The 72,089-nt window shown below is 38.1% G+C and overlaps 2 protein-coding genes across 2 annotated transcripts; both read right to left on the bottom strand.

Annotated features, from left to right (window-relative positions):
* Nucleotides 15,449–38,498, bottom strand: LOC109830705 (endoplasmic reticulum-Golgi intermediate compartment protein 3-like). The gene is made up of 13 exons (XM_020398062.1): nucleotides 38,254–38,498; nucleotides 38,034–38,107; nucleotides 37,110–37,193; nucleotides 36,898–36,978; nucleotides 27,880–27,960; nucleotides 27,627–27,719; nucleotides 21,959–22,135; nucleotides 21,791–21,858; nucleotides 21,646–21,697; nucleotides 21,289–21,342; nucleotides 21,118–21,207; nucleotides 16,039–16,105; nucleotides 15,449–15,793 (listed from the first exon to the last, which is right to left on the bottom strand). The coding sequence occupies exons 1-13, from the start codon at nucleotides 38,390–38,392 to the stop codon at nucleotides 15,702–15,704; spliced, it is 1,152 nt and encodes a 383-aa protein (XP_020253651.1). The 5' UTR covers nucleotides 38,393–38,498; the 3' UTR covers nucleotides 15,449–15,701.
* On the bottom strand, nucleotides 40,860–49,442 carry LOC109830704. The gene is made up of 6 exons (XM_020398061.1): nucleotides 49,137–49,442; nucleotides 48,859–49,055; nucleotides 45,565–45,645; nucleotides 44,001–44,234; nucleotides 41,878–41,955; nucleotides 40,860–41,349 (listed from the first exon to the last, which is right to left on the bottom strand). Exons 1-6 carry the CDS (start codon nucleotides 49,249–49,251, stop codon nucleotides 41,038–41,040), a joined length of 1,017 nt encoding a protein of 338 aa, XP_020253650.1. The 5' UTR covers nucleotides 49,252–49,442; the 3' UTR covers nucleotides 40,860–41,037.

Here is a 72,089-nt window from a genome sequence, read left to right as displayed (position 1 = left end):
CAGAAGACCAGAAACCTTGTACATCTCATGCAACGCCAACCCCAGCTCACTATACTTGGTCAAAAATGTATTGGTGTTGGGGTTGTAAAGCTCTAACAGCACCAGGAAGTGAGGAACGCTGATTGGTAGCCCATAAGTGGTGGTACGGATAGCTGTATACAAACTGCTAGCTTTCAACTCCTCATCGAACCGACTTAAGATATAGTTGCTCAAATGAGCCCACTAAAGCTTATCTGATGAATGCACCCAACCAAAACATTCATGACCAGTTGCTGGTAACTCTCGACCCAAACTCGCAAGTCGATTCTTTACAATGTTGGAAATGGTAAAAACCTCACCTCTGGGGGGGTCATTCAATCCCAAGACTCCCGGATGTAGCCCTATTATCCGATTATGATTACTTGATCCGGGAATCACCCCATGGGTAATGTAGCTGCAATGAACACGGTCGTGCTCTTCGGTTAACCCCCACGACATTTCCCGTGGGACAGCCTAGCACTGTAGCTCAGTAAGTGAACGATGACGAGGAATCAGAGGGAGATATAAGTGATCGTCATCATCATAATGCAGCCATTGTTTGGCTCTGAGAGACGTGGCAGTTGGATCTTCTACAGAATCACCAAACAAGTAGTCGGGTTTCCTCAATGGATGTGTAGAGCTAGGGTCTTTCACTAGAGGCGCGTCTGTAATAAGCTGCATTAAAGTGCAATGCTCTCCCTTCCGTATTAGCATCAGGAGCTCTTCCGGTGCACCCGGAGCAAATTGGGTAGCCACCAGTATAGGAATTGGCTCATCAGTATATGAATAAGCCTCACTACAACGACCTTCCACCGCATGAGCATTAAACGCCTTCGAGGGAAACTCAACTAAGGTAAACAATATGTGATTATTAGATACAACCATAAACACATATGTCAAGGCAGTATAAGCATTGAACTCATCTCACGAGCTATGAAATAGAGTCACGATCTTATTAAGTAGGCGAGATGATTAAGAACTGCGCTATATACATGAGGTACGGGATATATCATCACGCATACAACGCGATAATATACCCGCCCTTCGGAATATAACGCAGTAGTAAATCACCCTAAGTTAATTCAGACATGCTTTGACCAAGCAAAACATGTCTTGTGAAGCGTCCACTCCCACGAAGGAGAGCGACGGCTCTTCCCAATTGCCTCACCAAGGAGAACAAAGCGGGGATGCGATACGTAGTATGATATGTTAGTATCAAGTTCATGAAAAAGAGGCGATGAAATTATACATGTGCAACTAAACGGTGCCAGCTCGGGTGACTGAGTCGCTGAGCGACCTTGAGCGACGCGGGATCTCTTAGGCGACATATCTACAGAGAGAGTTAACAATTCAATTACGTCGAAAGTTGGAAAATATTAGACTAGTACAAAAAGAAAACTGCACTATTCTACGAAATAGGATTTGTTTGTTAAAAATTCGATGAAATCTACATAGTGACCCTAATGCAGATTTAGTTTTAGCCTACGATGACCCGTGCAACTAATCAAGCCAAATATCTCGGAATGTTGTTTGAGGTATGTGCGTGGCCAAACAAGAAAACTAGATGTGCCTACAAATCTGATCCTCGTGCATGACTAAAAGCCCAAAGATCACTAGCCTAAGTTAGACTAAATTCGTGCATATAAGGGTCAACCATGATTACAAGTCTCAAATATTTTTAGCCAGGCACAAATTCAAGAACCAAGTGCTTGGGTCTCGAATGGGATCGAACAAACCAAGAATTAAAGTTCAAGTGGGCAACCAGACAATAACTCCTACAAGTTTGAGAGTCAGAATCAAAACAAGAACAAGTGGGATACGACCCAAAATCAGGATCAACCAACTCTCAACCACTCAAAATTTTTAGCCATACAACTAAAATAAACCCAAACTAAGCCTCCCTTAAATGCTCGACCATCATTCAAGAACCCTAAATCAAGCTTTGTGTTTTACCCCAAATCAAAAGGCTAAGATTTCAGAAAATCAAGTATTTAAAATTAAGAAATCAAATTGAGGCCATTAAACACGGGTCTTACTTGAATTTGAAGAAAAAGAAAACCAACAAAGAGGAACCCTCGTCAAGAAACAAGAGGCAAGAGCAGCTTTGACTTGAAGAAGAAGCCTCAGTGATTTCGAAACCCTGGATCTTAAGGTCGAGCTGCTCTTCGAAATCAAGGGTTAGGGAAGAATTCTTGGAGGAAAGTTCTTAGGGGGGTTGGAATTTTTGAAACTGAAAGAAAAAATGAGGAAGAGGAGAAGACGATGAAGAAAAGGCGGACTATCGGGCTAAAAAGAACCCGAATTGGGGCTGAACCGAACCAAGCCCAGTTCGAACCGCCTGAACCAAGCTAAGCCAGACCAAACCGAATCAAGAAGTCAACCTAAGAACTCATGTGCTGACTCGCACCCATGTGAGTCACTACATGCTGACTCAGACCCATGTGAGTCACTACATGGTGACTCACATCCATGCGAGTCAGCATATGGTGACTCGCACTAATGCGAGTCACCAAGTGGTGACTCGCACGTATGATGAGTTGTTTGGCCAATTTACGGGCATTTTGGCCTATTTTCGAGTATTTTCAATGCATACGGGACCCGCATCCCTACTCCGATGGGTATATGAGTCTAAACTATTGCTTACCCTTATTGAGAAGTTTCTGGATAATATCATTCATAGTGTTCTTAAGGATAACCCGACAAAACTCCAGTTAACGTACGAGTATAAACTATGTTAATACCGGTCAACATTATAACTTCACCAAAATAAAGCTAAGGGAAATTACAGAGTTCAACTACGTTCAGATATGAATTCCTAAAAAGATGATCAGTTCAAAGTCAACTCGATAGCACGAGCTGAGTTCAGAAAATTACACATCAGTCTCAGTTCAAGACTTCAACAGTGATCAGACGATAAACGCGGTACCAAAAGAACTTCATCTATTCAAAAAAAATACCGAATAGATTGAAGACCAAAAAAACTGAGAGTTGAAACCAATTACAGGTCCTATCACACCGACTGAAGGTTGGGCCTATCATATCCAAAGTATTCCAGACTCTTCTATAAAAGAAACGAGACTGAAACACTTAGGAGGGGGTATCTGTAGGCGTCAAAAATTACCTATGAGTTCCCACACGTAGATCAAAACAAAGAGAACATAATGAGCATCATCATTCGAGTCAAAAAAGATTATCTAACGTCGATAAGACACATGAAGCAAATCGGTAAAACGCATAAGTCAACAAAGTGACGAAACACGAGTAAAAGGGGAAAACAAACAAACCGCAAGAGATACAAATAGCCAGAATGGTCAAAAAGACACAACAACAGGCCAGGAGGCTCGCACACATGCGAGTCACCAAATGGTGACTCGCACAGCTCCGAGCCACCACCACGTATTTAGCCTCCCAAACCTCTCAAAACACAGATTTTGATATTTTATTAGAATTCCTTCATCCCAGGACCTCCCCAACTATTTTGAAGATATCCTTAAGTGCGCTTGGGTGGTTATTAACTACAGATAACGTTAAAACACTTGATCTTATCAGAAAATACGACGACAAAAGCCTATAAATAGAAGCCCATGGTCTTCAATTGATAGGATCGGAAATCTGAGGGCGAGGTGCTGTCTAATTAAATAATAGACCATGAATTTTAGAGGAGAATTGGCAGATCTTGGCGAACTTTTTCATAAAGAAAAATCCTTCGAAAGATTTGAGATTCTCTCCCCCTCCTTCCTCCGGATCAAACTCTGTTTTGATCTCAAGAAGATCCACAATCTCGTTTGGTCGTGATTGTCATTATTACAATTGTTTCCTTCATGAAGCAAGAGCATAATTATACTTGTCAACCGGATCTGATCCGCGATGGTCCATAAACTAACGCGTCCTTGGCACAGGCAAAGATCCCATATAAAGCAATAAGAGATAAACTATTGCTGCGTTTTGTTTCATAATGTTATAATCTTTACTTTTCTCATTGTAAAAAGATCTTATAAAAAGATCAACTTGTAATCGATAAATGGTGTAACATGTTTGACAATAATGAAAATGATAACTTTTGACGAAAACAATAGTATGGATTGAAGTTAGATCAGTTGGATGTGAAGACAGTATTTCTTAATAGTGATCTTGATGAAGAAATATATATGACTCAGTCATTAGGATTCGGAGTTGCAGGGAAGGATAAGTTGGTTTGCACGTTGAAAAAATCACTATACGGTTTGAAATGGTCTCCTCGACAATGGTATAGGTAATTTGATGGTTTTATGCTTGGTCATTCATACACTCGGAGCCAGTTTGATCCTTGCATATATTTTCGCAGGTTGAAAGGAGGTGCGTACATCTATTTGTTGCTCTATATTGATGACATATTGGTTGCCTCTATTTCTAGGTCTTCTATAGATGAGTTAAAGGCACAACTTTCAAAAGAGTTTGAGATGAAGGATTTAGTTGAGGCTAAGCACATTTTAGAGATGGAGATCGACAGTGACAAAGAGAATGGTAGAATTTCTTTGACACATGTGGCTTATTTGAAAAAGGTTCTACAACGATTTTATATCAGCATGGATACGAAGCCAGTTAGTGTATCTTTGGGAGCCCATTTGAAGCTTTCAGCTGACCTTTCATCGAAGACAGTTGAAGATCGAGAGTTGATATTGAAGACTCCATATGCGAGCACGGTTGGGAGCTTGATGTACGTGATGGTATATACGAGGCCAGATTTGTCACAGGAGGTAAGCATAATTTCGAGATACATGCACGATCCAGGAGTGGGTCATTCGGACGCCGTGAGATGGATTTTGAGGTACATTCGAGGTACGCTCAATGTTAGTTTGGTTTTCGAACGGGACACTACAGGTGGGCAGTTGTGCATTGGCTATGTCGATCCGGATTATGTCGGAGATTTGGATAAATGTTGGTCTACTACGGGGTATGTGTTCACTTTGACTCATACGCCGGTGTGTTGGAGATGCACCTTACAGTCTACGGTGGCTTTGTCGATGAAGGAGGTAGAGTATATGGTGATTACGGAGGTTGTGAAGGAGGTTATTTGGATTTGAGGGCTTTTGGAGGAACTTGGTATATCACAGCGGTATGTTACTATTTATTATGATAGCATGAGTGCTATCTATTTGGTGAAGAATCAGGTTTTTCATGCGAGGACGAAGCACTTTGACGTTTGTTATCACTTTGTTTGAGATGTTCTTGAAGATGACGATGTGAAGTTTGTGAAGGTCCACATAAAGGATAATCCGACGGATATGCTCACTAAGGTGGTTCTGAGCAACAAGTTTGATTATTGTCGAAACTTATTATACATTCGTGATTGTTGAGGCCGTTGACGGTCATTTGGGTGAACTACGTGCGGCTTGATCCCTTGAGAGAGGGGGTACGTAGGTAACCATATTGGTACAAGTGATTTTAGAGAGACGACGGATTGGTGCTCTTCGTTTGGTGTCGGCTTAGTTTTGGGAAAACTTTACCGAGATGGAGAATAAAAGCGAATACAGGAAAAATGGGCAGAAAACGTGTTTGGATGCTTCACGGTCGACCGCGACTGGCGCAGAGATTGTTTCTGGACTTTTGGCGGGGGGCCCACGGACCCTGTAATCGATTTTCGTGGGTTTCTGTCTTCTATTCGGTCGACCGCAGCGTCATGTGCGGTTGACCGCGTAGCGGGTTTGGGCCTGATTGAGGTTTCTTGTTCGCATTGGGTTTGTGTTTTGATATAAATTGAAACACAATTTTCTAGGGTTTCTTAATAGAGATTTTAGATTGTACTGACCATATTGAGAGGGCGAACTTGTGAACAAGTTGAGAGATTTGGTTTAGGGTTAGTGTGAGTGATTTTATGAGATTGTAACCCTTTGTACTCTCCTTGATTTAGTGGAATCTCTCTATCCTCTCCCCCGTGGACGTAGGCAAATTGTCGAACTATGCATATCTGTGTTTGGTTTGATTTGTCGTATTTGGTTTGAATTGTGCTTGTGTGTGGTTGGTTCTCTTCTCTCATGATCACAGATTCGTTCGATGTGCGAGCACACTTCCGTATAGGTGCACAACAATTAGTATCAGAGCTTAGATTTTAGATCTAGGGTTTTGACATTAGGTGGAGGAAGATTCATCATGGAAGCTTAGTTCTTGGAGTTCTAGACTTCGGTGAAGATAGGGTTCGGTGTTGCCATTAAAGATCTCACTTTCCTCGTGTGGTTAGGAGTTTTATTTTAAATCCAATCTAGGGTTCAGTTGGGTAATTCCTCAATCCTTTCAAAGGTTAAACCTTTCTTTGCAATTTAGAGTCGGTGATTATGGATGAAGAAGTAGGTGAAAGCAGCAGGATGGCTGGTACAGTTCAAGTTAGATTTTAGAACACTAAGATTAGTGTAGTGAAGTATTACGATAAGGACAATTTTGGTTTGTGGATGAGCGATGTTCAGGATGCGCTCAATGCTCAGAATTTAGAGGGCACCATCATGGTCCACAAGATGCCACCAAAATATGAAGAAGCGATATGAGAAAAGATGAATAGGAACACTTGTGGGATAATCAGGTCTTGTTTGGAACAGGAGTTGAAATATGATATGATTGGGGTAACGTCTGCAATAAAGATATGGAAAATTATCAACAACAAGTACCTTACAAAGAGTGTTGAGAACAGATTATACTTGATGCGTAGGTTATTCAGATTTCAGATATCCAGGGGCAACTCAGTAGTTGTTCATGTAAACAACTACACTAAGTTGTTATCAGACTTGGCCAATATGGATGAGAAGATATCGGATGAGTATAAGGCTATTATTATTTTGGACTCCTTACCATATGAGGAGTATGATACCTTTGTGCTTACATTGTTGAACGGGAGATCTTCTATCACTTATAATGAAGTGACTAACGCTTTGACGAATTATGATTTGAGGAGGAATGACAAGAAGACTTCATGCGCTAGTACTTCAGGAGAAGCCTTGTCGACAAGAGGTAAAAGCTCATATCCGAGAGGTGACAATAGAGGCAGGTCAAAATCAATAGAGCATCATCAGCTAGGAAAGAACCAATGTATATTCTGTAAGGAGCAGGGACATTGGAAGAGAGACTGTCCAAAGATCAAGTAGAAGGAGAATAGCAAGAAGAAGGGCCCGAATGCCAATGAGGTGAATGTTGTGAAAGGTAATGATTTTGATGATTCGAGCTTTTCTCTATTGATTATTTCGGAGGTGAACCACTTGGATACATCAAATTGGATGCTTGATTCTGGTGCTACTTATCATGTGACTCCTCGACGAGATTAGTTTTCATCATTTGAGAGACTCGATGGGGGTGTTATTGTCATAAAAATGATCAATCCTGTGGTATTTTTGGGATATGTACCATGAGGATTCAGATTCACGATGGAGTAGTTCGTGAATTGAATGAGGTAAGATTTATTCCTCAGTTGAAGAAGAATCTTATCTCAGTTAGAGCTTTGGAGGCGAAGGGATTCAGGGTGACATTTGAAGATGTTGTAGTAAAGGTTACTAAGGGATCTTTGGTGGTGATGAAAGGAGTCCGTGGTCGGAACTTATATTATCTGAAGGGGAACACCGAGATTGGCCAGATTGCTTCAGTTATTTCAGAGGTGGATATTAGCAGACTTTGATACTACAGGTTGGGGCACACAGGAGAGAAGTCACTGCAGGCTTTGTGCAAGCAAGGGCTATTGAAGGGAGCCAAGAGTGGAAACGTTGAGTTCTATGAGCACTGTTTCTTGGTAAGAAGATGAATGTGAAGTTCGGGATAGTCATTCATAGGACGAGGGGTATTCTGGATTACATGCACACAGATGTTTGGGGTCCCACCAAGACTGCATCACTTAGTGGTCGACATTAGTTTGTCACGTTTGTTGATGACTATTCTAGGCATTGTTAAGTGTACACCATGACGAAGAAGAGTGAAGTCCTAGATATATTTGTGGAGTGAAAGAAGAGGTTGGAACTGCAGGCTAGGAGAAAGATCAAGACATTACGATCCGACAACGATGGTGAGTACACATCAGACCCCTTTCAGCAGCTATATCGAGACGAGGGCATAGAGAGACACTTCATAGTTAGTCATACACCATAGCAGAATGGGGGCGCAGAGAGGTTAAATCAGTCTTTGCTGGAGAAGATCCGATATTTGTTGGCACATAGTGGTTTGGAGAAGATTTTTTAGACTAAGGCACTTTCATATGTAAGTCACCTCATTAACAGGCTGCTTTCATCTACGATTGAGGGGAAGACCCTTGTGGAGATGTGGTCAGGAGATTCAGCACATGACTATGACCAGCTCAAGGTATTTGGTTGCCCTGTATAATATCATGTTAAGACTGATAAGTTAGAACCTCGAGCTAGGAAGGCCATATTTATAGGATTCAAGCGTGGTGTCAATAGATACAAGCTATGGGATCTAGTTGATAGGAAGATTATGTTGAGTAGGGACGTCACGTTTGATGAGGCTTCTATCTTAAAGCTTCCCAGCTCTCATTAGGTGGAGAGCGACCCGACAGAGGATATATCACAGGTGGTGGAGATCAATGCAGCTCCACATTATCCAGATGGTACAGTATCCATTAGAGTGCCTACTTAGGTGACGTCAGGTGAGCACGATGATGATGAGGAGGATACGGGTATAGTTATGCAGAATCATGGACCGACGACTCAGGTTTCGGATTCTATTACGGCTCGGAGACAGAGGAGAGACATAAGGATGCCAGCACGGTATACCAACACAGTAGTTGTATATGCACTTCCGGTGGAGAGTATCAATGAGTTGATGCCTACTACATTCAGAGAGGCTGAGCAGAATTCGGAGCTTGATTCGTGACAGGTGGCTATGCAGGAGGAGATAGACTCTCTTCACAAGAGCGATACGTGGAGCTTGTTGAGCTTCCAAAGGGACAAAAGGCAATTGGTTATAAGTGAGTGTACACGAAGAAGGAGGGCAGTGAAGGTACTCCAGTGAGGTTAAAGGCTAGGTTGGTTGCGAAAGGCTATGCACAGGAGGAAGGAACTGATTATAATGAGGTTTTCTCTTCAGTGGTAAAGCATTCTTCGATTCGGATTTTGCTAGCTTTGGTGGCATAGTATGGGTTGGAGTTAGATCAATTGGATGTAAAGACGGTATTTTTTCATGGTGATCTTGATGAAGAAATATATATGACTTAGCCATTGGGATTCCGAGCTATAGGGAAGGATAAGTTGGTTTGCAGGTTGAAGAAATCGCTATATGGTTTGAAGCAGTCTCCTCGACAGTGGTATAGGCGATTTGATGGCTTTATGCTTGGTCATTCATACACTTGGAGCTAGTTTGATCCTTACGTGCATTTTCGTAAGTTAAAAGGAGGTGTGTATATCTATTTGTTGCTCTATGTTGATGACATATTAGTTGCCTCTATTTTCAGATCTTCTATAAATGAGTTGAAGGCACAGCTTTCAAAAGAGTTTGAGATAAAGGATTTAGGTGAGGCTAAACATATTTTAGGGATGGAGATCGGTAGAGACAAAGAGAATGGCAGAATTTATTTGACACGGGTCGCTTATTTGAAGAAGGTTCTACAGTGATTTTATGTCAGCATGGATACGAAGCCATTTAGTGTATCTTTGGGAGCCCATTTGAAGCTTTCAGCTGACCTTTCACCGAAGACAGTTAAAGATCGAGAGTAGATGTCGAAGACTCCATATGTGAGCTCGGTTGGGAGATTGATGTACGCGATGGTATGTACGAGGCCAGATTTGTCACAGGCGATAAGCATAGTTTTGAGATACATGCACGATCCAAGAGTGGGTCATTCGGACGCCGTGAGATAGATTTTGAGGTACATTCGATGTACGCTCAATGTTGGTTTGGTTTTCAAGCGGGATACTACAGGTGGACAGTTGTGTATTGGCTATGTTGATTCGGATTATGTCGGAGATTTGGATAAAAATCGGTCTACTACGGGGTATGTGTTTATTTTAACCCGTGCGCCGGTGTATTGGAGATGCACCTTACAGTCTACGGTATCTTTGTCGATGAAGGAGGCAGAGTATATGGTGATTACGGAGGCTGTGAAGGAGGTTATTTAGTTTTGAGGGATTTTGGAGGGACTTGGTATATCGCAACAGTTTGTTACTATTCATTGTGATAGCATGAGTGCTATCTATTTGGTGAAGAATCATGTTTTTTATGCGAGGACGAAGTACATTAATGTTTGTTATCACTTCGTTTGAGATGTTCTTGAAGATGACGATGTGAAGATTGTGAAGGTCCACACAAAGGATAATCCGACGGATATGCTTACTAAGGTGGTTCTGAGCAACAAGTTTGATCATTGTCGAAATTTGTTGCACATTCGTGATTGTTGAGGCCGTTAACGGTCATTTGGGTGAACTACGTGCAGCTTGATCTCTTAGGAGAGGGGGTACGTAGGCAACCATATTGGTGCAGCTGATTTTGGAGAGACGACGCATTGGTGCTCTTCGTTTGGTGTCGGCTCAGTTTTGGGAAAACTTCACCGAGGTGGAGAATTGAAACGAATACAGGAAAAATGTGCAGAAGACGCGTTTTGATGCTTCACGGTCGACCGCGACTGGCGCAGTGATTGTTTCTGGACTTTTGGCAGTCGGCCGCGAGTGGTGCGGTGGTCGACTGAGGACCCTATAATCGGTTTTCGTGGGTTTCTATCTTTTGTCTGGTCGACCGTAGCGTCATGTGCGGTTGACCGCGTAGCGGGTTTGGGCCTGATTGAGGTTTTTTGTTCGCATTGGGTTTGTGTTTTGATATAAATTGAAACACAATTTTCTAGGGTTTCTTAATAGAGATTTTAGATTGTACTGACCATATTGAGAGGGCGAACTTGTGAACAAGTTGAGAGATTTGGTTTAGGGTTAGTGTGAGTGATTTTATGAGATTGTAACCATTTGTACTCTCCTTGATTTAGTTGAATCTCACTATCCTCTCCCCGTGGACGTAGGCAAATTGCCGAATCATGTATATCTGTATTTGGTTTGATTTGTCGTATTTGGTTTGAATTATGCTCGTGTGTGGTTGGTTCTCTTCTCCTGTGATCACAGATTCGTTCGGTGTGCGAGCACGCTTCCGCACAGACGCGCAACAACTTAAGAACACATAGAATGACAATGAGATGAAAATATGAGCAACAGAATCAGAACAGTCAGGAGTGTGTTTAGGTCTAGGTCAAAATCTTCCAACAACTGAGATAAAGCTTTGGGATCTAGTGTTTTGATATATGCCTCATAAGGTTCAACACCTGCCCTTTTCAGGCAGCCAATTCTCCATCAATAACACTTAAGCGACGCACTAATCATTTCTCCTGACAAAGTTATATCCTACTATAAGTATATCTAGATGTTCTAGAATATTTATAGAACATTGATATTTGTTGAATACTCCTCATTAATACTTAAGCGATGCAATACTAATCAAAAACTTCACAAGAAGTAACTGTTAGCGCAACATAGTTTTACCATGATTTCTCCCTCAATTTTTTGGTTAGCTCTTAACTTCACAAGACTTGTTACAGATCGAACTAACCAGGTCGGACTAGCCACAGCTTCGAGGTGTTACGTACTCCTCATTAATACGGCGTCCTCACCAGCTCGCCAGATCGAACACTCCATACAGTGATGTGGGCTTCAAGAAGAAAACCATGATACTTTTCACCAACTAAAATAAGAAATCATGACCACCTAGTATCTGGGTTATATAGTTGATAGATTGAGGGTAATGTAGCGAGATGAGTCTCGGTCATGTGGAAAATGTAAACGCTTATACTGAGTGGTTGTTGCACCTTCAGGCATGTCTGGAGAATTCTTTTGATCCTGGGTAGGCCTGGGTGGAATGTACTTTCATGTGGTTTGATGGGAATTTCTATTCATTGACCTCAAAAGTAAAGTAAGAAATCATCCTGAATAAAACATCATTAACATTAACTTACTAACCTCTTCTGTGGTCCAACCAGTAATATCTCGAGATGAAATTTTATTGTGAATATTATTGCTTTGGTTAGGCTGAATCTCGATGAGCTCGACAAATGGGCAAGCGGCATCCAGTCCATCTCACCCTACATGACATGATTGTCAAGGTTAACATATGTAATTTTCACAATGTCAAGGTTAACATATGTAGTTTTCGCGATGTAGGAAGCGTAAAGAAGTCACTGACGTTTAGCAGTTCTGATGCTATATGAACGGAGAAGTTGCAGTCATTGGATATGAAACAGATTTTAAGGTTATATATCAATCATTAGCAGCTTAAAAGGTGTAATATGCATCGTCGTCATCGTAAACTTCTGGCTAAATATCCTTCTGCATCCCTACTCGCAGAAGCAGAAGAATTCATTAAAGCTCTGACTTCGTCTCAAGAGCTTCATCGCAGAATCTTATACAAAAGAGCTTTCAACAGGCTCTTGGCAGCATCAATTTCGGTTAGTTTTCGCCCCCAACATTTTATTTTGTCTGAGCCATGTATGATACCTAAATCAGAGTATAAAGAGGACAGGCGTTTCCACGCACACCATGCCTAAGATCAAAACTACCTGAAGACCTCCAAATCATCAATTATCTCATCCTCCATACTCTCGTCGACGTCATTCCTTAGTAGTCCACTATCATTATCGATCGCAGGAAAGACATGAATCTAATAGATACCTTGGCTAACGATCAACTACTAACGCCAACAATCATTCAACTGACAAGTATGAAAAAGAATAGCAAAAGCAATGAATTCAATCAGCAACATGGAATTTTTTAGGACAGTTGCAGCTAAGGAACAGCTACAAATTCTGTTTCACTACATGGGGCTCTAGAAAAGGAGGGGAAATGACGAGATGATTCATTTTTTGGACTATTTAAGTCCCAGAGACAAATTGAAACCTCATTTATAAAGAAAACCTATTCCGTAATAATCAAAATCGAAGCCAAGAAGATTAAGGTTGAATCTAACTATAAATGAGATAGGGCATGGAAAAGAAAAAGCCCTTCCGTATTAACAAAAGCACAGATTCAAACTTCTAGCATTAGCAGATTTAGGATTTCTCGAGGACAAAAGGGCAACAATGATAATCATATTTTTATTACAATTTTACACTCTCATTATCTAGTTTACATAAATAAATATATCACTAATAATTATTTTTATCTTTAATTACAGGTTAATGAAGAAATAATGAATAAAAGCCCAAAAGACTCTAACTTCCTCATTTTGTAATCTTTTATTGAAAGCCCAAAATCAAGCCGAGTAGCCTGTAGAAGCCGAAGAAAATCAAAAATCCAATATGAAAAGAAATCATATTCAAAATGGTTGGCCGCAAAAAAACGACGATATCTTCCAATCTGGAAGGCGAAATTTAACAAATAATATATGAAAATCGCCTATCTCGAAGAGACGAAGCCAACCGTGAAGTCAAAGTTTTTATTGGAGCATCCATTCTAGCATCGTGGGGTCAGACGTTCTGTTATGCATCAAAGGCTGAAAATTGATTGTTTTGGATAAGATTTTGATCCAATGGCTCACATTTTACTATAAATAGGGGTAGAGAGTGAGGAGTTGAGAGTGTGAAAAATTTTGTAACTCTATTTAGAGAGGAGGATTACTCTTAATTGAGAAGACCTTCTAATTTTATAACTTTTGTTACAATCAATAAAAGAATTTTTTTACCCCTTCATATTTTTCTTTTCTTCTCTTTGTTTGATGATGAAGATGAAGATGGGATGAAGATGAAGATCAAGAGTGAGGTTTGCTTTCATCTTGAGGCTAGAACCCTCTTGGATGGTAATTTTTTTTTTTTGTAATATTTTTATCTTTTTATTTTCTTGCTTAAATAGCTAAAAGGCTAGAACCCTCTTACCTTAGATTTATTTCATGCTTATAGAGTTGATCTATTTCATGCTTATAGAGTAGATTTATTTTCTCGTATTTAATTCTTGTAATTTATTTTGTAGTTTAGTTTTTGTAATTTATTTTGTAGTTAGATTTTATTTTCTTGTACTATTCACCTTGAGGCTAGAACCCTCTTGGGATTAGTTTTTATTTTTCTTTATTTTTATTCTTTGATTCGCCTTGAGGCTAGAACCCTCTAGGGAATTGTCTTTTCTTTTGAGGTGGGTTCAATTCTAAATTCCTCATATCTTTAATTGAACCCTCGTTCTTTTCTTTCTTTATTTTTCCTTTTATTTTATTTTTTTGATTTTTATTTCCTTCATTTTTCCTTTCTTTCCTTGTGATTTCATTTATTGTTTATCTATCACTCTCAATATCATTTTTTTACACACAATCATTTTCATTCTCTCCATCTCTCCACAATCACATCTATCATCACTCCTAATTGTTGCACACACAATATATGAATTGATTCTAATAATTTCCTACAAGCATCTTCCTCGTGAGATCGATAATTTTTTATACTATAACTTGATTAATTGTGCACTTATAATTTTTGGTATATGTTTATGCCGCATCAAACAACTACGAAGGAAATGAAAAACTACCTAAAGATTTGAGTTTGTGTGAGACGTGTATAACTGACAAATCACCAAAAAAGTTGAAATAAACTAAATATTTCAAAGATTTGGGGAACTAGCATCAAAATGTTGAGGATTTAGGGGAACTTGAGATCAATTTCAAAGATTTGGGGAGCTAATATCAAAATATTGAAGATTTGGGTGGCAAGTAGCGAAATGACCCAAATGAAAATCATAATCTCAAAAATAAATCACTGTTCAAATTTAGCTTGCAAGCTCAATAATCTAAAGAAGAAATTTTCAAAACAGCCTCAAACCAGTTTTTAATTTGAAAAACCGACCCACTTTTTTTTTACCAAAATCGACCCACTTTTTACCACGTCAGTTTAATCTCATTCCTAAACAGTCGGGGTTGACAACCCCGACTGTTTAGAAGGTTATTAAACCCCAATTAGAAATCTTAAACCTGATTTTTTATGCCCTAAATAGTCGGGGTTGGCAACCCCGACTAATTAAGAAATGAGATTAAGCTGACGTGATAAAAAATGATTCGATTTTGGTAAAAAAAAGTGAGTCGGTTTTTAAAATTAAAACCTGGTTTGAGGCTGTTTTGAAAATTTCTTCTAATCTAAAGCTTCATTTGCTGCTGTGAAAGAATGTTGTTGTCCTTCAGCAAACAAAGAAGCAACTAAACTAACTTGCTGTAATGCGTGATGAAAATACCCCCGTTAGTCTTTCACACAATGGTTCGCAAAGAAAGCTACAAACTGCAAAAACTGCAATTTGATATAATTTCAGTTGCAAAAAATGACTCTATTTGACAATTACAGTTGTGAAAGACCGCAATTGTAATAGTATAAACGAGTCCTTTTGCAAATCACACTTGCATTTAAAGTTTGAATTCTCTTCATGCAGAGCGATCCATTTGATACTATCAATCAAGCAGACAACAGTTTGCGAGAAGCTTTCTGCCACATCTACTTTAATCATCTATTGCCTTATCAGAATGTATCACTGTCATATTTCAAAATCTATAGTTCAATACACTGAAGAACATTGAGGATTTTCCCCAAGCCTCAAAAACCTTCCGATTTCAGATTTCAGATTCCATAGCGTCAAATTCAATACAAAGACGATAAATCTTCTAGCGAACAATAGTTTCCCCTCTGAGGCCCAAAATTTAAAAACCAGTCACAAACATTATCGTCACCCAAGCTTGCCAAGCGCCATTTTCTTTTTGATTGCTTGGTGGCCATGATAAAAGATAGTATCAATGATTCCAGCTACTGTGAAAACTCCTGACAATTCAACAAACCAGAAACTTCGTGTAAGAAAAACTACATCTATCAAAGGAAAACAAAGGGGTAAAGCATGTGAAAAACTATCAAAAACGGCTCAAATAAATAACTACCACTGTAATCTCGATCCAAAAGGATCACATGAATTCATCTTCATTTTATGTTTTAGACTTAGCTCGTACCACAATTAAGAACCGCATGTTTTCATTTAAAACTGCTATAGAGTTAAAGAGTAGCATTCTAACCTCCAATTATGGCGCAAATATGTGTCAGAAAGTGCAGGAGAGATCTGTTTTCTTCCGTAAAGATAACCTACACAGCATTTCAATGTTTAATTTTGCTTGATGTATGCAGATAAATAAAGATAAAAAACGGAGAAAAGAATCATTATAAAAGTTTTCTCTTAGATACTTTGAGAGGGAAAAAAAGAGAGACGCTAGAAGAAAAATGGGAGGTAACAAGACTTCAAAGCATTAACAATGTTGTATATGCTAATAATGTTGTTAAGAGAGGGCTCTTATTTTTTAAGCAAACTGAAATAGAAGATTGACATGACAGAAATTAAAATATGACACAATTATTATCAAAATTGAGATAATAGAGTTGTCTAGTTACAAGATACGCCATCCGCACCATGAGGGTGTAGTCAATTACACCCCTAAACTTTTTTGGGAAAAATGTGTCCAGGCCCCAAAAGCAGAATGTTCATGTGACCCGCCCCCTTGTATTTTGCCCCATGTGATTCAGCCCCAAAAAGTACCATTTAATATTTTAAGGCCCCTCCACGTCAGCAGTATAAAAAAAGAGATTGTATTTTGAAAAAAAACCCGAAATTACCCATCCACTTATCTTCCCTAGACGTCTGGTCCACAAACTACATGGAAAGTCACGCCCATTAATGCAATCTGATGGAAAAAATAGAGGGAAATTTCCCGCCCTTTTTTGAACTCTATCATGAGCAATAACTCATGTTAGTTCTAAGTTATTTAATGTTAGTTCTAAGTTATTTAATGTTAGTTCTAACTTATTTTATGTTAGTTCTAATTTAGTTCTAATTCATGTTAGTTCTAATGTTAGTTCTGAGTTATTTAATGTTTGTTCTAACTTATTTTATGTTGTTCTATGTTATTTTATGTTGTTCTATGTTAGTTCTAATTTAGTTCTGACTTATTTAATGTTAGTTCTACTTCCAGCTAGTGTTGGTTCTAATATAAGCGTTAGTTCTAGTGGCTATATTAGTTCTAGTTGAGCTCCTGTTAGGACTGACACGTACGATACCTGTTAGAATTGATACTGGAGAAGCTAGAACTAACACATCATCAAGTAGAAGTAATATGACATTTAGACCTAACAATTACGCTGGAACTAACGACTTAAATAAATTAGAACTAACACGATACCAGTTAGAACTAACACTAGAGAAGCTAGAACTAACACATCATTAAATAGAACTAACATGGCGTTTAGACCCAACAATTACGTAGAACTAATGACTTAAATAAATTACAACTAACACGATATCTGTTAGAACTAACACTAGAACTAACACATTAAATAAATTAAAACTAACACGAGCTGGTAAAAATTAGAACTAACCACATTAGTTCTAATTTATACAAAGTTAGTTCTATTTTATAACAAGTTAGTTCTAATTTTATACCATGTTAGTTCTAATTTTATGCCACGTTAGTTCTAATTTATGCCAAGTTAGTTCTAATTTATACAAGTTAGTTCTATTTTATAACAAGCTATCTCTAAATTATACAATGTTAATTCTATTCTGGAGCGTGTTAGTTCTAATCTATACCATGTTAGATCTATTCTGTAGCGTGTTAGTTCTAATCTGCACAGTGTTAGTTCTATTCTGTAGAGTGTTAGTTCTAATCTGCACAGTGTTAGTTCTATTCTGTAGAGTGTTAGTTCTAATCTGCACAGTGTTAGTTCTATTCTGTAGAGTGTTAGTTCTAATCTGCACAGTGTTAGTTCTATTCTGTAGAGTGTTAGTTCTAATCTGCACAGTGTTAGTTCTATTCTGTAGAGTGTTAGTTCTAATCTGCACAGTGTTAGTTCTATTCTGTAGAGTGTTAGTTCTAATCTGCACAGTGTTAGTTCTATTCTGTAGAGTGTTAGTTCTAATCTGCACAGTGTTAGTTCTATTCTGTAGAGTGTTAGTTCTAATCTGCACAGTGTTAGTTCTATTCTGTAGAGTGTTAGTTCTAATCTGCACAGTGTTAGTTCTATTCTGTAGAGTGTTAGTTCTAATCTGCACAGTGTTAGTTCTATTCTGTAGAGTGTTAGTTCTAATCTGCACAGTGTTAGTTCTATTCTGTAGAGTGTTAGTTCTAATCTGCACAGTGTTAGTTCTATTCTGTAGAGTGTTAGTTCTAATCTGCACAGTGTTAGTTCTATTCTGTAGAGTGTTAGTTCTAATCTGCACAGTGTTAGTTCTAATCTGTAGAGTGTTAGTTCTATTCTGCACAGTGTTAGTTCCGTTCTGTAGAGTGTTAGTTCTAATCTGCACAGTGTTAGTTCTATTCTGTAGAGTGTTAGTTCTAATCTGCACAGTGTTAGTTCTAATCTGTAGAGTGTTAGTTCTATTCTGCACAGTATTAGTTCTTAGTTCTAACTTATTTCATGTTAGTTCTAACTTATTTTCATGTTAGTTCTAACTTATTTTATGTTAGTTCTAATGGCAAGTAAGAGCTAACTTTAAGTGGAACTAACATTAACACTTTGGCTACTTGGTCTAGTGGTAAAGCTTGGGAATTTGGAGAGGAGGTTAGGAGTTCAAGCCCATGCAACTACAATATATATTTAAAGGTCTTTGATTGGGCCTTGGGCCTAACATTCCAGCCCTTAGAACTAACATTGAGTTCTTTGTTAGTTAGCCCAATGTTAGTTCTAGCCATTAGAACTAACATTCCAGCCCTCTTGGGCTCTTTGTTAGTTCTAGCCATTAGAACTAACATTCCAGCCCTTAGAACTAACATAACAGCCCTTAGAACTAACATTGGGCTCTTTGTTAGTTCTAGCCATTAGAACTAACATTCCAGCCCTTAGAACTAACATAACAGCCCTTAGAACTAACATTTATAGTTCTAATTTTCCTTGACCCCCCCTTTCAAATTCACAGGTTCTTAGATTCTTTAGTCGACTTTTAATCACATTATCTTCAATTTTTAGCTAAATGACGATATGTCTGAAGATTCAATGTGAGCTTTTGAATTTCTGCTGTTAATCTCTTATACAAAACTCTGTCAATCACCAAATCACACAAGAAAAAGGCATTAAAGAAAAACCCAAACTGCTGTTCAAGAATCCAAGGAGATCTCATTTCAATTAAATGAAAGAGAAAAACTACAAAAATCCAATATCGATTCCCTTCATAAATTACAAGAAAACAAGAGCACTATCTTGATTAAGACATTGATTTGGGTAAAGATATTCCGTAACCTAGAAAGGGGAGAACAACGATGCATCAGACCAAAGCCCCAGGCTCCGTCAGCTCGCGGGTCCCCGGACCATGTTCCGTGTTTGTTGTTGAACCCGCGTTCACGAGCTGTTTCTAAGATGACTCCCCGACCTCCGACTCCATGACCACCGTCCTCGCCTTCGCCTTCCACGACCTCCTCAGTCTGATCATTTTCAGCGGCCATGACGGAAGTGAGAGAGAAGGAGAAGCTGAGAGATAGAGTGGAGAGAGAGAGAGAGAGAGAGAGAGAGAGAGATGGGATGGGGTTAAAGGGATGGGCGCAGTTACCAAGCTCAATCAAATCAAAGGGTAAATTTGTAACTTTTGTTGGGTTTTTCTCAGGATCTGGTACTTTGGGGCCTTAACACAAATACAATGTGTATTTGGGGCTGAATCACATGGGGCAAAATACAAGGGGGCGGGTCACATGAACTTTCTGCTTTTGGGGCCTGGACACATTTTTCCCAACTTTTTTACACGAACCCCAGACAGCATTATCTCCCAAGCCAAATTGCATGGGCACACACACGGGTACGGATACAAGTCACGGCAAATTTGTAAAAGGTAGGGTACAGGGACAAGATTAAATACATGCATATTATGTATACTTATATGTTTTAAAATTAGTTATATAATAAATAGATGTTTTAAAATTAGTAATTTACATAAGATCAACATTGTTTATTCATTTGCATTTATATAACAAATAGATGAGAAGCGTAGAATATATCTCCAAGAAGTGCACGGAGAGTGTATAAAATTAAACGTGCATTGTAAAATTGAGTATACACCTGGATAAACATATGCATATATTCAAGAAGTCTCCAAGTAGGTTCAATACAGGCATGCATCACGTACGGGCATGGCTTCTGATTAGAAGTACCAACGTAACGTAGCTCCCAAGGTATGTTGAGATACACCATGTGATGATAAATCACCTTTTGCCCTCAAATTAGATAGAAAATTTAAGAAATTGCCTTCTACCTCGGGGGCAATAACTATTGTCGTCTGAGATTGGGGGTGTAAATGCTAACAAAAAAGTTGAAGGGATATAAGTGGCTACACCTTCATAGCACAAGGAGTGTATCCACAGTTAACCCATAGAAATATGGATGTGCATGCTACGAATGTGGTTGAACAAGGACTCTTTATGTTTTAAGCAAAGTGAAAAAGAAAACATTGACATGCATCAACATGAGGCACAAGTGTTAAAAGCATCTTGCTGAGACATAGCCAGCCTCACTTTTTCTTCTAGACTGTGATGTTCAGTAAATTGCATATCCATACATGTATTTTTCCAGCAGGCATATTCATACATATACCCCCAAGACCAGTAAAGTTTGTGGTCAACACTACCAAGTTCAATCAAGTTTTAACATGCATTACTGAAATCTGAAAATAAACATCCCGACTACAAAGGCATCTTACAGGATTCTCATGTTCTAGTCAATATTCTTAGAAGACCCCTTTAGAAAAAAATCAACCAAAATCAATGAAACATGAAAGGTCATTCTCTCAGGGATATAAAGTTAGAAACTCAGCATAATAGTCTAATAGACAAGACTCAATTGCATCATAACCCACAAAGAATATTTGCATGGTACTTCTTCCAAAAGCTCTAAATTGTTAACTAAATTCACTCGTCTTCCACCGAAACAAACAACAAAGTTTCTGGCAAAGATTGTCTTACTTTATGTGCATCAAAGCTTTAAGATCCTTTTTCTAACAATTATTTCAGAACAAACAAGGCCAAGCAGTACAAATAAACTTCATCTTATGGGAAAGAAAACTCTCAATCCCTTCTGACTGGTTAGAAATGTGACAGATGACAACACTGTATGTTCTGACTCACCTTGATTGGTGAGAAATCATAAATGATTAATACTCCAGGAACAGGTTTAGGATAGATATCTCCTTCCCTGAAGTGTTCTGTCACTGAAAACTGCAAGAAGGTCATGACGAAATTATGAAGCTCCCACATCAGTTTTATTTCAAGTCAATTTATTGTTCCAAGTCACTTTACCTGGTTTGTGTGAGTCTTGTGTCCAGTTATGTCATTGTAGATTGTAGGAACAACCTGGGAAAAAAAAGGTAAATGAATTATGATCCTTGTATGCTCACGTGCTATAAATATACATGCTGGACTTTAACTGAAAATTCAAGGACAAGAAAATTATCTGCCAAAAGTAAATCCAAATAACTGGGTGTATTCAAAATATAATGGAAGATAAGCTAGTTAAACCACATCTTTATTAATGAGGATCTAGAACAGGATAATTTGTAGGTTTATTAATATATCACATCTTTATGAATGAGGATCTAGAACAAGATAATTGGTAGGTTTATTAATTAAACAATTCAAGTCAGGTATCTGGTTCACCTTGACAAAATACTGATACATCCCAGATGATATGCCTTGCGTCCACTGTGCACTAGAAATTTACCAAAAATATTAGTTAATGCTGAAAGTATCATTAATGATTCTCAACTGATGCAGATAAGCATTAATAATTTGTCCAACTTACCCATCGAGTGGATTTACAACACCTGGAAAGTCCTTGCCAAAGGATAACTTATTTATTTTGTGACTTATCTGGTTTTAGAAAAAGGAGAAGGACAAGCATGCCTCAAGAAGCTCAATGGATATCCAAATGGGGCGAATAGGACGAATATTACCAAAAAACTATACTTACATTATATTCTCTTTGGAAGGAAAATATGTCAAAAATATGAATGTTAAATTGGTGGAAGCTTTTTCCAGGGGCAAAATGTATACTTCCAGCTACTTTATTCACTTCCAAGAAGCCATTGATATTGCAACCTTCACCCTCTTCATCTTTAACCTTTTGGATGTAGCCCTCCCTCTTACACTGAAAATGTAGTTTAAAATAAACTAAATTGAAATGTAAAACCGAGATATAAAGATTCACAGAATTTAATGCATGAGCCTACAAGCAAACATGAATATCTAAGCTATTTTAAGAAGATGAGGAGCTTTGCGGGAAAACATAACCCATACCAGTTAATATAGTCATTATGTTATATAGACGACTTGGTGTTAAGAAGGAAAAATTTTCAACTGCACACTAAGAATAGCATAGAAAGTAGGCATTTTTTGGCTAGACATGAAAGCTAGTAGACTAACTGGCAGGTTCAAAGATCTAAAATAAAAAACCTTGTGTCTCAATGCTAAATCAAGACTCAAGAGAGCAGTATCTATATAAGTTGGGGCAGCATGTGGCAAACAGTCAGTAAATGCTGCCCTAACATTTCATATTAAGCCAGATAGCAGCTCAAGTATGAAGCACACTTTACATGAGAAGAAACACCATTTTAAATCCTTAACTCAGATGGAAATAAAATGCAGTAGACATTTAATCTTTTTTCGTAAAATTGAAATCTCGTCCTCCTGAAACTACAAAACATAATGTATAGTAGTATTGGTAGACTGCATCAGCACCTACAAAGCATCGAACACCTTGAAAGGGTAATCATACTTCTAAGCATGACCACACAATCCTCCAAAAAGATAAAATCTCATTGCCCATGAAACATATACACAAAAATGGTATGCTACAAGGATATACAAGCACAACAATCTCAAAGGAGCCATACCATAGGGACCCCAATCACATATATCTATGAAAAAAGGGTATTGTTAAACAATTAAATATTGTAGATATTCACTCATATCTCAAAAGCTACAATATAGGGATACAATAACAAGAAGTTTATTGTGCAGTCAATCTGGAACTACACACAATTACCTAATCACAATTATTCTTTTAATTACATTCTAAATATCTCTCAATCACCAAATCTCTAATTTATACTCCTAATATATTATTCCTAATATAACATTATAGATCTCCACAATATATTCCTTGACACTCCTCAAGTTGAAGCATATATATTATACATGTCTGGCTTGTTTCAAACAAGATGTACTCACTCTAATTTGTGACACAACTTAGAAGGCTAAAATCTTCGTGTGACCTTTCACATCATAGTTGTCTCCATCTTCTAGTCTTCTATTTAAATATCTTCCACACGAACAACCTCAACCAAAATCACCAAATGCGATGCCTCGATCTTCTTCACAAATCGACTAGGCAACTACCAAATAAACAATCCTCACCAGGAACCTACCAAGCAAACAATCATGTCTAGGGATCCACCAAATAAACGATCATCTTCATGGATCAACCAAACAAAAGATTATCTTCATAGATCAACTAGACAAATGATCCTATCTAGGGATCAACTAAACAAACAATCCTCTTCAGAATATAACAATCAATTGATCCTTCTTTAGGGATCTGCCAAACAAATTATCCCTCTTTAAGGATCAACCAAATAAATAAAGCCGAAAAAAATAACCTTCACTGAACCAAACTCCAAACCAAATCCTAATTCAGTCAAAATCTTTTTTATCCTATAGCTAATGGTGGTCAACGTTTCTAGAATCCAAGCGGCAATGGTGGTGGTGTCGACAAGTTGAGTAGACGGTGAATGAAGGAAAATCAAGGTGGCAAAGGTGGTGACCAAGGATATCGATAGCGGATAGCATCACGTAGCGGTGAGGTATCGCTAAGGCTATTTCAGGCTATTGCGGTAAAATAACGGTAAAAAACGCAAAGTTAAATAGCGGTCTAATTTAGATATGTATAAATACTAAAAAAAATTAAAGAAAAATCTAAGAAATCTAAAAGTACATATTGGATGATTTAAAGGGATCCTAAATATAAAATAGACATGCAACCATCACGTAATACCGAAGATGACTGGAGAAGTCAAAAAGTCGTCGTCTTCGAGAAGAAGAGCTTAGCGACGACAGAACTGTCCTAAGAGGAGCTCATGGTGAAGGAGGTGAGGGGAAGTATCAAACTAGGTGCCAGAAGCTATGAGAGGTGGCGGGAGTATGCTGAAAATCACAGGAGACGGTGGAATGCAATGGTCAAGGGTTGAGTTTAATTTTAAAAAATAAGCCCCAAATCGCTTTTAAATAGCAGTCAAAAAGTAAATTTCGAATGCAATCGCTCACTATTTACCATTATGACACACTATTAACCGTTTTTGTGAACAGACATATTCCGCAATATGTCACCGTTATTATGTGATAGCGTAACGGACGATAGCGTCGCGGGAAGGGACCGCTAACGCTATTAGCGCCGCTATTGCGGGGCTATTTACCGCTATTTATAACAGTGGTGGTGACAAGAACATGTATATCGAGGATGAGTACTGTGACCAATAATAGCAATATTGATTATCAATAAGGCCATCGAAAGTAGGACGAACAAGAATCTACAACACTGTTTACGGTGAACAGTCACCGCGACCGATTCACGGCCACCAAAAAGAAAGGAGGAGTTTGATGTTGAGAGAATGGAGGCTAGGGTTTGTGAGGATCTAGGATTTTATGGAGACTAGAGTTTGTGTGGCTTTGATACTATGGTAAACAAAAAAAATATTATAGATTCTCATTCACATCTCAAAAGCTAGAACTAATCCCCTTTATATAGGGATGCAATAAAAAGAAGTTTATTGTGCAGTTAATGTGGGACTAAACACTACCTAATCACAATTATTTTCTTACTTGTATTCCTAATATCTCTCAATCACAAAATCTCTAATTTATACTCCTAATATATTATTCCTAATATAACTATAACATTATAGATCTCCATAATATATTCCTTAACTGGTATAAGATAGTTATGGTATTCTCATTTGCCAAATATATGCAAAGCATAGACAAAGGACGGATGCACACATTTCTGAAAGCACGGCTCTAATTAACTTGGCGGCCTAAGACCAGCAGTACCTATTCCGCCGACTGGTCGAATCTATGTTATTCATGTCGTCTTGAAAGGCGGGATCAGTCGACTTTCTCTCGAATACGACTCACCAAGAGCCTACTCGACCGTCAATCCGACACTTTACATAGACGACTCAAAGAACGGTATTCCTCAGTTGATCTGAAGGATAATACTCACCTCAGGTCTCTTCTTCTGACTATGTGTCAGCACCGCAACCCACACTAGCCAAGTCTCATCATGACCTTAGCTCGATAGTCTCTATGACTTGTCACATCACCTGCACTCTGACCCCCATCAATTACTTTCGGGATAATGCGGAGACGTTCTCTCCCATACCCAAGTGACTCTTCTTCTAGTCGTCAACCAACATCTGTAAATCAAAGGTCAGCTCTGCTGAGCATGCCAAGCCACATCATCACTTTCCGAAAAATGCAGAGACGCGTTCTCCCATATCGAAGTGACTTCCCAGTCGCCAGCCGACATCTGTCAAAATGGGGTTGACTCAGCTACCAGTTTGTACTTCGTCCCCGCCTTTCTATGCTCGATTAAAATGACGACACTGCCCTTCACACACTAAATATATATAAAGGTATAACCCTAACTTGAGGAAATTTTTTAGGGGGATTTTTCAATAGAAGGGAAGGGATCTCTCTCTGAAAATAACACTATACTAGCCTGATCAAGACTAGATCTCCCTCACACATGCACACAACTCCCTCAAGAACCTCATCGGTTTCTGACCTTCCCCTTTCCCACTCAAGCTCAGCAGCTGAATTGATCATCGGAGGAACCACGAGGGAATCGATCACCGTCCTCTCACGAATTATTTGCTTGTGCAACTTGATTGGCAACCCCAGTTCAAGAACCAGGCATAAATTCGAAGGAGGCGGCCCCAGTTGATCAATCTCCTCTACCTCATCCCGACGAGGGCCCGAAAGGAACCGATCCCGCCCCGGATCCAAACCAACTGACTGTATGAACTTAGTCATCAACAAAGATGATAGTTCATTTTGCTCAATGAGCTACCTAGATATAGAGTACTAAGTAGTAAGGCCCACAGTGCTAGCCACAATGAAAAACGTGGGCTTCACGACATATATCTCTTGGTAGTTCATTTTACCAAGTGAGGTGAGAACTCATAACTAGTATCCCCTATACACGTGTGTGTAGACACACATACATCATATACATAAACATGTAAATATGTATATGTATATGCATATACATACATACTGATTCATATATATATATATATATATATATATATATATATATATCGAACTGTGAAGAACATGAATAAAGTAGTTTTGCCATAAATGAAAAGATGAATCTAAAATCTCTCCCAAAATAGTACAGCCATATTCATGAGAACCATCATGCAAGCCCACTATAGACTGTCACCACTTAATTTTGATAGGCACAATCAATGTAAGGCAACGTTCACTTGAAAAATCACAAATCACAAATCACAAAGGAACAGATGAGGGGGAAAAGGGCCAAAACTTCTTTCAGCTTTAATTTGTACTAGAAAGTTTCTTGTACCCTTGCTTATAAATGGAAATTTATTAGTTAAATTTTTATTTCAGCTTTAATTTGTACTAGAAAGTTTCTTGTACCCTTGCTTATAAATGGCAAATTATAAGTTAAATTTTAATTGATTTAGGAATCTTTATAAAACCTAATAATTAAGAAAGTTTTTGTTTTAGTATGATTAAAATAATTCCTTGTAAGGGTTAATTTCTTACTTCAAAATTTGGAAGTCTTAAGACTAAATTCTCTTCAATGAAAACATCATGATGTTTATGGAGAAGAAAACAATATTGTCTTTAGATTATGTGATGCAACCTTGAGTTGAGTTTGGACTTCCTGATTTTGAAGGCATTAGAGTTCAGTTGGAGTGAAATCGCTGCTTCCAAAGAAATGATTTGATTCTTCTTCTCTAACCCACCCACAAAAAAAAAAAACCAACAAAACACCTCCAACATCCAGAAAATAAATAAATAAAAAGAGAAAGGGGCAAAAAAAGGGAAGATTCTTCTTTCTTATTTGCTGAGCACCGCCTTCCAAAAGTCTAAACCGCAACATGCCCCATTAATAACCTAAAATACTTACGAATCTAATCCAAGTCAACTTCAGCTCAGAACAAAGTATGATTTACCTTCCATGACTGGTGAGCAATAGGTAATGTGTGGTAAAATAATTAATCAGATTCATTTGTGCTTTTCCAGTTAACCTTTATCCAGATGGGGGTTATAGATGACCTCAGACAACAGAGATGATATTAAAGGGGAAAAGAACTTGCTGATGTCAACTAGTTTAAATTAGAAGAATTGTAAGGCATTTCATCAAATTAGTATCTGAAACACACTATCACATTAAAACTTAACACTGATGGAAAGTATTAATTAACATAGTAGCTTGCAGTCACATCAAATCCAGGTCCATCTTCAAAATTCTACCACAGACGGAGATGCTACTCGTTAGGTACAAGCCACAAGGAAAATCAAAAGCCATAATGGCTGGCAGGAAAAAACTATACCTGGTCAATCATTTCCAAGTTTGGTAGACCCCAATGTTTCTTTTGGTATGCTTCACGAACTTCTTCACAGGAGTTACAGCAATCATGCTCCGACTGCAAGAGAAAAATGCAAGTTGTTTCTTATGATATGGTTCCATGGCATGTGTAATGCTGTCTTTTGGGAACAGAACAATTGGTACTGACAGAGACAAAAAAGCAAGTAATATCACATCACATAAAATGAATATTTTAAGTTTCAAAAGAATTAACGTACTTCTTCTGCACCATAACAAGAGCCACAGTAGGTCTCATTGTGGTCAAGCCTCCCCCCATGCTTCTGTAAAGGCCTTTCAATCTGACAAGAAGAAATTAAGCAAACAAGTCATGCAGTAAGTTAAGGAAGCTTTTAAATATAAATGTGAACAAGAACTAATGCATTGAATAAACACTGAATCAAAAAAAAAACATAAACAAGAAAAAAAAAATCATTTCAGAAAGAACAAATGGTTGTTGATCAACAGAAATAAATGGCCGACACAAATCTCGATCCGCCAATCCACACATACTATCTTGAAATAAACAACAAATAGATATTTGATGAACTGTGTCAATCTAGTTATTGGTTCTAACAGAAATATTATCTTTCACAATTCATAAAACTTACTGAGAACTGAAATTTCAGAGAAATTCTAGCCTAAAAGCATGTATCAACAATATGTTTGCTAGTGCTTCAGACTACATTGCACAGTACATAACTCAGTCCTTACAAAAACAACTTTTTGGCTCCGACACCAATGTGCAAGTGCAACATGTGTAGGACTATGACGCTTCATTGACACTGCATATACACCATGTCACATACACTTAGACATATCCAACTTGAAACTTAAAACATTTTGGGTTCAAGGCACAAATGGACACTTCTCCAATTGAGTTAACAGTTTAATTAACTATCATAGAGAGGTGGTTTTGTTGAACATTTTAGATTAAGGGGTTTCTTGAGAGTTGAGATGCAAGTATAAATCAGGGCGGGGAGGGGGGGGGGATTCTAGTAATTTAGCCATTTATAAATTAGCTTTTCCATTGATTTGTGATTTCAAAGAACTTGCTGGAGCTGGATATCATCTTATTTTCTTCTTCTTTCGGATTTGCCATCCATTTTTAAATTTATCCAGGCCAAATTTCATCAAAAAACATTGTTCATATGTCATTTCCTCTTTTGCCCATTTGGTTGTTTTTTTTTCTCTTCTAATTGTATTCACATTTAGTAACTTCATGCTTTGGTTTTAGGTTAGGGGTATTTCAAGGAAAAAAGAGGACCAAATTTTAGTTGAGACTGTTCAGCTGCTTTTCAACCTATTTTGTCCTTACATATTAAATGTATTTACATTTGGCAACTTGATAATTTTGGTTTGGGTTGGGGGTATTTCGGGAAAAAGGGAACTAAAATTCAGCTTATACTATCTTCACCACTTTCAGCCATTTCATTTGACAATTACCTTTAGCAAAAATAGTAGAAATTTATCACTCATGACCAAATGGACTACGCATAAGAAGATCATAATTTCACATGATGAGAATGGACAAAAAAAATCTTGATTTCTATGTGTATCATAAAATTAAAGAATACTCAAATCTCTAATTTTCTTGACAGAGGAAAGAGAGAGAAAAATGAAGCCAAAATTTGACAAACCCAAATTGAACTTAATCAAACCCTAAAATTAAAAATATATATAAAAAGAGAGAAATATGAGGTTCTCCATCTTACATAGTACTTTTTGGGCTGAAAACAGGTTCTCTTGCCTCTTTGGGCTTTGATGAACCAAAATAACCCCTCCCTCACCTGAGGCACTATTTCCCCTTGCATGGAACAGAAAGGCCTTACCCGAAGAGGAACGCCATGCCACTCTCGAAAAGGCATAAAAGAATGCAAAGAGAAAGAAGAGGACTTGGCTGACAGACTTTCCAAAATATCCTTGAATCTAAGAGGTGAGGGAGGGTGTTGGGTGATGTGATTGGAAGCATGGTAGTCAAGGAGGTGATGGACTTGGGATTTGTTTGGGAGATAAAAAGGAGGTAAAAGGATAAGTGTTGCACTTATCCTTTTACCTCCTTTTTATCTCCCGAACAAATCACAAGTTCATCACCACTTATCCTTTTTACCTCCTTTTTATCTCCCAAACAAATCCCAAGTCCATCACCTCCTTGACCACCATGCTTCCAATCACATCACCCAACACCCTCTCACCTCTTAGATTCAAGGACATTTTGGGAAGTTTGTCAGCCAAGTCCTTACCTTTCTCTTTGCGTTCTTTTCTGCCTTTTCCGTCTCAATGGGATGGGAGGGATGAGAGTGGCATGGCGTCCCTCTTCGGGTAAGGCCTTATTTGGGTTCATCAAAGCCCAAAGAGGACAAGAGAACCTATTTTCAGTCCAAAAAGTATTATGTAAGATGAAGAACCTCATATTTCTCCCTTTTTATATATATTTTTAATTTTAGGGTTTGATTAAGTTCAATTTCGATTTGTCAAATTTTGGCTTCATTTTCCTCTCTTTCCTCTGTCAAGAAAATTAGAGATTTGAGTATTCTTTAATTTTATGATGCACAGAAATCAAGAAATTTTTTTGTCCATTCTCACCATGTGAAATTATGACCTTCTTATGCGTAGTCCATTTGGTCGTGAGTGATAAATTTCTACTAATTTTTTTGTAGGTAATTGTCAAATCAAATGGCTGAAAGTGGTGAAGATAGTATAAGCTAAATTTTAGTCCCCTTTTTCTCGAAATACCCCCAACCCAAAATAAAATTATTAAGTTGCTAAATGTAAATACATTTAATATATAAAGGCAGAATAGGTTGAAGAGCAGCTGAACAGTCTCAGCTGAAATTTGATCCTCTTTTTCCTTGAGATACCCCTAATCCAAAACCAAAGCATGAAGTTACTAAATGTGAAAAAACAACTAGAAGAGAGAAAAAAACAACCAAAGAGGCAAAAGAGGAAATGACCATATGAACAGTATTTGATGAAATTTGGTTTGGACTCCCTAAAATATCCTTGGGTCCAAAACAAATTTCAGATGTTAAAACTGAAGATAAATTGAAAAATGGATGGCAAATCCGAAAGAAGAAGAAAAAATTCATCTAGCTTTTAAACAATGTTTTTTATAGAATTATTAAGTTTATCCACAGTTGTGTCCCCATGCCCTACCTTTAAGAAAATTCTCTCTCATGAGTTTATCTTTATCCATATAATCTTAGTTCTTTAGCAGCCCAAAATACTCTAGTCATCTGAATTTATCTACATCATGAAACATAGGATAATCCAATATTTTGTGTAACATCAACGTGATGGCCCATCAAAACATGCTACGACTCCATATATACGTCAGTTGCCTTCTTCATGTAGAATAATCTAAGTAGACAAATCAAGTCAATCATGGCAATGAAAGAAGACTACAGTAACATGAAATGAATAACCAAATTTTGGTGGTTATTTCAACCAAGTTGTTTGCATGGTCATGGTGAAAGATCCTTACAGTTGGGAGGTAGTATGAAAGTGAGACCTTTGCATAAGAGTGAGAAAATGTATAGGAAAAATGAATAGACTTAAGTGTTAAAGATCAACACCGACTTAACTAAGTCGATAGTCATCACTAACTCTAATAAGTCGATAAAGCCGACTTTCTTAGGCAGTTCTTAACCGCCTAAAATAAGTAGTCCTCTAAGTCGGTGTTCTTTTGGCTTGTATAATTACTGACTCACATAGTTAGTTCATGGAGTCTATAAAATACATGGTGAGTCCTAGTGAGTTTAGAGGGCACAAATGAGTTGAGAAAAATATAAGTGGGCTAGTAGAGAGTTAGTAACGAGTGGTGTGGGTGAGTGAAGTGAAGTTAGTGAGTGGATTGCATGTGAGGGCTAGTTGTGTAAAAGAGAACTATTAAAATAGTGGAATATTTGTTTTGGTTTGCTTGTCATCTTGAATTGTTCCTAGGTCTATCCATCCACTTAATTCAACAAGTGGTATTTAAGTGGACGATCCGGGACCAGCACTTTTCGTGCTAGCATTTTGTTCATGTGCAGCAGTGTTCGTAGGTTCGTGGAGCTCAAGTTCGTGCACAGTCCGGAATTGTGAAGCTGGTTGGTCTGGGATCAGGCTTGCATGGTGAATATTGAGAGAAATGATATCACGTTACGATGACAGATGTAGCGAACACCATCGGTGCAATCAAGAAACTTAATTGGCACAACTACAACTACTGGAGCACATACATGCAATCCTATTTATAAGGCCACGACCTCTGGGAGGTCGTGGGTGGAGCAGAGACTACAACACCACAAGAGGAAAGTGAACCCTTGAGAAAACGGAAGATAAAGGCTGGGAAAGCGATATTCGCCTTAAAGACAACGGTGGAGGACGATCTTTTGGAGCACATTCGAGAGGCCGACACACCGAAAGAAGCATGGAGTGCTTTTATGGCACTCTTTTCCAGATCCAATGATGCACAGTTGTCGATGTTCGAGAGCCAACCCATGAATATAAAGCAAGAGAATATGTCCATCAGTGAATCAGCGAATATTTCTGAAGGTAAGTACTCTCTGTCGTGATATTGCTCAACTAGACACTGATTTAAAAAATCCTAAAGCAAGAATGAGGAGAATAATCATGCAAGGCTGGAGACATGAGTATCATTGGATCATAGCCGGTATTCGTGGGTGGCAAGTTCAACCATCTATTTTAGAGTTGAAAAATCTATTGGTTGCACAAGAAATAATGGTTAAGCAAATGACCAGTGTTTCGATCAAAAATCAAGATGAAGCTCTCTTCAATAGCAAAAACCAACCATGAGAGCAATCTAACTTGCACTCTGGAAGAGGATTTCGTAAGCAGCTAAGGAGACCCCCTACACCGACAGAGGAACAGAACGACAAACTCGAGCATGGCAGAAGAAAGAGCAAGGTGATCGTCAAGCTCGACAACGAGAAGAAGGATGCTACAACTACGACAAGCCAGGACACTTTGCACGAGACTATCGCTATAAAAGACGATCAGCAGAAGATAACACCGCAACCTCGAGCAACTCTCAGTTGAACATTGAAGATGAATGGAATGTCCAAGCATCTATGACCATTGTAGAAGAAATTTTGTTCCGGAAGAAAAGGAGAGTGAAATAGCCTCCACATCCATCACGGCTGAATCAGTCCATGTATTTGTAGTAGTTATGGATCGAGGAGTCAGGTATAGCAATGATTGGATCGTGGATTCTGCTTGCTCCAACCACATGATAGGAGATAAGGAGAAATTAGTAAATATGTTCGAGTATCGAGGAAGACCAAAAGTAGTGATCGCCAATAACACAAGACTGCTAATCACTCACATTAGCAAGTCAATGATTACGCTACACTCTAGCTCGCCAAAAGTGTAGTTACAGAACATGTATCACGCTCCAAGTATGAAGAAGAATATTTACCGTCTCACAGATGATGTCATCTGACAATTATGTATGTTTGGATCGGACGATGTCAAGGTATATCGTAGCTTCAAGCCTGTCGGGAAACCAATTATGAAGGAAGAAATCTAGAGTCTATCTACGTGATGTTGGCTAAATCTGCATACGTAAACAAGACTCGGAAGAATGAGACAGCTAATCTTTGGCATGCAAGATTGAGACATGTAAGTTATCATAAATTGAATATTATGTAGGAGAAATCAATGGTGTAAAATCTTTCTTATCTGGTGGTTTGGAAAGACACTGTATGTGCTGGTTGTCAGTATCGTAAGGCGCATCAACGGTCTTATCAAAAGTTAGAGTTTAGACCTAAGGAGCCTTTGGAGCTTGTGCATTCAGATATTTTTGGCCGAGTGAAGCAACCATTGATTAGTTGATTGTAATACATGGTGACTTTCATCGACAACTTCTCGAGGTACTTTTGGGTATATTTTCTAAAAGAAAAATCAAATTTCGAGAAAAAATTGAAGGCGAACTCAGAAAGAAAATCCGATAATAGAGGAGAATACACCTCCAAGGAGTTTATTTATTACCTTCGAGAAACAAGATCCAAAGGTAGCTGACGTGTCCATACATTCCGCAACAAAATAGAGTAGCTAAGGGAAAGAACAAGCACCTGAGAGAAATTTGTCGAAGCATGTTGCATGCTAAGAATGTACCAGGGCGCTTCTGGGCAGAGTGCATGAAGACCACACCACACGTGACCAACAAGTTATCGCAGCCAAAATTGGGTTTTGTATCGCCTTTCCAGAAGATATGGAATATCAAGCCCACTGTAAGTCATTTTCGTGTATTTAGCTATATACGCTATGTTTTAGTTCCTGACCAGCTATGCAACAAGTTTGATAAAAAGGCAATTTGGTGTATATTTGTGGGGTATAATGACAAGCGAAAAGAATGGAGGTGTTATGATCCTACAACTAAAGGTTGTCACACATTAAGAAATGTTGCGTTCGATGAAGCATCTTCTTGGTAGACGCCACAAGAGGTTGTGCTCCCGAACTCTACAGATTTGGAAGCAAAGTTGCAAGAGAAGCAAAAGGAGTCAACCCAAGAAGAAAAACCGCATCATCCTAAAGAGGAGTCCAGTTCTCCTGAACCCTCAAAGGCCAAAACTTCATGGCAAACAGATGTTCATCAACCGACACCGGAAGAGGAGCGTCCAAGTCAACTCGAGAACATAATTGAAGAACTCACACAACTTCGGAGATCAACAAGGGCAAGGAAGCCGAATCCGAAGTACGCAAATGCAATTATAATGGAAGATATTAAGGAGCCTAGCACCTTTGAAGAAGCCTACCAAATAGATGAATGGAAAAAAGGCAATGGAGGAAGAAATTCAAGCCATAAAGCAAAATCAAACCTGGGATTTGGTGGCCAAGCCGAAGGATGTGAAACTTATTTCTTGCAAATGGGCTTACAAGGTGAAAACTCGACCAGATGGCTCGGTGAGAGATATAAAACATGACTGGTAGCTCGTGGTTTCTCACAGCAGTATGGTTTGGACTATGATAAGACTTTCATTCCGATTGCGAAAATCACAACAGTAGGAGTCCTACTAGCTTTGGCAGCCAATAAACATTAGAAGCTACAGCAAACGGATGTGAAAATTACATTTTTGCATGGTGAAGTAGATCGACAAATTTATATGGAGCAGTCTAGAGGATCTGAAAGCAAGAACAAGCTAGAGTTTGTTTGCAAGTTGAAGAAGGCATTGTACAGGCTCAAGCAAGCACTGACGGCATGGTATAGGAAGATTGGTGAATTTCCTGTTCAAAGCGGATATTCTATTGCTCCTGCAGATTCAAGTTTGTTTCCTAAGAAGAATGATATCAAACTTGCAATAGTACTTGTTTATGTGGATGATTTGATCATCACCGGGGATAACAAGGCAAAATTTAAAGGACAAATGAGAACCTTTCAGTTCGATGCCGGATGAAAGAGCTTGGAGAACTTAAGATTTCTTGGTCTTGAAGTAGATAATACTAAAAAAGGGTTATTTCTCTACCAACAGAAATACGCAAAGGATTTATTGATCAAATACGGGATGATCAACTACAAGCCAGTCTCAACACCATTAGATGTAAACACCAAGCTATGTGCACATGACAAGAAACATCTAGAAGATCCTACCATGTATCGTCAACTTGTTGGAACTTGGAAGTCTTATTGTCTGACCCTAACAAGGCCAGACATCGCTGTTGCAATTGGAGTAGTAAGTTGATACATGCAGAAGCCCAAGAAACCTCACTTGAAAGTCGTTCGAAGAATTCTGAGATATGTTAAAGGGACACTTAACTATGATCTTCTATATAAAAAGGGTGGAAATTATAAGATTTATGGTTATTGTGATGCTAATTATGCTGGAGATCACGGTACTCGAAGGTCTACCATAAAGTATGTCTATGATCTTGGTTCAGCGGCTATATCTTGGTGTAGCAAAAGACAACCAACTATATCATTATCAACTACAGAGGCGAAGTATCGATCAGCAGTTATGACAACTCAGTATAGCACGTGACTTTTGCATTTGATGATCTACATCAACCTATAGACTATTCAATTACTTTATATTGTGATAATCAATCTGCAATTCAATTGGCAGATAATTTAGTTTTCCATGCACGGACAAAGCGCATTGAAGTTCACCATCACTTCTTAAGGGAAAAAGTACTTCAGTAAGAGATCATATTGGAGCTAGTCATGATATAATCATATAGAACAAGTAACAGATATATTTACCAAAGCGTTGAGTCGCTCAAAGTTTGCAGAGTTCAGAAGTCGGCTTGGGCTCGTGACTAGGGAAGTCGGTGTTGAGAGGGAGTGTTAAAGATCAACACCGACTTCACTAAGTCGGTAGTCATCACCGACTCTAATAAGTCGGCAAATAAGCCAACTTTCTTAGGCGGTTACTAACCGCGTAAAATAAGTGGTCCTTTAAGTTGGTGTTCGTTTGGCTTGTATAATTGCCGACTCACATAGTCGGTTCATGGAGTCTATAAATACATGGTGAGTCCTATTGAGTTTAGAGTGCACAAATGAGTTGAGAAAAATATAAGTGGTCTAGTGATAGAGTTAGTGACAAGTGCTACGAGTGAGTGAAGTTAGTGAGTGGATTACATGTGAGGGCTAGTTGTGTAAAAGAGTTTAATAGTGGAATATTTGTTTTGGTTTGTTTGTCATCTTGAATTGTTTCTGAGTCTATCCATCCACTTAATTCAAAACTTAGGAAATAATTCAATAGCACAGGCAATGCATTCTGCACAACGATAACAATTGAATGGCATCTCCTTGAGCACTGCTCTGCATCATAATGTGGAAAACCAACACTGACAGAAGAAAGAAAGTACAATATTTTAATTTTCAAGCATCAACTAAAGTATAAAGAAAAATGGAGATGCTGCCTTACACAACAAATGCAATATGCCAAGGCCAAGAGGAACCATGAAATTCTTTTTGCAGAAACACCAATAATTGCCTCATACAAAATTTGGTGTACTTTTTAAATGACAGGGCAAGTATACCAATGAGATTGTCGTGAAAATATATGAATTCTAGTCTAGCGAGTACACCCATGATATTATAATGAAAATATATGAATTCTAGTATATGAGAGTGGTTGTGGGAGCTTATTTTTTGTTCAAAGTAGCTTATAAGATAGTTTTTCTCTATGTATGTGTTTGGTAACATCCAATATAAGCTAGCTTTTAAGCTCATTTAAAAAAGTTGGGGTTCCCCAACTTATGAAATAGCTATAAGATTTACAAGTAAAGAAACCAACCTTTGGTGCACCAATACCATCTTGCAATGATGCAATCACATTTCCGTGTTGATCTAATCTTTTCTTTAGTATATCATGCCTCTGCAAGAAAAGAATCCAAAAGTTATAAGAATAATAGGAATATCAACAAATATCATATGTGACTTTGTAGACAGCCTATAAAATGTAATTGCTGAAAATATAATAACTACACAAATAGTGTATAAACCTACTATATTGTAATGCCGCTCACCACTGATATCCATAGCATCAACACTAAGGAGCGAACAAGCAAGTGATGGGAAGGTAACATCGAACTGCATAAAGCATGAAAATTGCATAACTAAGCAACGAACAATAAGAACTAATCTGTCATACACATTATCAAACTCAATTTGAGACCACAATATTTGAAAAAGGGGGAAAAATCAGGGATCAGAATGTTTGAGAAATAGTATGATACAATTGTCTGAAATCTAATTGAAGCCTGCTAACAGGAATATCATATAGGATAATAAGTACAAAGCATCATATGTGACTGCTAGTCTGTACTTTTTAGTAGAAGTACAGAGAGAACAAATAGGTTCAAAGCAGAAAATGGTATTGACTGTGTTTGGGAGCTCACTAAGGGAAGGGAAGGAAGGCGAGGGAAAGAAAGGGAACTTGTCAACTTTTCATTCCCCTCCTTTACCCCCAAATTTGGGGTGTAAGATTTTAGTGTAAATTGTCCCCTCATTTCCCTCCTCTATACTCCCAATAAAACTCCCAAACAAGGTTAAACTCAAATCTCTTCTCCTTCCCTTCTCTACCCTCCATCCAAACACAAGACTTTTTGGTTCGCTGCAAATGTAATCGCAATGCAAGTGTCAGTTGCTGCTGCAACTAAATCTGCATAACTACTATCACTTACATTGATAGTTGCAGACAGTTTCTTGATCCGATTTTAGTTTTTTTTTTTTTTCCTTTTTTTTTTTTTTTTTTGGTTATTGTGTATAATCGCAGCTCAAGAAAGTTAGCAACTACGACTTAAAGTTCAAATTTATTATGTGCAACAAAAAAAAATAGTCGATACAGATCCAAAGTATCTCAACTCCATGCAACTACAATTACAACTCGTTACACGAACCAAAATTTCAAGAAAAATGTCAAATACTCACATTGACTCTTAGTTTTTCTCCTCTTGACGTATCCACTACCAGCTTGCTCTCAGGACCTGAATAAAGAAACAACCCTGCATTGGTGAAAGGCAACTGTTAAGCTACAGATTAGTATCAAAATCACCCAAATTAAACAAACTCAGGCAAATTCAATAGAATCGATTTATTACCCCCTAAAAAAATGTTATTTTAGGGTTTTTAAAAGAGGGAAAGAACTTACTGATCTCGGAGATGAAGAGGAAGATCATGACGATGGTGGAGATGATGGTGATGAGACCTCCTGAGAGCGTTCTGCTGTAGAAATCCTCGTTTATTTTTGGGTACGCGTCCAAATTCCTCACCTTGTTGAGGATCTCCATCTCGAAAACCCTAGAGAATTGGGAATCTCCGATGAGATCTAGGGTTTCGATTGGCGATTCGATACAAGGTTACAATAGAAATCCTTTTCAATTCTCCGTTACAGATGGGGGAGGGGGTGATTTGTAATATATAAAATTAATAGAAGGTGTATCTGAGTAATTGCAAAACAGACAGATTCGTTTTTGGATTCTGCAGAAAACCCCCTCTCAAGTTAAAGTTTGCCAGCAAACTCACTGTCTCGTGTTCGGTTTGTAAAGACACTCTCTTTCAAGTTTGGCTTCGGAAAAGAGCCGTTTTAGGGTCTGTTTGTTTGCACGAAAGTAGCAAAAAAGTAACTGAAGTAAAGAAAGTTTCTTCTACTTCAAACAAAAAATTATGTTTGTTTCTCCGAAAAGAGTACTTCAGCTACTTCCATAAAATACGAATGTGGGGTTTTGGTCGCACTCCTACTTCCTACATTTTGTTTCCGTCCTTGAAAGCTCAGAAGCAGAGGAGAAGTGGATAAAAAATGAGGTCCACTTAAATTATAGATTTACCAAGGGCAGATGATCTTAAATAATATATCTAATTTCTATCCAAACAAACAAATAAATAAAAAAAGATGATGAACTATTATTTTCGCTACTTCTAAAAATATATGAAACAAACAAAATAAGTACTACTCACGCTACTTTCTACTTCATAATTGAGAAAGTTACATCTTTGATCCAATTCTTACTTCTAATAGTTACGTCCATCCAAACGGGCCCTTAGCTCAGATTCAGCATAGAATCACCTGAACTAAAAAAATTATGTAAAATCTAAGAGCTAACGTATTTTTTCCGTAAAAATTAATGTGGGTTTCTCTCACTCGTATCTAGAAGATTTCTTTTATTTTTAAAAATTACCTTTCAAATCTTTATGCTTGTTAATTATTTCTTTAAACTATGGATGGATAAGCCAATTACATATTTTTCACTCTTTATGTTAATAAAATATGATATCCCTCGTCCAAGAGGATCTAACCAAGTTAGTAAGTTGCCTATGAGTAATACTCCAATCTCTCATGTTCAACTCTCCTACCACAGGAATTTTAATTTCTTGGTGTCCTCTTAGCCAATCCCGGGAATTTAGTACCCATGGTCCAAATGATCAAGGGGAAATTCCCTCCTCAAACTTACAAAAAAAAATGCAACATCCCTCTTAATTAAATTTTCACTGATCTGTCTGAGACTCTTATTACTTTTAATTCATTTTCGACCTTACTTTTTATCTTATTTTCTATACCTCTATTCTTGCTATTAAAACTCATTTCCTCTTCCCCTCATTTAGTGAATCGTTATCTTAAACAAATCCACACATGTCGAGTTTGTTTATTTTCATGCATATGATGGAAATTTCACTAGTTTGAATTAAAAAATAAGACTGATGAGTTCAAAATCCTAGGTTCTAATCAAATATCCTATTTGCTTGGCATTCTTCACGCCACGAATATTAGGTTGTCTAAATAGGATTTATAAAAGAAATCTGAACCTGATCATGATCAAGAGGTATGAAGGAGATTTGGAAGAAAGTGAAGGAATGCGTATGAAGGATAAATGACCAAAAAGATGGTAGAATAGGAAAGGTATACTTGTGGATTCGGATTCTCTTCACTACTAAAAAATAGTGGAAGGACCACTATTTAATCGCAACATTTATTTCTCTGGTGGATAGTTATGATTTCTTTCTAAGCGCAAATTAGGAATGAGTATAGCGCATAGGGGTACAGTAAGTATTAGATTTAGAATGTACTCTAATGGCCCACTAGATAATAAACAACTGAAATTAAAATTAGTGATCTCTCCATTATTATTATTATTATTATTATTATTATTATTATTATTATTATTTTGTAGTTGAGAGAATATAAAAAATATACTAGTTAATCATTCTATATTTCTATTCAAATTTCTAGCAAAAAGCCACATGAAAAAAGATATATACTAATTGGTCTCACTGCTGTAGTTGAGAGGATCCAAAAAATATACTAGTTAATCGTTCTATATTTCTATTCAAATTTCTAACAATAAGCCACATGAAAAAAAAATATTATACTAATTGGTCTCACTGCATATTCAAATCAAACCACAAAACTGAAAATTATAAATAAATAAATAATTTAAGGAGATCATTGTGAAAATATCAAAGATTTATGCACTATACAAATGAAAATCTATAACTCAAAAAAATAGTTCATGCGTCAATTTTCACACAACTTTTTAAAATAAGAATACACGGCATTGACATATTCTTTACTGGAGTTAAATTGCTTTACTTAGATAAAAAAAACCATACTTTACAGGGTAGCACACTACTTTATATTGAGGGACAGCCAAATGCATGTAGTATATAACTTATGACCACAGATACATAAACAGTTGTTAAATCTCCCTGCAAGCATGAAAGATCATATCACCACCAAACACAACCCGAAAACGCGCAACACACACAAACTGAGGCAACTTGTTATAAGCTTAAACACTTAAGGGTGCATCTAGGTTATATTTACAAAACAAGAACAAAAACTTGCAATACTCTTGTAATATTTGCAGATCAGTAATTTAACAGGACTTTCGTCTGCCTGATAAGCAACAAAAGGAAAAAAAAAACAACATAATAAACTTTAACGCCTCGATCGCTGAGATCTCCTCAGACCCTGTGTTTCTTCAACCTGAGACTCTGTGGCATCCACTGCTTCGGCTTTGCAAGTCCTCAACCTTTTCCTCAGAGACGGGCCAGATTGACTTGGACCATCATTAGGAGCATTGGCAGCTGCATCTACTGCTTCTGCTTTCACTATTCTGAGCCTCTTTCTTGTGACCGGATCATTTGAAGGACTATTGTCTTGTGTGCTTTCATTTGTCTCCTCTTCATCTCCTTCATAGGATTCCGGAATGGGCCATGGCGTGCTACAGCTAGGGCACACTTTTGCGACCTAGAATTGATATCTGGTAAGGAAGCTGATAGAAACCCTAATCGTTTACTAGCCACAAGCACTTATGCGGTATTAATAAAAAACAGCTTATTTTCTTATATGAACTACCAAGAGATAGACTGGCAGCTAGACTCGCCCAACTATCCACATCGGAGCATGCAGAATCACCACTTCTATCTTCTCTTGGCGGCTTATTTTGATAAATGAGGTGACAACTTCCATTTCATATGTATGTATGTGTGCGTCATGAAAATCTCTTTACATGCTTAAGTGGACTAAGGGCTCTGTCCACCAACTTTTATATCCCTTGGATGAGCTTTGATATGTGTGATGATGTGTTGATACACATCAAAGCACACATTCTCAAAGACAATATTGGCCCTTGGTGTACATCACGCATTAGCACACATCTCAAAGAAAATCCAAGGAATAAAAAGTAGGCAGCCAAAGCTCTGAGTCCACTTAAATTTACAAAATATATATGCATGTATGTGTGTGTGTGTGTAGAGAGAGAGAGGTAGTATGAACCTTCCGCTGGGAAAATTTCTTCTTTAAACAGTAACTATGCATCCTTATCGCGCATTCCATGTTGGGACATGTCTCTGCCTGTAGTCACATGAGATATAAGGGACAAATGAGAAGTAGGAACAGCATTGATCAAAGAAAAAGTAGTGACCTACTTAGCTTAAGTTACATCCCAAAATTGGTTTCTGATGCAATAGAAATTTTCTTCAGATAATTCCAGAAATATTTACAGTGAGCCAATTCTTTTCCCAACATTTCAACCACAAAACTGGCACAAGAACAGTGATCTATGAATAAAACTAGGAGATTACCCTCAAGAAATCACTAGGCATCATTCTGTTTTTCTAATTATTACCCATGAAATACTTACCTTCCTAGGAGATTACCCTCAAGAAATCACTAGGCATCATACTGGGAGATGTCAGTAAGAGTTAAAAAGTTATAAATGGTGATAGCAAATCAGATGAAAAATCACTGAAAGACATTTCATAAGGAATCTGAGGTATCCATGTCAAGTGAGAGACGAGAAATGCATACAAAATATTTCCAGAGATCATAAAGACCACAAGGAAATGTCCTACATTGAGATAACTTTGAAATTGTTAACAAGAGACATTGAGACATTGTTTTAAAAAGCCTCCGCCTAGTCCGCCTAGGCATACGCCTAGGCCTAGGCGGTATCTAGACCGCCTAACGGCTGGGTGGTACCTAGGCTGCCCACCTAGGTTTTAGGAGTGTTTAGGAGAGCATTGTCTGCTTACGTGCTCTAACGTTCAACAAAACCTCCTCGACTACCGTTTAAATGCCTCTGCGTCCTCCAACCTCCTTCAAACTCCTTTAACCTCCAAATATGAACACCTACACTACCTCCTTTTACCTTCAGCAAAACCTCCTCAGCCACCACTTAAATGAAGAAATAAATTCAACAACCTAAGTTTTCTATAACATTGATATTTACTATCAGTTATTGTAATTAAAAAATAAAATAAAAAACCCTCCTAGGGTCTATGCGTCGGGTCCAACACCTAGGCCCGCTAACGCTTTCTATAACCTTATTAGTTATTATTTTGGCTATTTAATATTTAAGTATGCATGGTTTATTGTGGATCTAAGTTTGCTATCTTTTTTTGGCCAAATTTATATGAATTTAATACATATTTTTATTAATTATTATAATTAAATAATTTAAAAATAGTCAAACACCTAATCCGCCTAGCGCCTTCTGTAACATTGACAAGAGATATAGGATAGAAGCAAAGAATATATATGCCATTAATGCATTAAAATCGAAACCTCTTTTAAATCCCTATTTGACCTAATTTTGCTATCTCTTCCCCTACCTTCACCAAAATAAGATGACGTCATGTAGCACTTCGAATTCACTGAAGCTATGGCCACTAATCTCTCTTTCATGGTTGAAATATCAACTTTATGTTAGATAGGAAGATGATGTAGATCAAACAGAATCAGAAGTTTTCTCGAGTGTCATACTCTTGCAATTGATTCACCATGACGTGGCCAAGATTTGTTGCAAGCTTGGTGCGCCATCAGAAATGAGCATCATGTGGATTTTGTGGTGATGGTGAGCAGCGTGTGGTGGGTGCGTGGGTGGGTGGGGTGTAGAGATAGAGAGAGGGGATGGGATAGAGAGATAGATTAGTTTAGAACAGCAAGAGGCGGTTTCATGTAATGATAGATTATGTAACAGTTAAGAAAAATATGGGTTAAAGGGAAGCTCAGTTTTGAGAACACTGAAGAAAAAAAATGAGACAGGTTAAGAGTGCGGAAGATGGCTTGGATAGGATAATGGAAGAATGGGTGGGCTAGAGAGGAACAGGGTTGGCTTAGAAAGAGTATATGAGAGGATAAGTCTATCAATGAGCAAAGGCATTGACATATTTGTCTCTAGCTTTTTTAAACAAAGATTACCTCTGTTAGGTGGTGGAAGAGTTTTCATACATTAGTCACTTGTAGAATCGAATAGAAAGGTCTTCATTTTTCTACTCTAATATATTTTAAGTCTTCATCTTTCTACTCTAATATATTTTACAACAATTGGTTTGTACTTTTAGAAAGAGAAGATAACGGGAAGAATTTTGTGAAAAAGCTAACAGGGGAAAGCAAACCTTTACACCAGCTTCATTGCAGACATCACATGAAGGAATTTCACTAGTACGGAACCAGCTCCGAAGATCAAGGAAGGATCTAACACCGAGACCAATTCTACCATCTGAGGTATAGCACAGCCATTGATCTTGTATAAGATCATTCAGAGTTTTCTCCTTCTGAGATATTGAAAAACTTTTAAATGCAGCAGGGACGCGAGATTGACTCCCCTGTGAATCTTGCCCACCTTGGACCTGAAACCAAGATAACATCATAAAGATATAGACCTGACACTAAGGATCCAACAAGTTAGAAAAGAGAAATTGTACTCAGAAATTACAAGGCAAACTATTAGGAAAATACAGACATAAAAAGAAGATTCAGGCATACATAATCACAATTGAAACCGGCTTCAAAATATAATAAGCCTTCATCTGCTTTGACAGGCCTTTCTTCAGTTTACATTTAAATAGCAGCAAGTTGATGGGTTGTACAACTTCTAGCAAGTTAATCATGCTCTTGGACCTCGCAGGGAACAAATAAAAACTCGATCATGTAACAGTTGGATCTTATATGGGAAAGGAATATACACGTGCGTGAGGAACAAGCCATACACGTCACTGCACTATATGTCGTTGTCCTGTTGTCAATAAGTCCATCTACTTCTTTGGTACAAGTTTAAACTTCAACTCAAGGCAAAGACTGGCCTATGATGCACATGGCAGAGCATGTCAAAATTTATTGTTCTCAACTCTAACCTCTTCTATCTAATTCTCTAAATTGCGCATGCATTCCAGCTTCAAATCAACATTACCTATTGCTCGGGGCCATTTAAGCTATCCATTTTCGTTTATCAGGTCCACAGAAGGAACTACTTGAGGATTATCAAAGAACATGAAATTCGTTCAACCTTACAGTGACCTTTCCTTAGCAGGGCAATGACATACAGCTATTTGTCTGTGCTAAAGCAAACAAACAGCAGGCAATGGTGGCTCACTGGCTCCAAAATCACAACTCTTGGGTATTTAAGCTCTTGGTAAGATTCAGTAAGTAAGAAAAGAAACATACTCTTAAGCTAACCCACACTCAAAAACAACCTAAGGGTGTCAACCCCAAATCAGCACATGATTTGACATGGTACTGACTGAAGAAAACCAAGATAAAGAAACCAACTATTTTATTTTAAAAAAAAACTAAAACTATGAAAATAATCTATTAGCTTGCTTTCGACAATGGCTGTATATCATTAAATCTTTCCAGAATCATATATGAGGGAGAGACGGAGGGGGATTCTTTTTCTCATAAGCATCTGCCAGAAAGAAGTGGTTAACATTAATCTTACCCCCAAAAAAAAGTATACATCAGGCATAAACAAGATTGCCAATTGCCTAAGTAGGAACTACATGGCCTTAAAGAATTTGAAGCTATTCGAATAACCCAAGTCCTCAGACATAAGGAACAATAACTTTCTACCATCTTTCTTCAGAAAAAATATGTGGAATAATCCATGAGCAAGGTAACAAGAAAAACCCTGGAATAACTTTCAACCTATTTATAAATCAGCAGAACTAAATGCTTCCAAACCTGATACTCAAGCCGTAAATTGAGGGCTCCAATATTTGTGATGTGACCTTGCGTTGTTATGTCCTGAACAATTGCTTCTATCTGCAATATGATTGTCAAGAAAAATGTTAAACAAAGTAACTGTGGCATACTTCCTAACGAAATAAGGAAAATCCAGGCATAACTGCATAATAATACGATAAAAGAAACTATTTATCAAGATAGTTATACAAGAGAACACAAGTTCTAACTAAAGAAGCCAAAACAAATTACTGCACACAAAAGGTAACCATCACATAGTGAGGATCAGACCAGATGTTGCAATCACATATGAAATGAAAATCAATGAATAATAGTGCATAGAGGTTCACCTACAGAATCAAATTGAAGTTGAGAGGTTGCATTATATTTTACATCGAAAATGGAAATACACATAAATGAAGATGGGTGCTAAGCATTGTTTTAAATATCCCCGACATGGCCCGATATATCCCCCGATATATCCTTTTACAGGGCTTGCCGCAACCGATATGGTATTTAAATATTCTTTACCGTTTTGTGGCTATTTTGAGTGATAAATCCCCGATATAGCCGATATATTAGCCGATATGTGGACCAATATATCTTTTTATATAGCTTGTTGCAAAATAACGATATAGCCGATATATTAGCCGATATGTGGACCAATATATCTTTTTATATAGCTTGTTGCAAAATAATGTAATACTGTGTTTGGAATTTTTGGGTGAGATATCAAGATTTCCCCATTATATCAAATTACATTTTGTCCTAAAAAAAGCAGATCGAATGTTGCAACGTTGCTTTGCACTTTTGTTTGTTTTAGAAGGTTGATTAGTGATCCTAAACATATATTATTCATATTTTGTATGCTTAAATTTCATTGCATATGTTGAGATTACATTTGAATGCATTATACTATGTATGCAAACATTCATTATGGCATTCCGATATTTACCACATATCCCCGATATTTCCCCGATATCCGCAATCCGATATGAATTTTGGCCATCCGATATTTCCCCGATATCCGATATTTAAAACCTTGGTGCTAAGTGCAGCAACATTCAGAAATTATGATGCAGGCTGCACATGTATGAATAGAATATTTCATTTTTGTGAGAATATAAGAAACCAGATACAGACACCTCAAAATTTATAGTACCTCTAAAGTGAGAGCATATCAAGATCAACACAATGACCACAAGTAGCACGGGACATCAACTTAACTGCTAGAGCATCAGACCCTAAGAAAGATTTCATACATCTGTCGAAATTTAGAGAAACACAAAAGCTAAAGGGATAAAGAGCCAGGGAAGGAATAAGTTAATTCCTTCCGATGTACATATTTCTTAGAGATAAAAGAATAAATTCCAAGTGTTTATTGCTAGACTTAGAGGTTTAAGAAACACCAATAGAAAAGTTCTCTCTTCTGAGCTTATATACTAGGCGACATAAAGAGTTTAAGATACATGAATATTCACTAAAACTTAAAAGTAAGTTAAGTTTAAAAACAAAACAAAAATTTGCTCGCTTTTAAAATAATCCAAAAGTAAAAACCAACAGAAGCAACAAATTTCCACTTCAATCATCATGTTTCAAGTACAACACCGCAACCCTTACATTTCATACAGGTTTCAATGGAAAACCGGTTTGAGTAGGCAGAATCTCCATTTGACTTAAAAGTTTCAGCATAAAATGTTAACTCCACAACTTTGCTCATCCTTTTATTCGTGCATCTGAGACATAATATGCCTCTCGAGTTTGCAAATGAATGAAGATATATGGAGAACCATTAAATAATTGAACTTAGTATTGGTTATTTGCATCTTTCACCTGGTCCATATTTATACACTGAAGAAAATTCTGGCAAGTTAAATTTATTGCTCCATAGTGCAGACAGCAGTTATTTACCATCATCTGAGCAGATTATAAATGATGTACTACATGCACGTAACATGAACAAACAGGCTTGTCACCAGTCCAACTAAACTGATAAAACATGTTAACAGAGAAAAGAATCCAGATATGTGAAAAAGCAAACTCTGCCATTATAGTAAGGGAAACATTAAGAGCATAAACATGATATACAAAATTAGAATCAATAAAACTCTTTAATTAACTTTCCAGATTAAATGTTTTTCTCCGAGAATATAGGGTAAATTTTAATAAACTCCTACCTTTGAGACAAGAAAGGACATTATGAGAACATATTTTCTAAATATACTAAGGAAAAGGGCTAAACCCACAGTCCAACTAGAATTATACTGCAAATGAACGATGTACTCTCATAAAGAGTTAAAAATGGAAAAAGCCAACAGAATCCAAAGGTTTGAGTCTAGCTTCTAACCTGAATTAAATCTGAGTATCCATATATGTGCTTGACTATGTGTGTCAGTGTGTGTGCACGTGTATTTTGAGTGTGCACGTGCAGGTGTGCTTGTACACACTCATTAATGCCAATATCAATGAATCTTGTGTTCCGTAATTATTCTGTCTATTGTTTCCCCTTTATATATTACTCAAAATTCAAGCTTATCTCATATCCTATCAATACGTTACATGCCACATATGGATGCGCCAAGTATTAATAAATTTTCATACTTTAACTTATACCTGAACCTTTATTAAAGATCACCACATAAGGACAGGAAGCGATGATCAACCATGACATACATTTATTTAGACACAACCAAATCCGCACAAATTTCTATGAAGGATTTTCTCCATTGTTTGCTTATCCCGCTGCATCGAGGAAGACTATTGATCAGGATCAGTAGCCCCGAACAAGCTCTAGCTAGATCGTCACATCCATCCAAGGGTGGAGCCAAAATAATCACTCAGGTAAGTCACATATAACGTTAAAGTCAAAAGAGCGCTACAATAAGATATTAAAAAGAACATGATTATATTTTTCTCAAATGAAAAAGTAATCTAAAACCAAATAAATCACAGAAATTTAAAACTAAAATGCATTTAAAAAAATTATGAAAACATTGTTCTTCCTGTTGATTTGTTTCTACATTAAAAATATACGAAATCACAATAAATGCAGCAAAGATCCAAATTTTGATGTGCGATAGTGGAATTTAAGGTAGAGTCCTTGCCCTGCCTCAAAATACCCTAGCTTTGCCCCTGCGTCCATACTCAAAAAAAAAAAAAAACACTTCAAACAATAATCTACACAGTTCTAATCCTAAAGTTTCGCAGCAGGAAACAACATGCACGCAATAAACTCCACCGTGTAATGATAAAACTATCATCTGAACAAAGAATTTACACGAGATCGAAACTTACAATAGCCTTGTAGAACGCAATCTGTGGTACCGAATACTTCGTTCCGAGCTTCGATTGCTCGTCAGCTAAGGTATTAACCACGCCATAGTATACTTTCCCATCATACTGATTTCTGCACCCTCGAAGTTCGAATTTCACGTAACCCAGCTCCTTATTTATCTTCCGCAGCGAATCGTTGAAGGCCTGCTGATGTTCAACTGCAACAGAGTTTACAAAAAAAACCGCATCAAAATCTAACCTTTATCAGATCCGAGAAAGATAGAGATTAAAATGCTCACCCGGATTTCTTCCGGTGATCTCGTAGAAGACTTTGTGGAACTCCGATTCCTTCAAAGGGCCGCGAGAGAGCAAGGCTTGGATTAGGGCATGATGCTTCCAACTCAACTGCGACATCCCCTTTCTCTCAATTCCAACCGATGGATCCGATAAAGGCTTAGTGGGCACGAGGAAGCCCTCGCTTTTTGAGAGGGGATGAGAAATTGGAAGGGGTCCGAGCGAGGGATTGAGAGGGCGATTTCGACTGGAGGGGTTTTTGAAAAGCTAGGGTTTTTATTTTTTGCCCTCTTTGGTTTCTTGTGGCGGGAAAAAGGACGAGAGGTTCTTTGTGGGGCTTTGAGAAAAGGGGCCAGCTTTGGTTTCTTGTGGCGGGAAAAAGGACGAGAGGTTCTTTGTGGGGCTTTGAGAAAAGGGGCCAGCTGGGATGTGGTCAGAGACCAGTTGGGCCGAGAGAAGGGCGACGACATGCCGGGCTAAGGGCTGTTTGTTTGCATAAGGGCCTGTTTGGTTCGTTTCCTTCACTTTCTATAGATGACTTTCCTTCACTTTCTTGTGTTTCTTTCACTTTCCTAAAAAATATTTCTTGTGTTTGTTTCGCCCAAAAATATGTAGTGAAAGTACTTTCCATCATTTTCTAGTGTTTGGTTCAACTTGAAAAAAGAAGAAAATAATTGATGTGTGAATAGATTCCCTCATTTTCTAGTGTTTGGTTCAAACTAAAAAAATCAAGAAAACTTGATTGTGGTCACCATGGTAAGATTACCACCCATCATCATAGTTGTGCTCAGAAAAGACTATTTTTTCATTATCTGCCTCGCCATAAAGTTTATAAATAGCAATGTTGGCTGCAATATATTGCCCCGCCAATATATTGTTGCTATAAACTTTGGCTGCATGTCTTAAAAATAGCCCATCATCATAACACAAAATATTCATACCAACCAAAAACCAACCAAGAGCTGAAACCAAGGCCGAGAGCATGTTGAAACCATGCACAAAATTAAAACAAAGGCCAAGCATCAACATGAAACCAAAGGCCAACCATAGCTGACCAACAACACATAATAGCACCAAGAGCTGAAACCAAGACAGAGAGTACAATAAACCTGCACAAAGTTGAAATAAAGGCCAAGCTTCAACTGAATCCGAAGGCCAACCATAGCTGACCAACCAAAGGCCAAGCAAGAGCTGAAACCATTGCAACCATGGCCAACCAAAGGCCAACACAAAAATTTAGGGTCCAAGGGCCAAGCAACAAGAGGCTGCAACCAAGGAAAGCACACACCTGAACATGAATCATCACATGGAAACAGCAAACCAAACAACCAACATGAAAACAGCAAACCAACACAACCAAGAGCTGAAACCAAGGCCAACTGGAACACAAATTCAGACTCACCAAAAGCCAACACAACAACTTAGCTCCAAAGACCAAGCACCTGAAACCAAAGGCCAACTGAAACACAAATTCAGACTCACAGAACTGATCAACCCAGTCACATAAAGCATGAAAATAGGCGAACAAGAGCCAAGCTGAAAATGAGGCCAAGCTGAAACCATTGCAAAAATCCAGGCTCACCATTGCAACATGTCAGGTACACAATGGAAACCACAAAAAAGCACAACTGAAACAAAGTCATAGCACTTTGTTTGGGCTAAAAAGCCAATAAAATGGGAGTATGATATCTGACACAGGAAAATGAGGCCAAGCAACATGTCAGGTAGTATAGCATAAACCACAAGAAAGCACACAAGAACCAAAACAAGAGGCCAAGCAACATGTCAGGTAGTATAGCATCAACCAAAGGCCAACACAACTATTTAGGGTCCAAGGGCCAAGCAACAAGAGGCTGCAACCAACCAAAAAAACACACCTGAACATGAATCATCAACATGGAAACAACAAACCAAACAACCAACATGCTGAACATGCAAACCAAAACAACCAAGAGCTGAAACCAAGGCCGAGAGGAGGTTGAATCCATGCTGACCAAGGGCCAAGCAACATGAGGCCAAGCTGAAACCATTGCAACATTATAGGTACACAATAGAAACCACAAAAAAGCACAGCTGAGCTCAAGGGCCAACCAACCAAGAGAATGACCAAGGGCCAAGCAACATGAGGCCAAGCTGAAACCATTGCAACATTATAGGTACACAATAGAAACCACAAAAAAGCACAGCTGAGCTCAAGGGCCAACCAACCAAGAGACTGGAAATCAAACCAGCATGCTGAAACACTTAGATAGCTGAAATCAAGGCCGAGAGCAATGCTGAAACCAGCATGCTGAACATTGGTTGCAAATTTCCAATTACATAACAACCATTTCAATCAATTTCCCAAGCCACACAACTGAACATTTGCTGCAAATTCAGACTGCTTGCACACAACTGAAAGTAGACAGAAAGCACACAATAGAAAGTAGACAGAAAGCACACAACTGAATCCAAGTATAGAAATCCATAATTGAATATAAGGCCAAGAAACAGATGGAAAGCACACAACTGAAAGTAGACAGAAAGCACACAACTAATAAATGTGCTCAGAAAAGGCTATTTATTTCATTATCTGCCCCGCCATGAATTTTATAATAGCAATGTTGGCTGCAATATATTGCCTCGCCAATACATTGCTGTTATAAACTTTGGCTGCATATCTGAAAAAAAGCCCATCATCATGACACAAAATATGCATACCTCATTAACTTTAATTCAACGAGGTGAAACCATTCACCTTTCCCCACTTGTAAACCTGTTCAAACAAGTTTGCATTAGCCAAATAATATTCGATAAAACATTTAAAGTCACGGCTGAGATGCATGATTATAGAGATAGTTGCATTAGCTTTGCACAAATGATAGAGATAGTAGCATTAGCTTTACACAAAATATACATCTACCATTGTTGATGTATCCAAAAGGATGAGCAATCATCTAGCTCATTTTCATACCAAAATAATTACACACACATGGATATAATTAAGTTAGTTTCACAAAAATATCCCAAAAGCTAGGCAATCCACAATACCACCAATCTAATCAAGAGGATGACTCTTCATGAACTCAGTCAACACCTTCTTTTGCATAATAGTTGGCCTCCCCATAAACAACCTAGCTTGTGATTCATTCTCATGCAATTCTTGATAAAAGTTATCAAGAATTTCTATGTCGAATTCATCATCATGTGCAAATATAGCCTTTGCCAACTTCTCCGTCCAATGCATACTCACCATGCGCATAGATGAGGTGAATTGTTTTACCTCACTTACTATCTCACGCATAAGCACCGTATCTTCACTAGACCTCCCCCCCTTTCCTTTACGCGTCTTTGACACGTCATTTTTATCTTTGTTCAAACTAGAAGATGGATTGGGTTTTGGTGGCATAGTTGGAACCTTCGGTAGTGGAATATCATCTTCATCTAAAGAGACATAGCTAGGCGTCTTCTCCGTTGGCGTACTAATATCATCATCATCAACACCAATACTAAAATGTGCACTACCACCAAATTGTGACATAACATCTACCGCATAATCTCCTCTAGCAACATCGTCTCCTATAATATTTGCTAGGTCTTCGTAATGTTTCATGGGCTTGTTGATGTATTCCCTAAGTTTAGAACTATTCATACTCTTGTCCTGCATAGTTAAGGCATAGTTAAGGCATAATATCAAATACTTATATAGACAACATTGAACAAATTAGAAATATTTTTAGGTGTAATGACCACTAGAAAATAATTCATACCTCTAGCCATCTATCAAAGCAAGCCTCATCCATAGTTATCATCTTTTGTGCATCATCCCAACCGGCACCGCTCAAGTTACAACATTTTTGCATGTCCAAGAATCTATTACGAATAGTTTTCATACGATTTTTCACGTTCTCGGTGGTGAACGATGAACCTAATTTTTCATTTATATGAAAGGCGGCGCTACAATAAGCGGTTTTTTTGAACTTCTTATCCGCCTTCATTCCATCTTTAGCACACTTTGCAAGAAAAGAAATTAGCAAATCATCATGTTTACTCTCCCATATTTGGTTAACTCTCCGCTTGCAAGCCTCTTTTTTTTAGATTTATGAGCAATAGCTTTCTTTCTCCTCTTTGGATTAGGAGATGAACTTTCATCACCATCGAGGCAAATATCACTTCTCTTGTTGCTTTGTAATTGTTGATTAGGTGACGGAGTTTCACCCATGCTACAACTTTGACGTTGTAAAGTTGGAGGAGCATTTAGCATGCTCATGAATAACATTGGGGGTGGTTGGCCAATGCCCCAAAAGTTAGCATCATGCACTTGAAAATTATTCCAAAGATTAGAACCTTGGCCAACTTGTGAAGAGTGATAAGGCATAAATCCCGGATTGAACCCACAAGGGATTGATGAATTCCTTGGGGTTCTAGGTGATGAATTTGATGTCGTACTCTTGCCTTTGACCTTATCAAGTTCCTCACAATTGAAGTTGTCGGCCATACCTAGAAAATAGTTGTAGAGAAATGTGAAAAACAAACGCAAGTTGAGTAAAGAATGCAACACATAATAGTAGCATACTAATGTTTCTAAATTAACACATAATAGTACATGAAAATAGAAAAATCGATACAACACATAATTGTAACATACAAATGTTTCTCAATTAACCTTACATAGTTTTGCATCACACCATCATAAAATAAAGTACAAGAAATAGAAAAATGCATAACATAAGATAGTATACCTAATACATTGCATCACATGCCTACTTCATTAGTATTCCCTCCCTTATATTTTCCACAATAATCAACCCACATTGCCCAAGCTATTTCATCTCTACGATCCTTCCATACGATTCTTGATTGTGTTTGCTCCCTTAGAGTTTGGGGTTGAGAGAAATCAACAATATTATTCTCATCTTCCGTAGCAACATCACCTTCATCATCTTCGATCTCAACGGTCTCATTGAATATGTCATCATCCGGGTCCACCATTGCAATATAATTGTGAAGAACTGCACAAGCTAATTGGGTTACAAGCCGCTAAAACATTTTGTGTAACACCTTTTCGACCACGGAATCGTGGTTGAAGATTAGCAGGTAGCATAGCATCAACATGTGTCCCATCTATCATACCAATACAATCCTAGAGGACAAAAAATTATTATTAAATATTTTTAATTAAGTTAGATGAACATGCTTTTAATCACAAATTAAAGAGAGAATACCTTGAAATAAGGATAGTATAGAGGGTTGCTAAGGATCTCCTGTGGAACTTCATTCTGTGCTTGTCTTAAAAAGCGTGATCGTATGAGGCAAATTGCTTCTAACACTTTGTTGAAATACCTACTCACAGTCTCACCAGATCTAATAAAATGTGACCTAATACTTCGATTTTTAGTTTTATGCCCCAAAATATTCAAAGTCATAGCAAGTTGCTCCTCCACTGTAACATGTCTTGAGTCTCGCAATAAATCATTCCTCCTCATTATCCCTGCAAGCTTCACAAAAGCACCACTACGCATTCTAACATAGTTGACACAACTATCACTAAATCCATTATATATACGATCCAAGTGTTGTTTTCTATTTTGATATTGTTTTGTTTTCTCAACACTAGGACCTGCACGTATAGATCTACGTCTGCTTTGCATTCTCCTCATGAAGGTCATAACCAAAACTAAGACAGATAGTGCAGCACCCGAACACATATTAATTACTGTCTCTTCATCGAGATCACCATCCATCTAAAATACAAACATCATATTAAAGCAAATACCAACATTAAATGCAAATGATCAAAATCTTTTAAGAAAATTATCATAATTATTTATGAAATGTTTGACAAATTCTCCTATCTGCAGATAATCAAACTATTTAATCAAAATACAAACGTCGCACTAGAAATATGTAGGATACTCTCATTCCATCAAGGTGAAATCATTCACCTTGATCCTCTTACAATAATGAATTTATCATCTATGCTTGCTTTATTTTGAGAGATATAAGTTGCAAAATTGATTTCTCCAACGCATCATATGAGAACAAATCAGATAACCATACAAGCTCATACTATTAATAATTTCTATGAGATATACGTTGCAAGGATTATACATATCAAATTAAGACTAGTTAGATAAGCTATTAATAATTTCTACAATCAAAATTTTCAAATAATAAATAGATGTCTGCATACCAAAATCTCAAAAAACAACCAATACATGACATGCAAACTGGAAAAATACACAGAATAATCACCAGTAAAAAATTTTACCTTCCTAGTGGCAGAAAGCAGAGAACTGTAGTCAAACTACAGATTTGAAGTCGTTTTGCAAATCGTAGTGGGAAATGGTGGTCAAAATACCCAAACTCAGCCAAATTTAAACCTGCCATCAAAGGAAGAAGGAAATTGATAAATGAAAGCCATAAAAAAATTAAATAAATACAAAAGATTTGATTTTTAGCACTGTACCTCCATAAATCAACCAAGATCTTGTACTGTTTTCCCTTTTGTTCGAAGGCTAGGGTTTCAATCGGCGTCAGACAGCAATCGGAGAGCCGGAGAGAGAGAAGGGCGGGAGCGGGAGAGAGGGGCGGGAGCGGGAGAGAGGGGTAACCAGAACGAGTGGAAAGGGGAAGAGCAATCAGAGATTTTGGTACAGGAGAGAACAAAGAGGCGTTTTCCGCTGTAATCAGGCGTTTTCGAGCGGAAAATGGAAGGGCGAAAAAGCTGTCAGAAAGCCCGCACGTTTCTTCACTTTTTTTTTTAAACGAAGCAAACACCCGATTGTGAGGGGAACCAACAAATTTACCCTGGGTCAGTTTTCCCAAAGGCTATTTTCCCTCATTTTCTGCATTTTTTGGCCGAAACAAACAGGCCCTAAGAGGAAAGCCTGTCAAAAATGTCAGTTTTGACATGCTTTCTTGTAAGAACGTTTCTTTTAAAAAAGACGTTTTTGTAAGAAATACTGCTAAAACTGACACTTTTGATAGGCAAGACTTTGGAACAATAAATATTAATTATATTTTATTCATTATATTGCAACACTCTTAATTTTGAATGTCGTTTTGACATCACTGCGTTTGGCTTATTTTATTATAGCGACAACATTTTGGTGTCAAAGCAACATCTAATCAAATAAGACTTTTGAAGCTTAGATGTAGTTGGAACAACATATTGTTCCAAACTACTACTAACCAAACACACATGTCAGCTACTTGCAGTCGGTTATGCATCGGACTTAAATAAGGAAATGTGTTTAGAGCTGAGTTGGGGCTCGGTGAATGTGTTAAGATAACAAGAGAGATTATTCCTAGCAAGCATATATTGGTGGTACTTGATAGGAGGGGTTTTTTTTTTTACTTGTTATTTAGGTGTGTGTTTCATGCGGACTCCCATAGCCTGTTAGTGTGTTTTCATGACAAATTTTCAAAACCAACCCATTTAGAAATTTATTGTCAAAAAACGACCCAATTCAAACAAATTTGCAAAAACCGACCTGGTTTTAGCCTCTGCGCTGAAACCAGGTCGGTTTTTAAAAAAGATTCGAAACTTCACGGGAGTTGAACTCCAGTGAAGTTTCACATTTCAAAAAATTTATTTTTGAACTAAGAAACTTTACGGGAGTTGAACTCCCGTGAAGTTTAGTAGATTAATTAAAAGCTGCTAATCTTCACAGGAGTTCAACTCCCGTAAAGTTTCGGAATTTTTTTAAAAAAACCGGTTTTTGCAAATATCCTAGAAACGGGTCGTTTTTTGCAAATAAAAACTCAAATGAGTTGGTTTTGAAAATTTGTCCTGTGTTTTCAATTAATCCTAGACTAGATGGTAGAACTTCGTTAGCACGAGATGAAGCTTGGTGCGCATCATGCATGCGCGCGCGTGCGCATGTTATGTTGGTAATTAATCTCAGACTACTGGTATGCGAACAAAGTCATTGTAGAGTAAGAAAGACGCATTTGGACTATAAAACCGTGGGAGCTTTTAGATGCGTGCTCGAGGGATGCTTTTGCTCTTTATAAGAGAGAGCCGCGTGAGTTGATTTTGGCATGAGTAGGAAAAACAGTACGCAATTACATAATGTTGGTCAAATGATAATTGTATTATAAAACTTATGCTATTTTAGTGCTCACACAAACAAAAAAAGTAGGGCGCATTATGACTTATTAATTTTTCTTGACGATTACTAAGAAATGACCCGACATATGTGTTATTAGTGGTGGTACAAAAATAGTACGAAATTTGTTTGTAGTACAATTATTACCTTCTGAGTAATAGTAAAAATATTTTACACCAATAAGTCTGGTTCCATTTTTTTTAAGAAATAAGTAATTCTATTTTTAAATTCTGTAGAATTGAACTGTCTGATCTAGAATTTCAAAATTGACATGCCTATATGGTCAACACCGGCTCTATATGAGATCCCCCAAATACTCTAAGGCTGCGTTTGGAAACTAAGATTTGGATTTGGAATGTTGATTTAAAATCAAAGGATTTGAAATCTAGGATTTGAAATCCATGATTTGATAGAATCTTTTGTTTGGATGACTTTACAAAATACAAGGATTTGAAATTAAAGATTTGAAATATAATGTTTGGATACACTTTATTATACATGAACTTGGATTTCAGAGATAAGGAGGATCATTCTGTGAACAATTTATGACATATACATATAGTTAACATATATTAGTACCATGCTACTTAGCCCAAGCCTTTTTTAAAAGGAAGAAAGACCTGTCATGCACAAATAAAACTTTGAGAAGTGATTCAAAACCAAATTGATCACCTCGATAGCAATTATAAATACTCATGCAAACATCTCATCCTTCATGAATCGATACGAGAGAAAACAAACAATAATAATAATGTCCAAAATATTCATTATAATAGCATTTTTTTCATGGTTTTATCCACTACCACATTGACCTTCAATCTCCAAAATAACAAGAATACTACTTTAAAAATTAGTCATGATAAAAGACTTGACGACACAAAAGAGTATAGCGAACATTCCACATAAGAAGCTCTAGGCTACGCAATATGTCTTCATTTAAAACACAACGCACTATAGGTAGTAGATAACCATGATTTTCTACAACAAGCTAAATTAGCACAACATAAACTACTAAAAGAAACCATAACAAAAATTGTCTATTTATCCTTCAAAGTCTTCTCCTCCTTTTTCTCCTAGGCTTCCAACTCATGTCTCAGAGAACTTATTGGATCCTACATTAAAAATTTTGGCATCAATTAGTTCATGAAACAAAATACGCTCTAAAACAGAAATAATATCTACTACAAAAGCAAATCACAACTATAAGTGTGCATATCACGATTAGCTAAAGCTGAGTCCATATCACAATTCCAAACAACATGTGATCTCAACTGAGATGCAATTTGTTTCCCTTTCTTTGTCATCTTAATACATACCAAAGTGAATGACACATAATGAGTAATAAAGAATTAGCACATCATGCACGAAGGATTACTTAGAAACAACTGTCTAGTTCTTAGGATCTTCATACATGACAAACTAATAATAGTGTCAGAAACAAGCTACTAAAATATATATTGGTTTGGTTCTTTGCTCTCCAGTGGCTTTTCAAGGTTAAGTTGATGCAATACAACATTAGATGCAAATGAAAGGCGAAAGAGCATGTGACCTACACATATAATTGGATCATAGCTATTTAACTATAACATTGGATGTAAAGGTGATTCTTGGAGAGGAAAAATCACTGTACTATAAAAGAATCTGATAGTCTCAGTCAAGCAATAACAAAGTTCAAGAATTTTATTCAATTATTAGATGCAGAAAGAGAACTAACTGAGGAACCTGCATGGCTGCATGCCCAAAGGTAACTTTCCCCCCTGAAACTGAACATATGAAACTGAACAGTGAATAACTAGCTTTGGTCCAGTCTATATTTTAAGGTAGTTGAATTCAGAAATTTGACATTCTGATGATCATTTCTGTCAAACACCAAGAAAGTGAACAATAACTAAAGCAATGATAAAGTATGTTGCAGAAAAAATAAAGCAATAGTATAGGGTCAGCAGTGAAGATACAGTGGTATCTTCTATTCTACGAAAAGGATAAAATCTTAAAAGCGTTTAACAATTACATCCATAAATTACAAAATTACAAGGTTCTAATCTATATATCAAAATATGAAAGACCCAGAGGACTATAAAGACAAACCTCCCAAGGAATACCTTTGTTATGGAAGTGAAAATAATCTTATAAGAAGAAAAATATATGAACCTTCAAAAAAAAAAGCTTGAGTTGGGGGTCCTCTATATCTTTGGTGCTGAGAAAAAATGTGACATAATGAGTTGAGGTACACAACTTTGAAGTAGTTGGATATCAAACAATTTGCATTAACATAATATAGAAAAGTAGGAACTAGTGAGAACAGTTTTTATATATTGACTCTCACATAATTATGCACTTGCAAGTGTAGATGCAGTGAACATCTATGATGTGTAGTGCGCTTCCTTCAACCAAAACTGATGTGTCTACATTTCCAGGCACAACAAAGTTGTCCATTCTAGTCCTGTTCTTACGAATATTACAAACATTTATAAACTTTTTTTGATGGAACGTGTCTTTGTTCACTTAAAAAATATGTAAATTGATAAGCTACTAGTTTGATATTAGCTGACCATGTATTTATGGTAAAGTCTTAGATGCATATATATACCTGCTCCTTGTTGTAATTTAGTATGGGCTAGCCCTAGAATCTTAAAAAATAAGTTCATTGCTGACTTTATGACATAATAATAAAGCCTCAAAAGTATACCAGTAAAGCTATTTATTTCTCATGGGTGAAAGTTAAAAATTTCCACTATGCATCATATTCCATTAATGTGACTAGCTACTTCACTGATTTCATGTCCCAAAAAGAAAAGAACTAGCGTACACCTGTAATCAACCTTCATTCTTCATTGCATTCTTGTACTTGATAACAACTGAAGAATAACACAAATTTTTAGATGCTTAATGAGATGGACTTACCTTTCATTTTTCTCAGAACGAAAAGGGAGAAAACAGCAAAAAAAAAATCTTTTAAAACAAAAACACAAAACAAAGTGTTGAGATTGCCAATGTGTCACAAAAATCAAGTCAAATCCTTTGAAGGACCTTCATAAAAGCAGAGAGAAACTAGTGATGGTGGGTATGATGATGATGCTAATCCCTTTCATCCTCATCATCATAAGTGTTTATTAATAAATATGCAATCCAACTAACACTCTTGATTCTTCCAAGACCTTAGAAGGTTGGGGACATAATGGATATTACATGTTCTGTCCTTCTCTTCAATAAGGAAAAAAAATTGCTGATGGATATTAGAAGTATTCTTTGTTTGCTACTAGTTTATTCCAAGAATAATACTATTAAGAATAAGGATTCCAAGTTCAACATCAGTACATAGATGCCAAAAAAGGTTTAAATATAGTTTTACAATTGTATGTTTTGATTTAATAGCGAGACACTATCCAAAATATCAAAAAGTACATCAACAGATAGAATATGATATTTTAGCCTTTGAAACTGTAATGTAATTTTATGCGATTCTTAATCTAATTATAATAAAGAGAGACCAAATTTGAGGATGAACACATCTTTTCCCCCAAACTCTTTAATTCTATGATTACTAACCAATTAATATACGTGTATTTAGTTCAAACTTCAAATTTATATTCCTCGAGATACAGGCATGAGTTCCTTACATCAAAGCAGCATACCAAAAAATCACAATTCCCATGATTTAGCCAAAAAAAAAAACCGGTCTCAGAAAATCATATAGAAATGAACTTTTACCTTGCTTCCAAGCTCCTGAGCGATTCTGAGAGCGAGACCAGTCTTATGGAATTAGCTAAGAAATGAAATCATCAAAATCATAAAGAAATGAATTAGCTAAGAATCCATCAAAATCACGAAAGCCTAATGCATTCATAATGAAATCATCAAAAAATTAGAAATTTTTGGTAAAATAATTTTCTGATGACATAAACCACCATAAATGGGGGTTATGTCAACAGTACTAGCTCTGATCTAGGGTTTTAGCCGCGATGATCACGACCAAAACCCTAGCTCAGATCTAGGGTTTCAAATGGAGGGGAAGAGATAGGAGACAGTAGAGAGAGAGGAAGAGAGAGAAAGAGAGACAATAGAGGAGAGGAGGACGAGGCCACCTGCGATGGATCGAGATCGAGATCGAGCTTTGAGGAGTCGGGACTTCGACACGAGCGTGAGAGAGGGGAAAAAAAAGGAGTCGGGGTTTTGAGGGGTTGGGATTTTGTGGGCTGGGGATTTAGAAAATACCAAGTAGTGTGGTGAAATTTGAAATCCATATTTTTTGGGCTTTTCAAATCCATTGTATAAAACGACTTGATTTAAAATCATGGTCTAAAGTTGAGCCCAAACATGATATTTGGATTTGAAATACCCAGAATTTCAAATCTAAGCCCAAATCAGCATTCCCAAACACAGCCTAAGAATCATTTATATTCGTAATCTCCGAAGATCTTTCACCTATTCATTATTTATCCTTCGACATGTTAATTTACCTTTGTTTTAGAGACACTTTAAAAAAAGATAATTCAACTTCGGTCCTAACAATTAATGTCATGTTCACGTACATGTTAAAATTGATAGGGGAATACCAGGAAACAAAAAATAAGTACCAAGAAGTAAATCTGAATTAAATAGAATTAGTCAAATTGCTCATAATATTTCAGTCATCACGATAAGGTTCGTCCAAACTAGTGAAAATGTCTATGACAATTATTGAGATGCTTCTTCAAAAAATTAGAGATTATTAGATTAAAAGTTCATTTGTCTAATATTTTTCAAATCATCTCGCATCTGGGAACATCTGAACTGAATGTGACCATTCTCTCCGCAATAATAGCACTCCCTTTTGCTGTTGTCTCCAGCCTGAGATTTTGACCTTCCTCGATATCTGTCACATCTCCTCTTACTCCTCCCTTGATTAGAACCTTCAAAATCCACTGCACTCTCACCACCATTAGATGCGCTCTCCTTTCTCATCATTCTTTTATTCCCACGTAGGAGTGATGTCACATCATCGAACTTCAAAGTCTGCTTCCCTGCAAATATCGTCTGAACTAACGGCTTGTACGACTTCGACAAGGAAGACAATAGGCGTAACGCCTGCTCTTCTTCTTTAATCTCCTCGTCAATATTCATAAGTTGGCAAACTAGCTGATTAAAGGCATTGATGTGGTTTTGAATTGCAGTACATTCTTCCATTTTCAACGAATAAAGCTTCATCCTCAAACACAAATCGGTTGGTCATCATCTTTGATGCATAAATCCCCTCGAGCCTTTCGCACAGCCCCCTTAGTGTGTTCTCTTGTATAATATTATACTTAATCTCGGGGGTGAGTGCCAAACAAAATTGTGCTAACCGTCCTCTTTTGTATTAAACTCCATTTAGCATCATTCAATCCTTCAGGTTTCTTCTCCTCTAAAGCTTGATCAACACCCTGTTGCACAATAATATCTTGAACTGTGCACTGCCATACTACAAATTTTGTCCTGCCGTTGAATAGCGGAATATCAAACTTCAGACCCGAAGAAGTCACCATCTAGGAACGACTACTGGATCACCAAAATCCGCCTCCAAATTCTCGATCAAAAAGACAAATCAATCTGTACCATTGAACTTGATTTAAAAGTTTGTAAGCAAACTCTCACCCATGTGAACAGTGTTCCAGCCATCGCTATAGTATTTCTTGCTACACAACTTTTTTTTGTTTCCTTTGATGCCGATCATCGCGCTTCGATTGCTGACACCTTCACCAATTGCACATTGGTCAAACCTCCATGAACCGTCGAACCCTGCCTGATACCACTTGTTGGGATTTTTATATCTCGTAAAACCCCGAAAACCACCAAACGCAACAAATAGAATCACATGAGATTTAACGTGGAAAACCCTCAACATGGAAAAATCACGGGATCAAAATCAATCCACTATCACCTTCAAATTATAATCTTTTGTACGGACAAAGATTGTCAAACCCTCTCTCTCACAATACCCTTGAACCTGATTACACCCTCTAAGACCCTAATTACAAGAATATTTTCTCTCCTTCTCTCTACTCTCATTGGTTTTTCCTCCAACAATAGAAGAATATATATGGAAACCAAAATCTTATTTCTAGCCTAAGTTCCTAATTAGAATAGGATTTAAACTCCTAATTATGATAAGACTTAGTCTCCTAATCATGATAGATCTTTAACTCTATCTAATCCTCATGAAGTTATACAAAGAATCAAAGACACAAGTCTAACTTGTCCGCCAAGTTAACTTTACCTCTAAGAAAACTACTAGGATTGAGTCTAGTCTTCAAACATGTATCCGACTTGGAGTTTGAATTGGTACCAAACAGTATTTGGGGTAGATGTACTGAACTCCTATCTGAGAAGTCCATGCCCATATATTTATTAAGCTACTCAGATAAGTTTTGAAGATTTACTATGCAGATAGATACAATTTTGGGTTAATTGCTGATAGACCCCCATGTACTATCCCTCAATTGTGTATAGTTCCCCAGTAGTTCTATTCACACAGATAGATCCCTAAGCGAACTTTTTTGTGACTCTCTTACCCTAAGGAACACTGTCTGGCAAAAAAGCAATCTTCTCTAGTTAGAAGAGTCAAATGAAATTCACTCTAGTGTCTATGCGCAAATAAAGAACTACATGGGGTCTATCTGCAATGCATGACACTTTTTTATGATCACAAGAAGCCGACACAGATCACTTGGAGTTGGATTTGGGGTTAATTTTCTTTTTGCAGTTTATACACTATGTGGAGCTTCTTTAAGCTCCCTTGTGATGTTGCTTATAGGATTCTCATCCGACACCTCATTCTTGATGCTATCTAGTATCTACAAATTGATATCACCATATTTTTCACTAAATCTACATATATTATATGCAGGAGAAAGATCTGTATTTGAACATGGTAATGTGAAGACGTGGGGGCCACCCACGTGTGCAGGTCCCACGCGTGCGATTGCAACTGGAGGCAATTTTGTTTCCGCGTGATCTCTGGCCCACCCGATCCCAAAATCATATAAATAAACACAGTGCTCCTAGGGTTGCGTGTGCAAGGAGGCAAATTGGTTGGCTTTTTTTTGTTTTGTTGGCGGCAGCTTCGTGCAAACAGGAAAAGCCGACAGAGGAGCAGTGCAGAGAGTTATTTGGTGCATGAGGATTTCCTTTGTGGCTGCAGGAGGAAACGCGAAGGCAGAGAGCTGTGTTCTTTTTGACAGCGTGCAGGCAGAGGGCTTGGCGGTTGTGTTTGGAGAAAAATTGCAGCGGCTTTTTGTAAGGAGTTTTGTGCATCCTTTGTAGAGAGATTGTGTGAGAGGTTTGAGAGATTGTGTGAGGGTTTAGATTGAGTGATTGTAAACCCTAGTTGTATTCTCTCCCTCTAGTAGTAGATCTCTCCCTCCTTGCCCTATGGACGTAGACAATTTGCCGAACCACGTAAAATTGGTTGTCTCGCTATTTGTGTGTTTTGTAATAGCTTTTAGGTTCCCTCGACAGGTCAGTCCTAGAACTGATGAGAGGAATAGCTGATATCTCACTTGGTTGAGATACTTTACTTCAGATTCTTGTTTCCTTGGTAAGACAAAAAATCTTATTACGACCTGACTCTCTTGTTGTGCTGCCGAAGTACTGTCAAAATTTCCGCTGCGCGCAACAAGTGGTATTAGAGCCCAGATTTCAGATCTAGGGTTTTAGAGTTTGGTGGAGAAAGATTCTCGTGTGAAGCTTGGTTCTTAAAGTTCTAGGCTTCGGTGGAGATAGCATTAGGAGTTGCCGTTGGAGATTTCGCTTTCCTCGTATGGATAAGAGATCTATTTGGAATCCGATCTAGGGTTTAGTTGGGTGGTTCCTAATTTCTATCAAATTTGTTCTTTCTCTACAATTTGGAGTTAGTTTGTAATGGGAGAAGAATGTGAAAGCAGCAAGTCGATGGTGAGTACAATATAAGTTGGTTTTTAGAACACTAAGATTAGTGTGGTGAAGTATGACGGTAAAATCAACTTTGATTTGTAGATGAGCGACGTACAGGATGCTCTCAATGCTCAGAATTTAGAGAAGACCATCATGATCTATGAGAGGCCACCTAAATATGAAGAGGCGGTATGGGAGAAGATGAATAGGAATGCTTGTGGGGTGATTAGGTCCTATTTGAAACAAGAGCTGAAATATGATGTGATTAGGATGACGTCTGCAATGAAAATGTGAAAAATTCTTAATAATAAGTATCTCACAAAGAGTGTTGAGAACAGGTTGCACTTGCTGCGAAGACTCTTTAGATTTCAGATGTTCAGAGGCGCCTCACTTGTGGTGCATGTAAACAACTATACTAAGCTATTGTCGGACTTGGCAAATATTGATGAGAAGATTTCGGATGAGTACAAGGCTATTATCTTATTGGGCTCCATTGTCGGACTTGGCAAATATTGATGAGAAGATTTCGGATGAGTACAAGGCTATTATCTTATTGGGCTCCTTACCGGATGAGGAAAGGCTATTATCTTATTGGGCTCCTTACCGGATGAGGAGTATGATACATTCGTGCTCACTTTGTTGAACGAGAGATCTCCTATCAGCTATAGCGAAGTGACTAACACATTGACCAATTACGATTTGAGGAGGAAGGACAAGGAGACTTCCTATGCTAGCACTTCAGGCGAGGCCTTGTCGACGAGAGGTAGAAGCCCATATCCGAAAGGTGGTAATAAAGGGAGGTCAAAATCAAGAAGCCACCATCAATTAGCAAAGAACCAATGTGCATTCTGCAAGGAGCAGGGACATTGGAAGAGAGACTGCCTGAAGCTCAAGAAGAAAGAGAATGGCAAGAAAAAGGGCCCAAAAGCCAATAAGGTGAATATTACGAAAGGCGATGATTCCGATGATTCGTGCTTTTTTCTACTGATTACTCCGGAGGTGAACCATGTGGATGCATCAGATTGGATACTTGATTCCGACGCTACTTATCATGTGACCCCTAGGCGAGACTGGTTTGCATCTTTTGAGAAAGTTGACGGGGGTGTTGTTGTCATGGGAAATGATCAATCCTGTGGTATTTATGGGATATGTACCATGCGAATTAGGATGCACGATGGAGTAGTCCGTGAGTTGAATGAGGTGAGATTTGTTCCTCAACTAAAGAAAAAATCTTATCTCAGTTGGAGCTTTGGAGGCGAAGGGATTCAATGTGACTTTCAAAAACGTTGTAGTGAAGGTTACTAAGGGATTATTGGTGGTGATGAAGGGAGTCCGCAATTGGAATTTGTATTATCTACAGGAAAGCACCAAGATTGGCCAGGTTGCTTCGGCTATTTTAAAAGCGGATATGAGTAGACTTTGGCACTATAGGTTGGGGCACACAGGTGAAAAGTCATTGCAGGCATTGTGCAAGCAGGGGCTATTGAAGGGAGCCATGATTAGGAAGATTGAGTTCTGTGAGCACTATGTTCTTGGCAAGAAGACGAAGGTGAAGTTTGGGACTACCATTCATCAGACGATGGGCATCTTGGACTACGTGCATATAGACGTTTGGGGTCCCACTAAGACTGCATCACTTGATGGTCGACATTGGTTCGTCACGTTCGTTGATGACTATTCTAGGCGTTGTTTGGTGTACACCATGACGAAGAAGAGTGAAGTCCTAGATATATTTGTGGAGTGGAAGAAGAGATTGGAACTGCAGACTGGGAGAAAGATCAAGATGTTATGATCTGACAATGGTGGTGAGTATACTTCTGACCCCTTTTAGCAGCTATGTCGAGATGATGGCATAGAGAGACACTTCACAGTTAGTCATACACCACAGCAAAATGGGGTGGCAGAGAGGTTGAATCGGTCTTTACTGGAGAAGATCTGATGCTTATTATCGCAGAGTGGTTTGGAGAAGATCTTTTGGACTGAGGCACTTACATATGCGAGCCACCTCATTAATAGGTTGTCTTCATCTATGATTGAGGGAAAGACCCCTATGGAGATGTGGTCGGGAGAGCCAGCACGAGATTATGACCAGCTTAAGGTATTCAGGTGCCCTGCATTTTATCATGTGAGAACTGATAAGTTAGAACCTCGAGCTAGGAAGGCCATATTTGTAGGATTCAAGCGTGGTGTCAAGGGATACAAGCTTTGGGATCCAGTTGATAAGAAGATTGTGCTGAGTAGGGACGTCACATTTGATGAGGCTTCTAGCTTGAAGCTTCCCAGCTCTCATCAGGTGGAGAGCGACCTGATGGAGGAGATATCACGGGTAGTGGAGATCGATGTAGCTCCATATTGTCCAGATAGTACAGTATCCATTAAAGTGTCGACTGAGGTGACGCCAGGCGAGCATGACGATAACACGGGGAATATGAGTACTGATGTGCAGGATCAGGGACCGACGGCTCAGGTTCAGGATTCAATTACGGTTCGGAGATAGAGGAGAAACATACACAGATGCCAGCACGGTATGCCAACACAGTTGCATATGCACTTCCGGTGGAAAGTATCAATGAGTTGGTGCCTACTATATTCAGAGAGGCCGAGCAGAGTTCGGAGGCTGATTTGTGGTAGGTGGCTATGCAGGAGGAGATAGAATCTCTTCATAAGAACAATACATGGGAGCTTGTTGAGCTTCCAAAGGGGCGGAAGGCAATTGGTTGTAAGTGGGTATACACGAAGAAGGAGGGCATTGAGGGCACTCCATTGAGGTTCAAAGCTAGGTTGGTTGCAAAGGGCTATGCACAGGAGGAAGGTATTGACTATAATGAGGTTTTCTCTCCAGTGGTGAAGCATTCTTCGATTCGGATTTTGCTAGCTTTGGTGGCACAGTATGGTTTGGAGTTAGATCAGTTGGATGTGAAGACGGTATTTCTTCATGGTGATCTTGATGAAGAAATATATATGACTCAGCCATTGGGATTCCGAGCTACAGGGAAGAAAAAATTGGTTTGCAGATTGAAGAAATTGCTATACGGTTTAAAGTAGTCTCCTCGACGGTGGTATAGGCGATTCGATGATTTTATGATTGGTCATTTGTACACTCGGAGCCAGTTTAATCCTTGCGTATATTTTTGTAAGTTAAAAAGAGGTGCGTATATCTATTTGTTACTTTATGTTGATGACATGTTGGTTGCCTCTACTTCCAGGTCGGTTATAGATGAGTTAAAAGTTCAGCTTTCAAACGAGTTTGAGATGAAGGACTTGGGTGAGGCCAAACATATTTTGGGAATGGAGATCGGCAGAGATAAGAAGAAGGGCAGAATTTGTTTGACACAGGTGGCTTATTTGAAGAAGGTTCTACAGTGATTCCATGTTAGCATGAATACGAAGCCAGTTAGTGTACCTTTGGGAGCCCATTTGAAGCTTTCAGCTGATCTTTCACCGAAGTCAGTTGAAGATCGAGAGTTAATGTCGAAGACTCCATATGTGAGTGCGGTTAGAAGCTTGATGTACACGATGGTATGTACAAGACCGGATTTATCATAGGCGGTGAGTATGGTTTCGAGATACATGCACGATCTAGGAGTGGGTCATTGGGATGCCGTAAAATAGATTTTGAGGTACATTTAAGGTACGCTCAATGTTGGTTTGGTTTATGAGTGGAACACTATAGGAGGGCAACTATGCATTGGTTATGTTGATTCAGATTATACCGGGGATTTGGATAAGTGCCAGTCTACTACGAGGTATGTGTTTACTTTGACCCATGCGCTGGTGTGTTGGAGATACACCTTACAGTCGACAGTGGCTTTGTCTACGATGGAGGCAGAGTATATGGCAGTTACGGAGGCTGTGAAGGAGGCTATTTGGCTTCGAGGACTTTTGGAGAAACTTGGTATATCGCAGAGGTCCGTCACCATTCATTGTGATAGCATGAGTGCTATCTATTTGGTGAAAAATCAGGTTTTTCATACGGGACGAAGCACATTGACGTTCGTTATCACTTTGTTCAGGATGTTCTTGAAGATGGTGATGTGGAACTTGTGAAGGTCCATATGAAGGATAATCCGACGGATATGCTCACTAAGGTGGTTCCGAGTAATAAGTTTGATCATTGTCAAAACTTGTTGCACATTCATGATTGTTGAGGCCGTTGGCGGCCATTTAGGTGAACTACGTTCGACTTGATTCCTTGGGCAAGAGGATACGTAGGCAGTCATGTTTGATTCAGCCGGTTTTGGATTAGTTGATTTTGATGAGGGTGAGATTGTTTAGACTCTCATTCGGGTTCCTGACTTGTTGTGGATTGAGTCTGTTATCGTGGATTAACTTCACGACATACTGGACACCACAAGTGCGATATTTGGATGCTTTGGTGTCAGCTCAGTTTTGGGAAAACTTTGCCGAGGTGAAGAATTGTGAAGACGTGGGGGTCACCCACGTGTGCAAGTCCCACGCGTGTGATTGCAACTGGAGGCAATTTTGTTTCCGCGTGATCTCTGGCCCACCCGATCCCAAAATCATATAAATAAACGCAGTGCTTCTAGGGTTGCGTGTGCAAGGAGGCAAATTGGTTGGCTTTTTTTTTGTTTTGTTGGCGGCGGCTTCGTGCAAATAGGAAAATCTGACAGAGGAGCAGTGCAGGGAGTTATTTGGTGCATGAGGATTTACTTTGTGGCTGCAGGAGGAAACGCGAAGGCAGAGAGCTGTGTTCTTTTTGACAGCGTACAGGCAGAGGGCTTGGCGGCTGTGTTTGGAGAAAAATTGCAGCGGCTTTTTGTAAGGAGTTTTGTGCATCCTTTGTAGAGAGATTGGGGTTTGAGAGATTGTGTGAGGGTTTAGATTGAGTGATTATAAACCCTAGTTGTATTCTCTCCCTCTAGTAGTAGATCTCCCCCTCCTTGCCCCGTAGACGTGTCTCGCTATTTGTGTGATTTGTAATAGCTTTTAGGTTCCCTCGACGGGTCAGTCCTAGAACTGATGAGATGAAGAGCTGATATCTCACTTGGTTGAGATATTTTGCTTCAGATTCTTGTTTCATTGGTGAGACAGGAATTCTTATTACGACCTGACTCTCTTGTTGTGCTGCCGAAGTGCTGCCGAAATTTCCGCTGCGCGCAACAAGTAAAACCTGGAAACAAGAGGTTACATACAAAAGCAACCATTATATCTTCATTTACAAAGGCTTGTAAGCATGTTTTTTTGTGTAGTTAGTCCAAGCATGTTTCCAGGTACTCTCGGGTGAGGCAAAAGAGTCCATGAAATATAACCAGTATATTCTTTGTTCTCATGGAACTGTGACTGTCGTCATTGTTAGGCTTGTGTAATCATTCAAAAGTCAGTTAAACATGCAGAATTTTGGTACTCATGTGGTTTTATGGTAAAGAGTGTAACTCTGATGTTGCTATAATACCTCTTAGTATTGAGTTATTTCGATGTAAACCTTGAGAAATGAGCTCCTCTAACTTAGTTTGTAGCTCCCTCATCTTAACAGGTGTCATACGATAAGGTGCACGAGACATCGGTATTGTGTCTGGCTACAACTGGATGCATAATTCAACCTCTCTCACTAGAGGTAATACAGGTATGCCCTGAAGGACGCCCTGATACTCTGAGACTACTCTAGTCTCACTCAAATCTACACCCTGATCCCGCGACAATACCTCCTCGACATATGCTAGAGATGACTCCGCAAATTGGTTACCCTATGAGGTTGCTACAATCAACTCAGTCACATCGGATGCTCGCAAACTGGTTGTTTGGTAAAACAATCGATACTAACATGGTAGGACGATAATCAATCCATACCAAGGATGACATTCAACTTGGACGTGCACAAGATGATCAAATCGACTATGAACTTAGACTCGTCTAAACTGACGACACATCTCCTATAGATACTCTCTAATAGAGACACATCCTCTAAAGGAATAGAAACCGATAAAAGAATATCTAGGGAATGTGTAACTAACCGAAGTCTATCTGTGAAAGCATAATAGATAAAAAGGAATGTGAAGCTCCTGAATTAAAGAGATACGAGCTGGGAAGGAGTTCATAAGGAACGCACCTTCCACTATGGCCTCGTTCGCATCATGATCATATGGTATATGCAAAAGCTTGACCGAAAGCTACGGTCTGTTGTGCTGAAGGCTTTGCAGTATATGGAACTATCTGACTCTAAGGTAACTCCTGAATAGTATGCATCTGACCATTAATCCTCGGAACTGATGGTGGTATCTCAAATCTATGTTGTTGGTCATAGTCTTGGTTCAGGTGTTCACCCTAACCTTTGCCCTGCTGGCTTCCTATTGGTGTACTAGGACACTTTGCGACTCTATGATCGGCGAACTTATAGCAGTGAAAACAAGCACCCCGAAATTTGTGCTGTCACGACACTCTCGGATCCTACTGTGATCCCTGACCCTTGTCCTGTCGTCCTCCTTCTGGCGCGATGCGGTAGTTTCTGGCTAGATGCCCATACTTGTGGCAATTGTAACAATTTCCTTGAAACCGGCGTTGCTTTGGCGCTTTCTGACCCTATTGTACCTTCATACGAGCACCCTGCTACTACCGTTGAGGTCCTCCAGGTCCTATAAATGTTCTCTTATTCTTGCCCTTATCTCTGGACCGTTCTATTTTAGAGTTTCCCTCTTGCTTTGCGGCTCTAATAATAGCTGGTGTTGGTGTAACTCCTAGATATGCCTTTGCAATAGGCACAACTGACACGGGTAATGATGGTGGAACCAAAGGAGGTGGTGTTGCCGACGAAATTTGATTTGTCATTTTCTCCTCTGGTGCTGCTAGTCTAGCTGAAATTAGGGCTATAATATCAATCAAATATTGTGGAGCCTACTGTGGCTCGGGCTCTGGCTCAGCTCATCCTGACATCTATAAGTTTAGGAGTAGAGCTTATTAGACACAATAATTGAGACCTCAAGCATAATAATGTAACATATAACAATAGGCAATATGTAT

Source organism: Asparagus officinalis, chromosome 2 (assembly GCF_001876935.1).
Source record: "Asparagus officinalis chromosome 2, Aspof.V1, whole genome shotgun sequence".
NCBI classification, from domain to species: Eukaryota; Viridiplantae; Streptophyta; class Magnoliopsida; order Asparagales; family Asparagaceae; genus Asparagus; species Asparagus officinalis.
The sequence above is the reverse complement of the archived record's forward strand: the minus strand, read 5'-3'. Positions and strand labels throughout refer to the sequence as shown.

Coding starts and splice junctions, on each gene's coding strand:
- LOC109830705 (XM_020398062.1), bottom strand. CDS start 38,392: ATGGAGATCCTCAACAAGGTGAGGAATTTGGACGCGTACCCAAAAATA. Junction 27,961..36,897: donor ATGGTATTGGTGCACCAAAG/GTTGGTTTCTTT, acceptor TCTTCTTGTCAG/ATTGAAAGGCCTTTACAGAA. Junction 21,859..21,958: donor CCTTCCAAAGAGAATATAAT/GTAAGTATAGTT, acceptor TTCTAAAACCAG/ATAAGTCACAAAATAAATAA.
- LOC109830704 (XM_020398061.1), bottom strand. CDS start 49,251: ATGTCGCAGTTGAGTTGGAAGCATCATGCCCTAATCCAAGCCTTGCTC. Junction 44,235..45,564: donor ATTTACGGCTTGAGTATCAG/GTTTGGAAGCAT, acceptor TCTTGGTTTCAG/GTCCAAGGTGGGCAAGATTC. Junction 41,956..44,000: donor GCAATGAAGCTGGTGTAAAG/GTTTGCTTTCCC, acceptor ATGTGACTACAG/GCAGAGACATGTCCCAACAT.